This window comes from Myiozetetes cayanensis, unplaced genomic scaffold, assembly GCF_022539395.1.
Source record: "Myiozetetes cayanensis isolate MyiCay16 unplaced genomic scaffold, myiCay2020 scf7, whole genome shotgun sequence".
Taxonomy (NCBI): domain Eukaryota; kingdom Metazoa; phylum Chordata; class Aves; order Passeriformes; family Tyrannidae; genus Myiozetetes; species Myiozetetes cayanensis.
The window spans coordinates 6712027-6784115 of record NW_026087964.1 but is presented as its reverse complement, the minus strand read 5'-3'; the positions used below and the strand labels follow the sequence as shown (position 1 = coordinate 6784115).

The window sequence follows — 72089 nt, the reverse complement described above, 5'->3', positions numbered from 1 at the left end:
GAAGACTTGAGAAGGAAGATGCATCAGAAGAAAAAAGAAGGAAGAATGATCTAAATCTCATCAAAGATTAATTCAATCTTTCTTGTTCCCTTTTCTTCTGATACTCCATCACAAAAGGTAGAAATATCCATGCAGTTCCTCTTACGGAGCCCCAATTCTTCCCACAGGCTCCATCTCCTGTCTGGTCCTTAATTTTCAAGGAGGCTGTAAGTTACTTTGATATTTTTGTACCCCTACCATTAATATGTGGTTGACATAATCAGTGTTGTGTATAATTTGGGAGAAAAAGTAACGTGCTATCATGTTTCACTCTCTCATTACAAGCAGTATATGTTGGCTTGTGTCAGGAGGAGGGCTGGCTTTTACAGCCAACCCCTACTTTTGGCTAGTACAGACAGGAGTAGAGATGGTTCAAGAACAGAGGTAACAGATCAAGGATGTGGCACCATTTTTCCTTCCTCTTTTACTCCTGAGGACCAGAATCAAGACTGGGGGAACCTCCAACACTGTGAGCAAGTCAGAATTTCTCTGTGCTCAGACAGGAGGAGAGAGCCCAAAACTAGGGGAAAAAACCCCCATTCTGATAAACACAGAATCATCAGAAAGTTGTCTTCTGTTAAAAATTTGGGAAACTGTGGTGTTATTCTGAAGAAAGAAGTCAAAATGGGGAAAACATTTATTTCCCAATGAAAGCTTTCTGATGGGCACTGAACTCAGAAAGCAAAACTTTATTGCAAATGTAGTCAAATGACCCATGAACTGTGTTCAAATGCATGAACACAGTAAAAGGAAAGGAATGTAGGTATTTACCTGCACTGACCAAGACACCAATGAAGGCTTTGTAGATCTGGAAAAGCCTTGTAGTCCTTGTCCTTTACAGAGTTTAAAAGTAACTCCAATAAAAATATTCAGTCAATTGCAATTAAACTTTGTGGGATTCAAGCCATAAACTGTAACTTTTCAAAGGAGAACTTGTCCTTTCTGTATCTGCTTCCACAATGTCTTCTGCCAAATAACAGCTAAAAGCTTAATTCAGCCTTTTAGGCTAGAAGTAGGCATTTTTATCCCTTTGCTTTTAGTTTGTGTTAAGTTTGCTCCAAAATCCAATACCACTCATACCCAAGCCAATCTGAGTTAATTTAATATTGTTAGGAAAAAACAAACCCCAAACCAAAGACGTGGAGGGGATCTAGGTACTTATAAGTATCATAATTCTTCATGTTTCATATTGATACCTTTAAAACTAGATGTGAGTTTTCAAACTCCTATGGCATGGTTGTATCAAAGTTGACCTAAGTTTTAATTGAAAATTAAGGACTCTTAATGAAAAAGAAAATAAAACTTCTTCTTCCAATTAACACAAAATTACATGTTGGCCTAGGATGAAATGACTGGCATTTTAATTTCATTAATATGTCAATTGAGTCAGCTGTTAAAAATCCTTTTAATAAAAAATCTTCATCCAGTCATATGCTAGGCATTGCTATTGTACAGTAATGATCATTTTATTAAGAGGAATGGTAATATATTATAATTACTAGTCATAAAAAAGGTATAAATGAAAAATATAAAGGAAATTAATAGAATAATTTCTTGGCAAAAAGAACTGACTTTTTCAGATTTTTCAAAAGAGATTTTAGTTTTCCATCTACAGAATAGAAAAGACTGAGATGAGTTTAGGAGTATTTACTTTGTGACCTTTCACTTGAACTCAGAATATATTCAGAGGCAGAAATCAAGATAATGTAACTGAAGCTGCAGTATAAGATTTGTGAATTATTTTAGCAATAGTGCAGTAAGACATCTCTTAATATGGCAGGCTATTTTTGAAATATGTGAGATTACCGGGCTTGGAATCTCGGTTGGTCACTTTGCAGCAACTTCTGCATCACTGAAGTTGCTGCTTTCTCTGCTTCAGCATGACCTTGCAGTCCACCACACAGGATGAAGCCTGGCAGCTTTAAAGGAAGCAAGCTGAGGACTAGACAGAGTGTGCTTCTAAGACAGTCACTGAACCAAACTGATTTCAGTAGTAAAATGGGTGAGGGAGCAGAGATTTGTGGTTTACATGCAGTGTGAGTGAACAAGCGTATTTTATGAAGACAGTCTGACTGATCCCATAAATCCTAGTACTACCCATATACACTATTCATAAGTTTTGGTGTTCATTTTTCTCCAGTTACCCAAAGTTTTTCCTGTAGTTTTGTTTGTACACGGGGGTGTTTGTGTGTAGGCATGTGGAATGACTGTGAATTGGTGGGGATTGATAGAAATCTTCAACGGCTTTCATGGTGATATTTTAATATTCAGTGTTTTAGAGTAACTCCACTTCCAGTATTGCAAATTCGTTCATTCACAAGATGTTTGCATGAGAACTGAATACAAAATCTTGGTCATTGTGTTTCTCCAGTCTCAGTACTGCTTGCAATTTGTCCTAACTCATTTTCTTCTGCAGATGTTAAAAATTTGCTGTATATACTTTTTGATATATTTATATAAAGCAAGTTACTTTATTTGATATTTTTACTAAAATTTTAGTTTGTGTGCACTAACAAAATATTCTGGTAACAAAAATTGAGATTTTATCAATAAATAGACAATTCTAATACATTGCAGAAAAAAAAGTAGCCCACCGTGGGACCCGTAACACTGAAAAGTAAATCAAAATTCCAGGTTATACTCTGAAGAATTAAGCCTACAACAAAACCAGGAACTTGTAGATTGTAATAACAGCCATGGAATAGACCCACATGTATATGATATAAATATATATACATTATACAAATAAATAAAAAGATCCCGTGAATAAACATAGGAGTTTCTTTCAATTTTTGCAGCATAGTAGCAAAGTAATAATCCTTGATACTATAAAATGGAATTTAGTGGGTTTACATAAGGGATTAGATGACGTGATTCTAGCTCAAGCATGGCATGTTGTAGACATTGACTCAAGAGTATTCTCAAAATATGGAGTTGTTTTTTAGATACCTGCACCTCACTTTTCTTCAACCTGGGCTATGGTTAGTGGTGTTTGTATCTGAGAGTGAAATAAATTGAAGTGAGTGAGAATTAAGAAGAGAAGGTGTTGCTTTCAGATTTTTACATATTGATGTGTTCCAATCTGCAATTCCCAAGTAGTTAAAAAATCTTAATGCTATGTGAGATCCAGTCCTCTGGACAAAAATAGAGATCTGCTGGCTTTGGCTTTTGTAGCACTGAGATAGTCAGTCATGCACTCTCTTGGCTGACAAGGTTAAACTGTAGCAATGGCACTGTGGATTTAAAACAAATTAAAATGGAGATAGTAAACTTAGTTTATGAACTAAAGGTCACTATTTTAGGGAGCCACTGTATAATTTCACATCATTACTGACTCATATGCATTCTTTGGTATGGATTACTCATGTTTCTGTTAATATAATTGGGGGTGGTTTGCAATTGAGACTGTTTGGCTGCTGTCAGCTAGGATAGAGGTGCTTATTAACGTTGCTTTAAGGGTGAGTGGGTGTGTGCACATGTTTCAGAAACATCTCAATCTTGGAACTGAATTTGGAGCTACACATTTAAAGAACCTTATATTTATTTGTTTCAGCTGGATTCCTTCCAATTATCTTCTCATATTCCTGTAAACACCCATCAAAATAATCTCAAACAGTTCTAAGCAATATATTGGAAAACACTTCAATGTTCAAGGCCAGCCCTCAAAATCATTGCAGCAAAGCATGTCATGTATGTGTATCCAAAGGGCTCATGTTAACAGGTGGGGATGTAACTGGATCCTGAGCACATGGGGGAAAAAGAGTCTATCATGCTGCTAGTGAACAGTTTAAAGATACTTTGAAGATGATTAATCACTTCCTTTATTATTTCTAAAGAAAGGGGGCTTCAAACCAAAAAGCATCACAGCATATAGTACAAAGAGATTGTCAAAGAAAATTCATCCATATCTATAAAAATTGCTATAACAAAGGCTTTCATACTGAGTATTGATCAGGTATTACTTTCATGACTGGCTCTTTAACAAGCTGCCTTAGGGCATTGCAAGTGATTCTGGAGTGGGGTATTTGTAACATCAGTGAGACTTGGTTTCTTGTGATGAAGTCACTGCATGCTTTTGAAAAATCTATGGATTCATTCTGCAGGTGTGATGCAGGCAGGGTGAGCTATAGGACTCACCAGAGCTCTTGAAGTACAGATTTCCACTTGCTAAATGTATGGTTCAGTCAGGGACTAACTAACAGATGCATGAGGATTTTGTGAGTCCTGGGAGGTGGTGAGCACACAGAGAGTGTTAAAGCTCATGACAAGGAATGTCGTATCCTACACCCATCTGTAACATAATGATTTTGTTAAATCATTTAAAACCCACATATTGTGATTGGCTTAAATTGTCACTTAGAGTCACCAAAATCCCAGAAGAAATTATTTAAAATGCCGATGAAACATCCATATTCATGTCTTAATAATGAAGTTATAAGTAAAAATCTTGACATGTAAATAATTGTGCTGTCTTGTTCAATCCCTCATAGTCTCTTCACAAAGCAGAGTTGCAATCTAAAAGGCCCTTTTTTATGACAGGAAATACACAATTTTTTCATTACTCTACTTCATGAAATAAAGCCAAACTAGTCTGTTTGTACAACTAATTATTTGTATTGGGTTTGATACTCAGACTAAATATACCAGCTGTCCTTTATTTGGGTCTTTGAGAAATACGTGAACTTCAGAAATAACTTGTCAAGAAAGAGAAAGCCAGAAGTTAATGGATATTGTTTAGCTCTGTATTGTTGGAGACAATTATTAGTACAGTAATCTGCTGTCCCCAGAGGGCAGCTTGGACAACCTTTTCTTGTACTCAATACACCTATAGATCCATTGGGAAAACCATAAAGTCAGGGCACACCAGTGTCTGAAGGATATACAAGCAACTGCTAAACCATAACCTGGATGGAGAATTAGTCTGAAAATATTTGTGTAATGTATTTAATCTATTTTTGACCAATTGTGTTGACAGAATAAACTGTGAAATTGTATTCAAAGTATTTTTTCCCCTCAAAATAAAAGCAGAGAAAAATGGTAAAAACCTATATTGTCCCTTATTTGCATTCAGGTAGCTTTAATATGAGGGGAAAATTCTGTTCTGACTGTTTAATGCAAAAACTTGCAAAATATGCTCCCACTTAAGATTTTTTGGACTGAGAGCAAGACTTGATCCTTTTCCTTATTTAGTTTTGCATTAAGTTATAACCTTCTCCAAACTTGAACCATTCAGCATTATCTGAGTGGTGAAGCCTTTTCAAAATCATTAGTGCTGAGCTGCTTTCCAAGATGGTTTTAATTTCTTAATGATTATTTTGGGCCTAGTGGAGCTGTTAGAATTTGTCTTTGTCTACCTGGTGAAGACAACCCATAATTTCTTTACTCCAAAATAGATCTTGACTTCTCGTGGCATTTGCACACGGAACATCTCCCTGCTATTACTGTCTGATGTTTAAACAGTACCCGCTTTCTCGCAGGAAGGGCTCACCGGGAACATTGAAACTTCCCGAACATGCACGACTTTCTCTCCTCAGTATTGAAGTCCACCCACTCACAGAGTGGGAGCCTCATAACACAGGTAATTGGAGCGTCAAGTGCTGCATAACTGGGAGGAGGAATGCTTGTGTGAAGGTGCTGGGACACGGCAATGCCTTTGGAAGCCTGAAGGAAGCACCGGGACGTGCCGATGTCATAGGACCTTTACGAAGAGCAGTGGTCTCACAGCTTCTTCACAGGGCTCCTGTAGAGTCAAACTTGTCCCATACTGGTTATGTGGATTTGGGCTTTTTCTGAATCTGACATTCATATTTTTTATTTTCTTTTCTTAAAAGGGGAAGGGAAGATGTGGCTAACTGAAAGGCTCCAGTTCTGTGTAATAATCTAGAATGGTTTGAGTTGGAAGAGACCTTTTAAAGGTCATCTAATCCAGCAGGGAATAACCCCTAATCAAATGACTGAGTTTCTACATCTGTGGTTTCTTTGGTTTTTGTTGGTTTTTTTTTTAGTTTAGTGAGACGAGCAGTTTTTTGAAGTTTGTATTTCTCATCTCCTACATACTATGTTTGTTATCACTCAAAAACATGAAATGCAACAGGCTCTTCATCAGTTTTCTCTTTTTTTATATATTTAATTTGTTACCTCTACAGCAAAGAAGCAGTAGAACTTCATGGTGCAAATGTCACTTCAATACTTTTATTTTTATTCAAATAATCCAAAGATGTTAATGAGTAGTTGAGATACTAGACAGAGAAGGAAGTCTTTTGGATCTTGTATTTACATCAGCTCCAGATCTTGCTATAGGAGCAATGCATAAATACATCTAAATATGTTGCAGAATAATGTAATCATTAAAGCATGCTTTTGAAGGAATAAATAGAACAAGAATGGGGAGCATTTTTACTTTTTATTGTATCAGTGTCTAATAGAGAAAAGATGGATAATGTGCAGTTTTTATTATTTCATTGCAGTTTTCAGGTTTAGGCAATTTTAAGCTCCTGGCTAACTGTAATTGAGGAAAGGTGTCCTTTATTTTAAATGTACTTGATTGAATCTGGAATAAAATGCAGCTTTGTTTTATGATGTATTTTTGCTTTTTATCACAAAGGTAGTGATTATTTAAGCATATAGAAGATTCAGAACTTTTTTGTATCCAGTGTGGTGACTCAGTTTGTGGTTTTGCATATGGCAATATCCAGAACAAGAGATTCACTCTGAGGATTGCCATGCAATAATCTGGAAGAGATACTTATATAGCCATGTACACTTTTAGTAATGCTCCCAATCTATATTGGGTTCAGAAGAACTTTTCTATACAGCTTTCTTTCACCTTTGTCTTTGAACAATACTAACACTGGCTATGTTATTAATGAGTCTTTAATATTTTCTAAAATATGCTCAGGTTAGAGGTGTTGAGCTTTTGCCACAATATCAAGTGTTATTTGCTGCATCTACTTCAGTGGTTCATACTCCTCTGAGACCTTTTTGCAGACAAGAAATAACCCTCAAAGTATCCAGGCACAGCAATCCTATTGTCTTCCCAAAGTTTTGTGTAGACCTGAAAAGGGGCAATGAGTAAGCCTCTTTTTACCCTGGGGCCAGTTCTGTCCTCCCTTTGACAGCCTCCTGCTAATGCAGTTTGTTCTCTGGATGAAATGACAGCTGTCTCTGCTGACATCTTTCTGAGTTAAAAAAAAAAAAAAAAAGGCAACAAAACCCCACAGAACCTGAAAAGCAATTTTATTATTTTTTGTCCTTTAAAAGAAAGCCTAGAAAATTATAATAAAACAGCAAGAATAAAAGTTGTTCTTGCTGTCCTAAACTGTGGATAAACTGCGGTACTGGGTGGAGTTGCATGATTGTGTATTTTCTCCATGCGGCCTTGATCCCATCTGGTACATGACAGAAGCACAGAACAGAACACAATTACAGTAATGGGATCACAACTGCTTTGACAGATGTGATTACTTGCTGTATACAATTTAATGATTTTGAAAGCCTTTACTACAGTGAGGGAGAGACCTTACATAGCATAGTTTAAAGTCAGGGTGACAGCTGCTACTGACTGTAACCAAGGTAGACTGACTTAAGCTGAGTGATTATCACTAGATATCATCTGTACAGGTATATGGTCAAGCTGGACTCAAGGAATGAATCTTGATTAGGTCTGAATAGTGATTTTTTTCTTGTATATACGCTTCCTGTACTGATGGAGACACTGAGGGATAAAAGAAGACTGTTTTTCAAGTGTGCTGTATCTGCTGAATACAGAAAGACAGAAATGATAATAATTTCAATCTTAGATGTTGGCTTACTGATTTCTGTTGATTGTAATGCTCTGCCTTATATTTGTCTAAAGAAAGATTAAAGAAGCACTCAGCCAAGAGGTGTCTGTAAATTCTGGTTGTACCATCAGACTGCTGAGAAGTACTGTTATTTACCTGACCAACCTAATCCATTTTATGGTATAAGTAGTTTTGTATATAAACATCTGCATTCATTGTTGAGAGTGGAAATATTCTACATGCACCACTGTGTAACAGTGTGCCCACCTATTAACCCCTACACCATGAATCTCTGAAGCAGAGTCTGTAACCACAGTGTTTCTGTGAAAGTAATTTTTCATTACTGTGTGCTTTATATACTATCCCATGTACCAGCAAGAAATAATTGCACAGGCTTAGCATGGTATAATTAGAAGCTTTATTATGCCAGTTGGAGGAATATTTTATATTAACATTGACAAGTTTCCTGAGAGTTTTCCTTGAAAAACAAAATGAGAACATGAATGTGATGCTGAATCTGTCAGGTAAATGTTTTCCAATGTAAAATCACCTTTCTAACATCTTATTTGCATTAACACATCAGTTGTGGCTCCAGAAACTTCCCAGCAGTACGGCTTGCCTCAACAATGAAACATTGCAGTGAAAACAAGTTAATACAGTAATTTGGGGATTTAAGGGCTTACAATAATCTATGAAGATGTAACTAATTATTTAATACACTAACTTCAAGACTGACAAATTTTTCAAAGTACTGGCTGAATTTAATTACATATTTCTGTTATGGTTATGTTTCTTAAAAAATTAGGAATAGAATATCCTCCATCATTGCTTAATGCCCAGGTAAATGTAATTAATTTATTATTTACCCAGAGATGGCCTCTTAATGTTTAACCTGGATATTTTACTGGTTAGAAATTAATTTTTTTTAGTAGACCTCCACGCTGCAACCACCCATCAGACTCTTTGAGTGATATCTTGTCACCAGAGGCAACATTAGCATGGAAAGAAAGGTGTTCTGCCTGCATAACACTCATCCAGAGTGGCATTACTCAACACCTTGCATGTGGTGTGGGATGACGGGGAATTTGAAAAGATGTTCTCACAGCACCTTGCAGTAATGGAGCAGAAAGGAGTGAAATGATTTTGTTGAAACCTATATTTGCAAATGTGGGTGGAATTTTCTGAATAATTTTGGCTGAAATGAAGCCTTTGCTCAATTTCCTCCCCTGCCTGGGGGAAGTGAGCCCACACCCCCACTGGGAATACTTCAGTCAGAAGGCTACAACTTCTTCTGGACTAGTGTTCCCCCATGCCCTGGTTTGCATAAAATAATAACATTATTTAAACAATCAACAATTAATTTGGCTGGGGAAAAACAGAATGGGAGTGAATCCACAGCCCGGAGACTAGAGCAGTCATCTGGGAAACATTTAACCAATTTTTCTCTAAAACAGGTGGAGAATGGAGTTGAACCAAGGGCTGCTGCTTACTCACCTAGCTTTGGAACAGGTGACATCCAGTCTTGTACTTGGAGGTTACCATGAAAGAATAATAGTGCAAAACAGACAGTGAAAAATAGGTTTGGTATCCCTTCTATAATTATTTCACCAATTCTTTCACAGAAGTGTCTGACTTTCAGTTTGATAGGAAATAGTGTTATCTGAAAAAAAAACCCACAACACTTTTGCTATACCAAAGTTTGCTTCAAATATGTTATTATTAATAATTTTAGCATAGATTTCTGGAAAAGATCATGATGTTGAACTGTGTCTCAGACATAAGTCAAACTGTTACAGGAGTCATGAAATTAATCTGAGACCCATATTTTCTGTAGTGAATAATATGCAAAAGAAACAACGACATATTAAAACTACATGGGCCAACACATTATGACTAAAAGGAATCCTGCAAATTTCATGCCTTATCACACAGAACATCATAAAAATAAATTGGCTGCCCAGATGTTCAGATCAGGCCTATTTGAAAAGAAATAATATTATCTTAATCTCTGTACTGCATAGATTGAAACCAAACTTGAATTTTATGAGCTATGATGCAATATTAGATAAATATCTGAGATGAATGATTTATTTTTTCTTAAAAATGTAATTGAATGACAGTAATCTTTCTTGCAAAATCTTACTTCAAAAACTATTTTTATGTACAATTTACCAGAGAAATGCTGCAGTTATCTCTTCAGTTTTGTAAAGTGGCTTTCATAGTGTTGCAGACTCCACAAGCTCCAACATAATGAGTCATATCTTAGTCTCCCTTATAAGAGTCACAATTGTGCCACTGGCTTGAAAATCACGAGATGTAATTATCTATTTGGATGGGTGGAAATCGCCTCCTGATTTTTTTAAGCTTTCTAGGGAAGTGGCTGAACTCTAAAATATGTGCCAGAGAACTGAAGGATCGAATGCAAGCAGGCATGCACGAACTGCCCTCTCTTTTGACTCATTAGAGGAGATATTCTCCAAGTGCACTAAAACACGGGGGACCAGACCTTCGGCATCTGTCTGTCACTTCCATCAATGCTGGCTGTGCTCACATTTGGTTGTGTTCCTCTTCAGGTGTATGCTCGTTTAAATCACTTATCAGCTGATCTCCTCAGGCCTCCATATCATGCCCTTCGATATTCTCCTTCCCAAGGAAAAGTCAGAGTCCCCCTCCTTACCCCTCACACACCCTCCAGTCTCTTCTCTAGAGTTTTGAAGCTCTGCACCTTAACCACAGCTTGGCTACCTCATAGAGTGACAGTAATTTCCCTTCTGCTGATAGTCTTGGGAGCCACAATTCACATTTTTAGCATCACACCTTGATACGGCATGTGAAACAATATTTCATTTGCTAGCACTTGTGAAGCATTAGTGGATGGTCTGTCTGGGAAACGTCCTGGAAGCTCTCACAAAAATCAGAGATGTTTGTTTCTCTGCCCCTGGTAGTGCTAAATTACAAGCTCTTAAAAATTGAGCACATTTATTGCAAGGCTGATTGCTTGAATAAAGTAGCTCTTACTGCTTTGAAGCAATCAATTGGCTTTCTAGGATTCTGCTCCAACTTTAGATTAAATATGGCCTGAACCAGTAAAGTTCCCTCATGCTACAGTTATTTTTTGCTTGTGCTAAATGGGTGAAGAATAATCTCTTGTTACATTGAGGTTTAGCAAATAGATGCAGTTTCATTGATTTTAGTGGCATTTTGTATTCTAAGAGGTTTGCAGCTTACACTTAGGTATAATCTGGTTTGCCAGAGCAGTGAGGGCTCTGCTGGAGTACAGAAGACTTGCACTGTCAGGATGAAGGAGTTAAATCTGGCAATGGTGAGCTCTTGACTACCACACCTGAAGTAGGAAACAGGCCTGTGTGTTCACATTCAACCTGTTGAATTCTGGATTCACGTCTGCATGAAGCTGGTACAAAACTGAGGTCAGTGGCTTTATCAAACTGCAACCTTGATGTCAGTCAATCAGTGGATCCCTTATTTTGCCATTTTGCTGGTATTCCTTCCTCTCAGATGTTCTTGGTTAGTTTTGAGGGTCCTGGTAGAAGCAGAGTGGCATCAGAGACAGACAGCTGAGATGTTTTGGTTTTTTTGGCTTTTTTGTTTGTTCCCCCCCCCCCACACACACACAATCACAGAACCCTAGCACAGTTTGGATTGGGAGGGACCTTAAAGACCATCTAGTTCCAACTATCCTGTCGTGGGGAGTGATGTCACCCACTAGATGAGGTTGCTTTGGGCACTGTCCATCCTGGCTTTGAGCACTTTATTGTGGGAAGGAGAGAAGCTTGGTTTTGGAAGAGAATGTGATATTCTGGTCCTGCTGTCAGCTTTTCTGATTTGTTTTCATTTGTTTGTTTGTTTTATTTGGGTTTTGTTGATTGCTTGCTAATTTTTTCTCTTTCTTTTTTTTTTTTTTTAAGGGTTTTTTTTTGTGTTTTGTTTTTTGAGAAATATATCTGAAATTGAATAAAGTGGGGATTGTTATATGCTGCTGCTTCTGGGAAATAAGATTCTGGCACTTTCACCCTTCGAGTTTCCCAGGAACCTCTTTGTATTTGATCTTAGATATCTTCTGGGTTTCCAACTGGTGCTTGAGTTGCAGGTATCTTGTAATCTTTGTAATCAGGTGCAGGATATATACAATACTTTCAACAAAGAATATGCAGCTCTGTTGGAAAAGTGGTGAACTGAACGTCACTAAGGATTCCCCCACGGCCATTCTCAGAAATAATTTGATGCTATCAACTCATCCATAGCTTACTAAGCAGCAGACAGGATGCAAAAGACTTCATTTCTCACTTCTGTGATCTCCTGTGAAATGCAGTGATAAAGCTCAAACTGGTTTTACTGAGCTAGGGGCTTTCAGTCAGACTTTTTAACGTGTTGCACCTAGTCTGTTCACACCACTGATGTGTAATCTTCTTGGAGTTACTAAATACCCACTAAAACTTTTAACTGTGGTACAGGTACATGAATAATAAATTAAATTTAAGTAATATTCTTTCAGAATATTACAGACTGTAAATTGAAAATTAGTTGTCCTTGTTATCTTCCCAGCCTGCTTTGTTCTAGTCTGCAAGAGTCAAATGATGCAATTTGAAAAAGAGAGGCAAAACATAATGGGAAGCTGGTCTCCAGTCATAAGAAAAGTAATCCTTTAAACATTTTATACGGTTTATTCTGCTCTGATATTGAAGTGGAAGTTTATTTTCCCTTTCTTCAGCTGTGGTGAAATGCTAAATGCTCTTGATGAATGAAAAGTAGAAAAAAAAATAATAAAAATATTTGGCTCTGAAGGCAGAGAATAAAATAACATAAAGAGGATAAAAGAAATGCAAATCCAGAGCCTTCTGTTAGCTAATTATGAAAATTAAAATAATAATTCTGTCTAATCATGGTGATGCAACACTATATTAATAAGTTAATATTGTTATTCATTATTTTTAACTTATTATATTAGTAAGTTAATACTGAGACCAAATGCAGCCATTTGGACCATAAATCTTAGTTCTAGTTACAATAAAATAAACGTTTGAGTGATGGTGGTTTGCTTCATGACTTCAGAGCCATTCATAAACAAAAGTAGGAGGTTTGTCATTTTTAGCCATGCATCTAGATGAGAAGTCAATGCCAAATTTATAAACAAAGATTTAATATGGTTTGTTCAGGAGGTATTTAAGTGATACCTTTCCCAACAGGAGACTACTGAATGAAAATTCAATCTTGATATTAAAACCTCAGATTTAGAAAAGTGACAAGAAACATGTTCATAGGTTTGTTTGTGAACCTGATTCAGGTAACTCATTCCTGAAGAGGCTTGAAATAAAGAGTACAATAGGTTGGAACAAAACCAGAGATATGTAATAATGGAAAGATTTCAATGTAGAAGGTCTGAAAACACAAAACTACAACCTGCTAATTTACTCAATTACAAGGAAAACTGCATATCTAAAGCAACTGAACCAGCTTAAAAGGTCTGCCCCTTCCAGTTTTTGGATTTGTGGGTCACCTGATGTTTTATTGCTTCTCAGGTTCTGTTTCCATCTAAACAGTGGCAGATCCCTTTGTAATACCAGCCATTCAGTTCAATGTGACAAGAAATTTCTCCATTTCTACCTTCAACAGACTTAATTCAAATTTTCACCAATCTTAACAGGAAAAAAATCAGGCCCCAGGTCTTGCATAAATATCATCATTCTGGTTATTCAGTTCAATGAGCTGGTGGAAGAGTTGATGTTAGGCACTTTTTCAACTTGGCTGTCTACCTTCCTTCCCTTCACTCTCTCCCTTCAAATTACAAAGCCTGTAAGTAAAATAAAGCAAACTTTTAAACTCCCAGCTTCCACACAGACTCTTAGGGAGCAGCAAGCCTAATACAAAACGAATAGCAGGAGTCACAAAAACATGTTCTTATACCAGAAACCTTTAATTAAATTTGGTTACCTAAGGACTAAAAGCTTTCTCTGAATGCTTCACTGCAACTTAAAGATTCAATTAACCACTTCCATCATGATGTTTTTGTACCACTAAAGTGAAACTGACTTCACAAAATGAAAGTATCAATCAATACAGAAGTGCAATCTCTTAGAATCTGGTTAAGAAATGTTACCAAGTTGGTGGAAATAATTACAAAATGATGTCCCTAAATTCTTTGAAAGCACGGCCAGAATTCTCCAGTGAGGACTGAAAGCTTCACTTGATTCCATTAGGACATAAACATAAGCAGCATTATCCTTCCCAGGGGTGCTTTCAGGGTCTTCTTATGCTTGACCATACAGTCAAGCATTGTTTAAACTAAGGTGCCCTTAGTATCTTCTGTCTCCTGAAGTCCCATGATCCAACTGTGTCATCTCACCCAGCAGATTTTAAAGGTGACATTGTTACTTACAAATTGCTTGATATCTTCCCGACTCTCCCCAAAAGACCAAATATATTGAGTTTTTTGAAGATCTCAGTGGTATCTGAACCAAATCATCTCACTGTTACACATTGCTATAGCTGTGGGATGGAAAAAAAAAAAAAAGAAGAGATTGTAATGGAGCCCTAAAAGATCACAGAAAGGGAAGTTTAATTTTGAATTACATTTTTACTTTCCTAAGATTTTGGTCTTTCAGAAGTGTTAAAAGCATCACAAAGACTTTTACCTTGTGCTTTTAAACACTGTGGGAACCTCATTAATCATCCTGGGTGGGTTAGACATTCAACCTCTTGCCTACCAGTCACATTTCTTTCCCCTTATGATTCACCAAAGCCTATAGTCTCTCTGATTTCAGGCTTTTTTATACAGGAGACTGCCAGGTTTTCAACCCTGCTCTGTTAAGTCTCCCAGTTTCAATCTCAAATGTGCTTAAGATAATTCGAATAGTTTTCCAAGCCTTGAGTGTCAGAACGACTTTCTCAGAGTCACAGTAGTATGGGTGAGATTTTGGTTTAATGGGCTGTTATTAGGGGTCTAAACCTTGCCTGTGTAGCAGTAAGAGAAGTCTGTAGAAAGAAAATTGCTCCTTTACATAGTCAGGTAACACCTAAACCAGAAAACAAATATTTCCTAGTAGATGAGACCATTATAGGGGAGGTAAAAGGGAGATGAGGAAACATATGAAAGAATATTCCACAGGTAAATTGTGATAAAAGCACTGCTCTCTTTCACCCCTGCTGCTCATGCCCAGCAGTAGGCCCTGGTAACACTTGATGAAATCTTTTCTTGTGGAAAAAAGATGGTCTTTATGCACTGTCCTTTTCTCTCTTTTCACCCTGGAACCCTGAGCAGCAGTGCAAGTTTAGATTTCTCCTCTTCATACATGCTTGTATTCCTCAGTCCCTAATAGAATGTGTCTAGTGCCATTTTATCATACAGAAGCCACTGCTGGTTTATATTTTTTCTTCAAGCTGTCATCTTGGGGAATGACTGTGATGGCTTAGCTCTTAGCAGCCTCATGCAGTTATATGTTTGACATAAAAGGTCACAAGAAAGACGTGATAGAAAGCATTTATATCTGTTTCCAAAAACAATTGATTCAATTTCTAGCCTTTTTTCTAAGCAATGGGCACAGATAGCATTTTACATACACAGTTCAATATGTCCTCCTACTCAGAAATTCCAACCATTTCCCTTCTTTGGAAAGCTTTATCAATACTGGACAAGTTCATCCCAAAGTCAGATATATTTGTCACTCTTCCCCCCCTCCCCTCCAGTGTATGTACATGTATGAGATGTGTAACAGAAAGTGAACTCTGAGAATTTTCCTATCAAGTTAAGAGGACAGAGAAACTAGAATCTAAATTTCATAGATAGTCATGGGGTCAACCACTACAAATCTCCACAGAAGCTCAAAAGAAACCTCATTCATTATATTTCTTTTTTGTCTCCATCTTCTTTATATGTATTTGCCATTACCTTGGTTTCACTGCTATTTAAATGGATTTAGTGTAATTAGTATTGGAAACATAATTTCTTTTATCAGATTATGAATGACTTAAAAAAAAAAAGTCTACTGCAAAGGCCATCTTTTAGAAAAAAACAGATGTTAAAAAAATAACATTATATGTTTTGAACACTGTAATAAGATGGAATCTCCCTCAGTAAAGCATTTAGATAAGGTTTTTAGTTCGAGATGGTTCATAATGATTTTTCCTTTCGGCTGAGGAATGTAGTGGGTGTGTTCTTTAAGTTCCCTTCTTCACCTTAGGTGACTTAAATGACTGCTCCTCAGATAAATTATAGAAAGTTGTAACCGAACTGAGATCGAGGAACATACTGAAGCCTCCCTGAGGACAGACTTGTTTAATTTCTGTGCACTCAGTAGTGGTAAGTAATTTAAACAGTTTCGATTTTTATATTTTTAACTCCTTTTATGAAATGTTTCAAGACATTTATGAAAGGGAATTTTTATGATTGCTTTGTTTCCTCTCAAATCTATAATGTGAAGAACATCATTCCCACTAGTCCCACGGGAGGCAAGGGAGAAGCAGGGAAAAATCTCTGACACAAAGGCTCTAAAGAAGGAGCTGCCTATGCCACCCACTTCTGCCCTTAGCTATGGTGAAATCTTAAACAGGTAGATTACTATGGACAGTAGAGGTTATTGTGATAATAGAGTCTGACTCTGCACAACACAGACCAAAGACCTTCACCAGTCATTTCTGCACCAAGACTGTAACACTAAACTATAATCTGTCTTTTAAAAAGGCATTCTAACTTGATTAGAAGAGTTATAACATCCCTTAATAGCTTATTCTAACAGCTAGTTATCCTCTTTCAAAATTTGTGTATTCAAGTATATCAAGATTCAGTCTCTAAAATCTGAATCTCTATTATGCATTGAAGAGTCACAGTTCTTCCACAATTAGATACTATTTGATTGTGATCTTAGTCTTTTAACCTTCATTTGAATAGGCTAAATAGATTGTTATTCATTATGCCCTCATGTTAAAGCTCATTTTTTCAGAATTCAGATCATTCTTGTAACACTTTTTTAGCTCCTTTCTCTTTGCCTTTTGCTTGAATTCCTGATCCTAGACAAGAGGATCATTTTCAAACAATGGTCTTATTTAAAGTCCATATTCCAACAAAATACCAATCACTACATTCACCTCAGGAAACCAGCTGGTTAAAGCACTAGTGTGCTTCAATACCAATGCATAATGGCATGGACAGACACTGAACTAAATATTTAAGCCAAGAAATCAATTACCAGAACTCGGGATAGCTTTTCTTCACTATTGCATCCCTACCATAATGTCCAACAGCCTATAAATAAGCTTATATTAAGCAAAGTGAGTGTGGTGGTTTAAGGTTAGAAATAACTGATATGATTAAACCTGTGTATTAATTCTGGTGACTTTTTCCTTCAGACATCCAATACTCCTAGAACCAAGGGAAATGAATAATGAGTATAGTGCTCTGCAGTTCTGTATTGGTCATGCCAGAAAATGTACCATGTAAAGGGATGATAGCTTGATCTTTAAGCTACATTAATAAAGTAGTATCTCTATGATCAATTTACCAAGTATATAATTTGGCTAATCCACGAAGGGTCTTATTTTGAGCTCTTGTGATGCTACAGTCCTTACAGAAGGATGTGTAATGCTAACAATGACTAGGATTTCTTTAAATGCCCCATCTGCACTCCACATCCTCATGCATGTTATGATGCAACTAATCACAGAGGTACTGTATTAAATATTTTTCAGCCTTTCATAGCTTTTAACATTAGGGTTTTTACCCATCTACAAAACTGCAACATACAAAGTTTCTAATTCATTTGGCAATTAAGTCAATCTTCTTTGATAAAAGCCCCAGATTTTTCTCATTTTCTTGTGTCTGCATTAGTTACAGAACCTAAAGATTATCTAGAGCATAAGATGTTACATTACTAGTGTTCCTATCTCTTTTAATGATGTCAATTTGAAAGGCATCAGATATATCACACGTACTGTGAAGCCCTTACAGTCACATCTGATAGCTGTGGGTGCAGATTTAACAGCATGGTGAGAGACTGAAAGATATCCCTACTACATCAGATCCCACAGTATTACAGGGGAAGCAGAGAAATAAACCTGTGCTAGTGCCAGCTGCCACTTCATGTCATCTGCATGAATTTCCTGATGCAGCTCATATAAACTCCAGTGCACTTCCTTTCATGTTACTCTCTTCTGCTAGACAGACTCTGAAGGTCTTGATCAGTTTTTCAGATTATATTTTTATGACAGCATGAAAAGTTATCAATTTAAAGCACAGTGTTAATGGGATAAACATTCCAAAAACAAATAGATGGCGTTCCAGCCCTGAAACGTCTATAAGTGGCAGGTCAGATAAAAGATAGGTGCTTTAAAACAAATGCAGATATAATTATCATTTAAAAAGGTAATAGTTCTGATGGAGTGACAAGAAATGAACAGAGAGCTCTTGCTTTCCATTCAGTCCTAAGAAAATATTACTTCACTTAGAAGTTGGATATGAGGTTGTGGAATGAGTACATCAATAAGGAAGAGTGGGTTCAGAACGGCTTGGAGTGGTGACAAAGCCTGTTTTGTTCTTTAGTAAACCATTTTCAGGACTCTTGTTCCTGAAGAGTACCTTTTTATTTGTGATGGAAAAAAAAATTATATTAATAATTTTTCAGAAATTATTAAAATACATTGCTTTGTATTTTCTGAAAAATATTTCAGTATAAAAGCACTACAGAAATCATGTATTCCAAAAGCTGAAGCTTAGCAAGCTCATAAGCAACTTAAACCAGGAATTTGTAATCAAAGATGTTGGGACCTCAAAAAATGGTGCTTCCAACCCTACCTGTTACATGATCAAAGGGAAAAAAATCTGCTAGAGCTCAGAAGAGGAGTGTGTGTTCTTCAAAGATAAAATGCCTTGAAATTCAGCAGCTGGGTGTAAAAGTGATGGTAAGTAAAAAAAAACCCTAAAATGCTGGGAAAAACTCTTGAGAATCAAAAAGACATAGTGACTCCTGTAGTTAATTTCAGCTTACAAAATACTCCAAAAAATGTCTTTTATAAGCACTTAGCACAGTGATTTGGTGGTGGGTTTGCCTTGGATATCTGTCAGACATCCACCCAGACACTCTCTTGTTCTCCCACCTGAAGAGAGGGAGAGCAGAGAAGATCACTCACCAATTACCACTATGGGAAAAAAAGACTTTACTTGAGAAAAAAAAAAAATTTAAATAGATTTGGATAGTGAGAAACAAAGACAAAATGGAAACAACTTTCTCCCCATCCCTTCTTCTTCCCAGGGTCAGGTTCACTCCTTCATTCCTGACTCCTCTAATCCCTCCCTTCACTCAGAGAAGCATGGGCAAACAAGGAATGAAGATTTATGGTCAGTCCATAACAATTCCTCTCTACCACTTCTTCCTACTCACACTTTTCCCTTTCTCCAAGAGCAGGTTTTCCACAGACAGTGGCTTCCTTCAGGGCTTATTCCTTCAGGACTCCTGCTGTGGGGTTCTCCATGGGCTGCAGGGGAGTCTCTGTTCCAGTTCATGGAGCACCTCCTCTCCCTCCTCCATTGACCTGAGTGCTTATGGAACTGTTTCTCACATTTCTTTCCTCACTCCTCTCTCCACTGTGTAGCATTTTTCCCTTTCTTGCCCTTTTCCCAGAGGCACCAGCAGCTTTGACTGATGGGCTCAGGTGTACCCTGCAGTGGATCCATCAGATCTGCCTGGAGCTGACTGTGTTCAGCACGTGGCAGCCCCAGTCTCTTCTCACAGAGGCCAGCACAGCATATCCCCTCTGCCAACACCTTGCCACAGACACCCAGTACTGATCTGATATATCTTCAGGTTTTTAGCAGCTTTGCAGAGAAAGAATGGGTCCTCATCAAGAAAGAAAGGATTTTTACTATGCATATGGTGCTTGAGTTAAAAAAAAAAAAAAAAAAAAAAAGGAAAGAATTAGTTACTGCTTCATCTTGAGCTATTGAACCTCCTGGAGCATCTTAAATAGGGTGCATGTGTTCTCCCTTGGCATGGATGTCCTCTGTCTGCCTTCCATCAGCTTTAGAGCTGGATGCAGAAGCAGCCATTCACACACTGCATAGGATCTGTAGTCTTAGAAGAAAGAGTAGACTTATGCCAGTGGAGTGATTTGCATGAAAATCCAGAGATTCCTCCATTCTATGTAAATCAGGTCCTTTATGCTCTGATGTTTAAGGTTGAACACATGGAGTGATTTGATAAATCCAGAACGTAGCCACTAAAGAAGAATGTAATTATTTGAAGGTGAAGGTTACATTGTGAGAATGATAAAGCAATGCAAACATCTCTGTGTGGCTGTTGGAATTTTGTAATCAAATTCCATTTCAGTGTGAATCACTTTTACTCACAGATCATCTGCCTCAGCGCACATATTCCAAAAGCTCAACAAAAGAAATAAGAACATCTACCAAATGCCTCCAAACATTTGTTCAGTCCTCCCTCTGAGGTGCCTTGAACAAACCATTGCATCCCAGCTCACTCACTTCTGCTCTTTTTCTTTCACATCGTGGCATTTACCTGCACCCTGAGATGACCTGATGAACGGGGTTAAAGAGATGCAGGGGATGCTGGAGAGAGATGTAAGGTTGCATTGTACAGGCTTTGCACAACAAATGTGCAGAGTGGGGCATATTCTGGTGTGAAATAGCTGCAGCACAGAGTGCCATTATTTCACAGTTTATGTGATTGCAGGTTGTGTTTCAAGGATGCAGAAGGGCAGGTCCCTGATGCGGGATACGCACACTGGGTCCTGGTTTATCTGTTTGTGTGTTTTGGTGTTGTATTTTTCTCACTTTGAAATCTTATTTACATATTAGACTAGATTGCAACTCTTGCAAGGTATCCAAATCATCAGGCCAGCTTCCCACTGAAAAGAGAAACAGTGAATCACAGAGATTTCTTAGATGAGGCTATGTTTATATGAAATGTTTACCAGTCCTTGTTGTTTGAATAGAAGAACAGAGATCATTGCTTTGCATGCCTGCTGGGAGGAACAAAGAGAAATCGGTTTAATTTAGAAGAAAGAAGAATCTGCCTGGATGTTAGCAAAAACTTTTTAACTGATAGGGAGGCAAGAGCCTAACTCAGGATAATGTGTCATTGAGGGTTTTCCAGAAGAGGTTGGGCAGCAGCTGTGAGGGCTTCTGCACCAGAGCAGGGATGTGCCCTAAATAATCTTTTGAAGTTTTTGTATTTGGTTTTATGGTTTTCTCTGTGCAAACCATAAATAACTAGCGTTTAATCTTAAAGTACACAGAAAGACTTTCTTTTTTATTATATATTTATTTCAGAGAAAAAACCCCAAACCAACAAAATTAACACTCCAAACCAAAGCCTGTTCAATGAAAGAACAGCGCTGATTTTGACAAGCCATTCAGTTCTGGACTCTCATATATCCTGGACTGACTCTGTGACTTCTGAGCTGAGAAAGGTTATTCTCAGTTTAAAGGTTATTATTTACATGGCTCTAAAGCAGGGACCTCTCTACAGCGTGTCAGACTGTAAAGGCTGCTTGTTAGACAGATGTACTTGTGATGGTGCCTGCTGCTGTTGTACCAGGTTGCAGGTGGAGCTGTGAATGTCTCTTTTTCCCTTCTCCTCGGCAATCTCCTCATTTTTTTTCAGTCCTTCTTGCAGCACTTCTATGCCTGCCTCCAGGATCTGAATTTCAATGTTACAATTCCCCCAAATCATTGCAACATTAAGAATTTCCATCTCAGTACATCTATTGTGGCAATGCCAGTGATGTGCCTGTGCATTCTACATTTCTCTGTAATAGAATTTTCTTTCAGATGACTGCAGAACATCTATTTAACCAGCTGATAAAACAAGTAAGACAATTCAGTGGCAAAGCCAACTGATGTGTATAATCAAGGAAACCTGCGAACTTTTTCTTCCAAGCAGATCTGGCAATTTTCAAACCAATTTTGTTAATCAAACAAAACCAGGTGTGGGACCTAAAAATAGAACTGTAACCTTAAATGTACTTTGTTCTGATAAAAATTTTGTCTCACTCTTTTTTCTTCCAGAGGAATTTTAAGCAGACTATAAGAGAAGGTGAATCAGAGAAGGCTGCACAGTTCTGCACAGAGGTGAATTAGAGAAGGCTGCAAGGTTCTGCACAACAGCGAATTAGAAACTTGCTGTGTAACAAGGATAAGTTTTGAAACTAGCTAAAAATTTTTGCTACTTCTGAAAGCAGCAAAAAAATGTATGCTTTGAAAACCATTAAAATCTATATTATGATAACAAAAAATGTTGGTTGAAGTGGATTGCCTATATGTTTAGAACTGTGAGAACTAGATATGGAAAGGAGTCTATTTTTATTGCTATTTATATTTAATGTGATAGAAACAAGAGGCTTTCATATAATTGGGATCTCACTGTTATACGTAATACAAGTAGAAAATAATTCTTTGCTGAGGAAAAAAAGGATAGAAAGAGATTTAAAAGCATGTATTCACATGCATAAAGATAGAGTAAGGTGATTAGAGTAACTGTCTGAAATATTTCAACACAAAGATGCTCTTATGTTATTAAAAAAGATATTTCAGGCATCAGAGTGTGTCCCTCCATGTGGGATTGTCTGTAAAACTGTAGCCTCTAAAAACCAGAATTCTAGAATGACATGAGGAATACTTTCCTTTCTGCTAGCAAATAACTGAAGACCATTGCTGAGGCCTGATCCACACACCTTTTAACAAGGGACAGCTTCTTAGGCTTCGGTAGAATAATGCTTCATGAAAGGTGCAATGGGGAATAAATGCCCTTGGTTTGTAATACCTGAGCTTGTCAGGTGTTTCACTCCACTGATCCTCAAATACAGCCAATAAACAAGATCCTCACTCTGAGAAGTCTGATTTTCCCATGAGAATGCACCTGCTCTGATATATCAGAGGAAGCTGAGCATAAGTATCACTAGTGACTGAGTTTGGTTTGTATGTTGTTATATTTTCATCAATTTTGGTTTAGAACAAGAAGGATTAAGCCATTTTGCAATATTTGCTCTGGTATGCTACGGTGTGAATGCAAGAGATCTGACTTTCTGCTGAATGCTTACACAGATGTACACACAAGGTAAGGTTTTACTTCTCAAAGTGTAAGTGGTTACAGGAGGGGGAGGAGAACATAAGGCTTGGAACAATAAGAGTGATAATGAGCAATCTGGATGCCAACTGCTTTTATGAGCATTATCAAATCAAAGTGAAAATGTGCTAAAGGGAATAAGGATGAATCAATGCATGGAAAACTGAGGGCAGCATAACATACATTTTGATCCTATAGCAACTGAATTATTTAGATTTAAGATTGGAAAATGATCTGTCTACATAATTTCACTAGCAATCTCAAAACCAAAGAGCATTTAATTTCTTTACTTCCTTACCTCAGTTGATGGATGGCTATAAAAAATGACATTTTTTAATTGTTATTTAATAAAGTTTCTTTCAATGTACACAGGTAAACCTGTTCTGGAGGGGGAGAGGAAAACACAGGGATGGAACTGGTATTAGAGGTTAATACTCCCTGTGAGGGAGTATTTATTAGAGAGGTAGTGGAACAAATCCTTCGTAAAGAGCCTCTTGGACATGCCATTAGATACTGGTGAAATTCTGTGTGTGCACAGTCTGTTTGGAGAAACAAGCTTTGCATGTAAAGACTCTACCATAAGCATTTGCAGATGTCAGGTTTCATCTCCTCTGCCTGTAAGACCCGAAAGCAGCGTGAGGCTGAGGTCCCTCAGCAGACATGCCCTTGTGTGATCTCAGCTAAAATACTCAGGACTTAATATATTGTGAGATTTTTTGCTTATCCTCCTTGCAAGACTTTCACATGAAAGTTCCCCAAGCAACTGTGCTTCTTTTTATTCTCTGCTGCAACCTGGTCTGAGATGCAGGGGTTGTTTGCTGGGATTCACAAAGTGGCCATTCCTCATTCTGGCTTTGTAGCAAATTTGATTTGGCCAAAACTGTGGCCTCAGCCATCACTCACACAGAAGCATATGGAATAGGTTTATATGTCCCTTCTCCCCTCTGCTCTTTGGGGCTGTGGAAGATTTCCCTTCCAGTCCTCATGGCGAGTTGTTGCCTGGCCAGCCATGCTATGAGCTCTGTGGCTGTGGGTGCCTTGGGGCCTCTAACACGGTTTAGTCAAAACAGTTGCTCAACAAATAGAATTACTTGCTGGGCCACTGAAACGGTGATGTCCTTCCTGCTTCAGACTGAGCATCAGAGAATTCATCACTGAAGCTCAGGACTTCCCTTTCTTTCAATGAGTGCTGTAAGTCTTAACTTCCTGGCTTACAGTTTACTCTGGGCAAAATGATACTTAGATTATTTTCTGTATAGAGGAAGAGTTTCTACCTCTGAATGGGAGTGGCTCTCCCCTGTCAGACTACCCTGCAGACTGTGCTTAGAGGAAAGACATGAGAAATAATTTTCAAATTTCTTCTGTAGAGAACTTGAGTGACAGAGAAAGAAAGTACAAATTGTACCCCAAATGTACCTTTCCTGTAAATACCAAGGAAACATAGATACCCTCTTGAAACTCAGGTTAGCTGCCCAACACCAGGAGAATCCTACCCCATCCATCCCACTGAGATTTTTCCAGCAGTATTGTGGTTAGCATACATTTTGTTGCAGGTGTTCATTTGTACTCTTCCTCTCACATTTCATGAACTTTCTGCCCTCATTAAATTTGGCCAATAGAGGAGAAAATGGCTTAATTTGAGAGTTTCTGAATCACTAGAGTTCAACACAGGGAACAAGTCTGAGCACTGCAATAGTCAAGTCTGTTCAGAGAGGCAGCTGTAAATGAGTGAGTCCACCCGGCTATATCTGTGTGTCTTGGCACTGTATCATATAGAAGTTTCTTGTTTTAAAGTTTAAATCCATACATTTGTCCACAGGATTATTTTGCTTACAGCCTTACATCTAGAGTGCGATTGAACTGAGATGACATACATGTCAGTATAAAAATAAATATTATTACAGGACCATATATGTAAACAAACCAGAAGTGTATCCTTAACTGAGTCTTGCTTAGTGACCTGGGAATACATCTTATGTAGGATTGATTATACACTCCTGAGCTAGCAGGGAACATGCGTGCAAGGGTACGTGATATAAATAAAGCTCTGATGCAAAAAGGTTCAGCACACAGCTCTTAACAGAGATGTTTCCTACAGGCAGCTTTTGGCATTGGCTTTGTTCACAAAGGTCTCATGATCTTACAGAAAAAGAATTTAGCTTCTAAGCACTTGATGTGTTTAGAAATGCAAATATCTTTGTCCCTGGCATTTCTGATGGCTTGTCAGATTTAGGTTGCTGCAAGTGTGTGAAAAAATATTCAGAAAAATGACCTCCTTTTGCTTTTGTTAATGTGATATCCCAAAATTATCTCTCCTGTTCTAGTTTCTACTTGCTCTTGAGTCAAGCCCAATTATCCCTGCAGCTTTCCAGCTGAATGAACCATATTTCAGGGGACTGCTCACCTATGTACACTGAAGCACAAATACACCCACTGCTCATCTGTCAATCAACAGGTCTTTAATAACTACAGTACACAAAGAAATGTTGTAATCATTATGCAGGCTATGTCCAAACCTACCCTGAGCCCTCTTCATGCCTTCTTGACCCTCAGAAAACTAAAGCAGATTTTGATCCCCTAGGTGGGAAGGGGGCAATTTTGTCTTCAGTAAATTCATATGCTATTTGTTAAATGTTAAAAAATTATCTACAGAATCTCTCTGACTAGGAAAGCAGGTAAGATTACAAACTGTCTCTTCTTACCTTGCCACCAGCTACTCAAATGGTGTTTTTTACAATAACATAGTTGGCACAAAACCTGTTCATATCAACATAAGTACAAACATGTACCAGCATAAGAAGAAGTGTCCTCAGAGCAGTCCAGCCTGTGAATTACGATTAAGACCATGTTTGCCCCATTCTGTGGAACGTGGTATGGAGATTCCTGAGAGTCCACCAATGGTCAGTATCCCAGGTCACCATTTTTCTGTGATTTTGTCCCTTTTCAAATACCAATGGACTTGCTGAGCAGGAATCTTTTAATACAATTCTTATGGCTGTTAAACTGAAGGCAGCTGCAAGGTCCCTCCCAGTGCCTGCCTCTTACTGTGCTGAGCAGTGGCATAAGGAGATGCAAAGCAACTTGGACTTCTTCAGCCAGGTTAGGGAGCCTGTCTACTTCTTAATTCTTTGTTCCCAACCCCAGGCCACAAGCCTCCTTCAAGTAACTCTCCTCAGTAGCTTAGGGGAGAAGTGATGGATGCTATGGCTTGCATGGTTCTTATTGGGGTTTGGCCAAGGCATTGATGTTAGTTATTTTAATAAAGCAACATAAGCTATCAGAGAAAAAGAAATCTAAGATACTGCAGTGAGAGTGGAATTTCTTGGGTGAAATTTGTTACAGTGTAGCTCCATAGAAATATGTCAGCAGGGAATTTGCCCCAAAGACTTTTTTAAATACAAGAGTTTTCAAAAGCTTTTAGTGACAGTTAAAGGAGCCAATTAAATAATAGCTGTCCTAAAGCCAACTGGAAATTGCCTTTAATATTGGAATCCATCTGCGCCAATAAGTGAAGCCTGCTGGGGAGAAGATGAAACAAAAAGAAATAAAAGTGTCATGGCTACTGGCAGACAAGTAGATAAAATTCAATTAGCTTAGCTTGAAACCTGCATTCGCTATTGTGAATGAAGTTTAACTTTTCCACCTCAGTTCTGGAGTGGATACTGTTTTATGCATCCTGTTCTGAGAAGAAAACTTCTGTGTTTTTCCTTTTGGACTTTTCCCCATACCTAATATGTTATTATTATAGCCTGAAATCTCCTTTTTATATACCGTGAAACAGCTTCCATACCTATCAGAGCAAGATAGAAGTATTTTCATCATATACTAAATGTATACTTTATCTGAGCAAGACCACTCACTATTATTCACTAAAGAGAACATAGGAAATCTATAATTCAGTTCTGTAGAAGTTTCTAAATGAAATTTCTGAGTCTGTGCCCTCTTGAACGTTTTCTGTTCATCATCTAGCTCTGAATTTTGTGCCCTGAAACAATTGCTGTAGTATTATGTAACAGGCATTCCCTCTTGAAGCTAATAAAAAAAATGCCTCACTAGCTGTTACTGCCACAAGTTCTTTTGAAAAATGACATTCTCTTCTTAATAATGATATTCTCAGCTGCATTTTAGAAGATAAAAATACGAAGCAATCTGTGCTTCAGTAATAATGATCTACTTATTTTTTATGTCTCCTTTTTAGTAAAATACTTTCACTCATGCATATGATTAAAAAATCATCTTGCTGATCAGTTGGCTTTAGAGCTGTCACAAATTTTTCATCAGGCAATGTACAGTAGATGAGCCTGAACAGTTTACACTGATTGAATGATAGAAAGTGCTTTATTGATAGAACATATTGTGAAAACACAAAGTATTGATGGTAGGGACTGAATAAAAAAAGGTATTGTTTTATGACAACAAAAGATTCCCTGAAATGATTTTCAAAAGCTGCTAAACCATAGCAATAGAAATTGGTTATAATCCAAGCAAAGAGATTTAACATAAGGCTTTTTGCTTGGGATCAGATGAAGGATTTTCAAAATTTAAAGCTATGTCTTTAGTGTCTAATAGCTTCCAAAGTTTTTTTAGTCCAGACTGCAGTTACCTGAACTCCTTAAGTTTTTGCCATGCTGATGGAACAGCCCTTTCTGAAAACAACCATTGTCTGAGCCAGCAAGTGCTATGTTGTAGCCATGTGTTTGGGCAGTCTTCTCCTTGAGCACTGTGGTTTGTTTAGTTAACTTTAGTGAAATCCAGATTACAGCATCAGAAAATCAGTTGAGAATAAAACAAAAGACAGAAATATGCCTGTCAGGTACTCACATTATCACCCCTGATCTTAGATGGAAATCTAGGACTAGACTAGGTTTCTAGACTAGAAGTCCTTGTATCTCATACAAAAATCTCTGAAAACAAGTGATGTATTAGTCATCAGACATCTTCATTCCAGTCTTCCTACTATTTGTCTTATTTATATTTCAGGAACTTTTTCAAGAAAAAAGATCCTGAAATTCCTAATTTTTTGCAGGTATGGATTTTTCTTTTCTCCATACTTCTGTGGTAAAACAGGAAAAAATGTATAAGTAGGAAGGCAGGTGCAGAGGAATAAAAATATAGACAAAAGAGCTTTAAATCATATGATTGGGAAGAGTTTTCTCAAAATTGATTTTTTTTCCATTTGAAAAAAAAAAGGAAATAGTAAAACTCTGGGAAAAACACTGTCAAAATGGGAAAATAATGTTGAAAACTAACCTCAATTCTCTTGCTAGGTAGCCAGTGGTACAAAAAAGGATTTAATTTTTGTTAATTAGGTTTTTTCATTAAAATGCCTTTGAAAATTGACTCTAATCTGTTTAGTGGCATAGAGGAAAATCTTCCCCATTTGCTAGCTATAGATCTATGCAAGTGAACCACTGCTATGAGAGTAAAAACATCATAACCTGACTAGAAAGAGCATAAGGATCCCTCTGGAAATAGGAGTGAAAGACTCCCCTTCTCAGTGACTTTCATGATAGCTTGTTTTCTTCCTTTCCATCCACTGATCAGATGATCCTTCTAGTAACACCTCCACCCACCTCTCAAAGCTGCTCACAATATTCAGGGTTTCAGTAGAAGTTTGTCTCCAATCCCAAGAGATTTTCTTGCTTGGTCCTGCCAGACATATCACTAGATGACCTGGCTCAGAGGTGTAGTTGGATTCAAATTGGCAGTTCAGTTCCTGACATTTGCAACATCTTCCAGTGTTCTTGAAAACTGCTGCTAGCCATCACAAAAGTCTGTGTGCTCTCTCCCAGCAAAACTATCAGCTCTGTCATACAGTTCTCATGAAGAGGAGGCATCAGCTATCGAGGCAGCTGAACACAGGAGGTGTGTAAAAATATACTCTACCTTTATAAGGTAAGAGCTTATTCCCTTTCACCCCCTCTGAGCCCCAGAATTCAACTACAATGATGGATCATTTAGAGAGGAATCATGAATAGTTGGCCCATGCAAGACGAATGCTCTCTGACAGCGTATTTCCATTTCATGAATGAATGATGCCTTCTGCTCTACAGTCTCTTCACAGGATTTGCTAATCAATACTATAAGTCTACATAAGACTGGAGCTATAAATTCTTCAGTATTTCTCTACCTGATTTTGCAAGAACCAGTAATAAGAGAATTGTTATATTGTTATATATACTGAATCTGTTGGTTTATAGTAGGCTATTGCAATCACAGCTTCAGCAAAACCATAGTTAGTGTTTTAAGAGCCCAGTTGACCCAAGCACTAATTTTTTCAACTATTTTGGGGGTTGAAATGTCACATACTGTTTTTCTGAGCAGAAATGAAGCTTTTCTAAAAAACTGGAGGAAAACCTGAGTAATCTGTACCAGAACATTTAATCACTGATTAAATGATGCTTATTTCATGGGGTGGTTTCTCCTAGGCCCCACTGGGAAGCTGAGGTTGATGGACAAGTAGCCATCTGTAGCTGGTGTACACTGCAGAACTGGTATCCTCTGTGTTATTTCTTATGTGTTTCTCAAATTTATCCTCAGATATACCTACTGAAATAAAGAATTTTTTTTACAGTATTGCAGAACTCTGGATCTAAAAGATTATACGAAGGCAGCAGCATCTCTTACTTTGTGCAGGTGCAGTTGTGAATGATAAGAGTGAACCTGCTTGTGTTTCTGAGCTGTAACATCAGTTAATTCGATTGCAGTGCAGGACTCCTCTATTTGAAATGAAGAGGAGTCTGTAAATGCCAACTTGCAGTCATTTTGCTGCTTTATTTCCTTGCACTCGCTTCACTTTTGCAGGGGATTTGTGGAACAGGGAGAAAACATAAGAAACATGAAGGAACTAAAAAGGGAAAGGGACATTCATTAAAAAAAGTAAAATGATAATTAATGGGTATTAAAGAGATGCAGTCAGGGGCCTATAAAACCAATATCCCATCATTAAGGAAGGCAATTGAGTTACAGAATCAGTGACAGGCAATTACATTCTTGTCAAGGGACTCTGAGGCTATTCATGGAAATATTTACCTGACTCTTTGTGTGTGTTTGCTCCTTAAAAAAAGAATAAAAATAGAACTTGAGCACAAAATCAAACTTTTAAAAGGACATGACAAATTTACATATATACTACATCAATTTAAGGGAACAATTTACATTTTTAATAATACAAAATAAAAACATATGGCTATCCTGAACTGTACTTTATTTTTCCACAGTGTAACTTTTAAGTGCTTGAGTTGAATATTCAGCTAGCATATAAAGAAAGCACTCATCATTTGTTTTGAGCTTCAGAGGTTTAAAAATGGCTTATTTCTGATATTTTAATCTTGGGACATATGTAGTTGTCATTGTAGGATGTGCAATTGCTTGGGAAATAGTTATAAAAATAACTTCAAAGAATAGAAACAGGGCACACTGATTTAGAAGTCTCATGAGTGCAGTGTTCTGGGTATACGTAGACAAAACGCTGATATTTATCATTCCAAGTTTTTTCCACGTTCAGACAAATTGTCATTATTTGTATCCTGAGGAGGAATCTGGCCTCCAGACATCCAACTTGCATATAAGAAACCCCAAAACAGTAACTGTTCTAGAAACACCAAAGTCTCAATTCAAGCACTGTTCCCAGAATCACAGCTCCCACAGAGCTCCTTCCCAACACTGTACCACAGACAGTGAGAAGTTTCCACACTGAATATTTACAAATAAATAGGAACTTTAGCTAAGCATAAAAACATAAGGCAAAAGTTTTCTTCTAAAAATTGTTCTGGCCTTTAGATGTAATTATAGAAACATTTAGGCTGGATGAGATCCTTAAGATTGAGTCCAACCATTAACCCAGCACTGCTAAGTCTACCACTAAACTTTGTCCCAAAGTGCCACATCTGCATGTCTTTTAAAATTACCCCCAGAGATGGTGACTCAGATACTTCCTTGGGCAGCCTGTTCCTATTGGGCAGTTTGATAACCCTTTAGGTGAAGAAATTTTTTCCCAATATCCAGTCTAAACCTCCCCTGGTGAAACTTGAAGCCATTTCCTCTTATCCTTTCACTTGTTCCTTGCTAAAAGAGACTGAGGCATCCACCAGTAAAAGGTCAGTTCTGTGGTATCTTCGGTAGACATATAAATTAGCAAACTCAAAGTTTTTAGAGATACTTCAGTGAAGCTGGATATAAAATAGACACTGGTGATACATATTGCAACCCTCACCAATTCAAGTCATTTAAAGCAAGGGCAGAAGACAAATGAACAAATGAACTCCTTAACATGTAGTACCTCAGTACTCCTCAGTGTTTATTATTTCTTTTTCTAAAAATAATGATCTAGGACTCCTGTGGTACTTTTTTTTTGTTCATAACTTTCAAAAGTATTTATGAATTAAGTAATATTGTGCATATCCTGTAATAAACAAGGAGGTAAATGATTGAAATGAAAGTTTCAAAGCATATAGCACACTGGGCAAGAGGCCAGCAATGGAACTAGATACAAATCCTTGTCCAAGGCTCAATAATTTCTCCATTTTCTGTTAACTTCTTAGAAAAGAGAGTGTTAAAATTTTTGGCCCCAGAACTAACACTTTTACCTTTATCAAAGGTTAAATAAAACTGCTGGCATTTAAAAGTATTTTTGGAGTCACCATCATGACAGAATTAGGCCTCAAAGGGTTTTCTGAACTTTCTGAAGCCAGGTGGGAGTGCAAATGGTATCAGGTGCTTTTAAGACACACTGGAACTTCTTAGAAGCAGTGGAGGTGGGCAGAAAAAAATGAGTTTGTTAACTAAACAGAACAGTGCATTTATCATCTGCAGCAAAGGGACCTGTGCTCTGTTGATCCCATGAAAAAGATTAGGGAGGAACACATGGATTCACTACTCCCTCACCCAGGTGGGCTTCAGCTGCCTCAGTGGTGTCCACAGACCAGAGACTCCAGCAAGCAGCTGCTCATACCTTGCTGCAGATTTGCCCCCAGGTATCTTGTTTCTTGGGTGGACACAGAGAGGGATTAGATACTTTATGTTGTACTTGTGCAAGCTGCTGTATATTAAGAGCATTTCTGGCCCTGTGATATATTTACTTGCAACCGAATAACCAACCTTATAACTTACATGGAATATACAACCATATTGCCATGCCTCACAAGAGCATCTGCATCGTAACCACAGAGAAACATTACTGGCATTTTGAAAGGAAGAAAAAGATTTTCAATTCCAGATGTGGCAACATATTCATAAATTCTTCAGTTAGCGCCTGATCCTCTGAAATGCCACTTCTACAGAAGGGTCAGGCACTTTCCGTGCAAAAATATATGGGGAATGAGGCAACATGTCATGGTCAAGGATTTCCCACTGCTCAGGCTTTAACTAAACTCTTCAGCTGTGTATGGAAATATACTTATTTCCTTGTTATTTTTATCCCACTCACAGCAGCTATGGTGAGACTTGGTGCTTTATGAACTACATTCTTCACTACTTCAGAGTCAGTAGATCAGAAAGATGCATTTGACCTACTGGACATAAACATTGTTTTATTTGGGAAAAACAAACCAACCAAAAGCAATATTTTGGCTTGAGTTCTAAAGAAAATGCCTGTAAAATATATGTATGTGACTGTGCTTCGACTGTGCTACGGGCTGTGAGGGAATGGGATTTTGCAGGGGAAGGGAACATGTAGGGCTGTCTAGTTACTAAATTAATTCTAAACAAAGAAAAGGTTTCTGCACTGGATCCAGCCAAATGTGTGTTAGACAGAATTTGTACACAGACAATGTAAAAGTTCTAGAGATTTAAATGGACTAAGGGTTTGCCCATGTATAGCAATATATGTGCATCTTTCTATAGAATATTACTTTGATGCTATCCAGATACTAGGACTTTATTATTAGGAGGAAACAGGTCTTAGAGTGATAGTCCAATTCAGGTTGGAAGGGACCTCTATATGTCTCTAGCCCAGTCTCCTGCTCAAAAACAGGGTCAGTTGTAAGGCCAAACAGGTTACTCAAGGCATTATCCAGTTGTGTCTGGAAAACCTCTAAAGACAGACAGTACAGCCTTTCTGGGCAATCAAGGTATTTTATTGCGTAACACATAAAACCCTCAGGGATAAGTAAATGCACTGAGTTAATAGAGTTGTGCTTGATTAATCAGAGAATGAAATGGTTAATTTGCATCCAAAAGTCCTAATGACTCTTTAATGTGTTTATTCCTAACCTTTTAGGTTTTTTGTTTTGTTGTTTGGTTTTTGGTTTGTTTGGATTTTCTTTTTTTTTCTTTTTTTTTCTTTTTTTTTTTGCATTACCAAAATAGAAAAGGAACAGCTATTCTTGTAGTCCTGTTAAATATCTTTTCTGTTTGTTTCTTCTCTGAAAGAAGGGGGGCAGGGGGAAGCAATTTCTGTGATTAATTACTAGTAACTGTCACCGCAACAGAAATCTATTTAACACACAAAATGTTATGGCACTTTTTGAAAACACTGTAACCTGAGGGCAGCCTCAACCTATGTGTCTATCAGTTATGTCAAGCTGGAGATGGCAGAATTAGGTAAGAATGAACTGCTGCTAAACTCTGCAACAGACAGGTTCCTTTTCTTTTGACGTTTACTATGCATGACTACTTTTCAAAATTACTTTTAAATCCTTTTTTCCCCTTTAAGACTATAATTGGGGACAATCCCATTCCTTATTATGAAAAGTATGAGTTTGATAGACATTGACTGGCACTTCTGAAGGTGGTAAACACTGTCAGCAACCCACCTCTGTACAAAACATTCACATGGCAATCAGATTCCCTCTAGAGTCGTAGCTTTACCTGGAAAACATACAAAGTAGCCCCAAATGTTTGTTCCCAACAGTATTGCCAGTTAAGGATTCCATCATGCCTTATGTCAGAACCACGTGTGTTATTTCTTGACTCTTCAACCTTTATTTTTCATTGAGTTTCCAGGTAATTTCTGGATTAGGAAAGCATAGGTTCAGTAATTTCAAGGGAGGTGACCTTAAAGTCTGAGAAAATGATGATCTAGCAATCCAAAACGGTATCCTGAGAGACTTGCACTAAAAGGAATGGGAAATATGAAAGATCCCTGGGCTTATAATTTTTTTTAATTTATTTTTCCTGAATTTGAGCCTTGACCCATAAACAAGGTTGGTTATTTCAATGACTAGTTTTGAGGGAATCTTGGGTCAATTTTTTTTTTTAAGGTAGTACTTGTGATTTCTGTACTTTGCCAGGAGTACAGAAAAAGTCCACCCCTTTGGGGTATAAATTGTAGGTCAGAATCATTCCCTGAGGGTACTAGTTCAGCACACAGGAAAAACAGGCATCTAGAAATGGTAGTGTGAATCCAGCACTGGTGACTAAAACCACACAGTCCTTAAAAAAATGGTAGCAATGTCAGTCCTTCCCTACAAACTGGAGGCAGCATCTTCCTTTTTCCTTAGTCTGCAAAATCCAAACTGCATGAGCTGCCTACCAGATGGAGACAGGCACAGGAGAGAAACATTCAGTTTGTGTATCCTGAGAGGATTTGTGTGCAAGTTCTGTGGAGCTATGACACTCAAGAGGGGCAGAAACAGAACTCTCAGGCACAGGTAGAACTTTATACACAGGCATTTGAGAATCAATAGTGGTTTTGCAACTGGAAGGATCCACACAAAGTAGAAGCTTGTTAAGATTTACCTACCTAAATGCCATTAATCTTGTGGTTTCTCATCAGAAAAAAGGGCAGGATAATCCCTCCTTAATGCATAACAGACTAAGTATAAAAAGGCATTGACAGACTAAGTATAAAAAAGGTTATGAAGCATTTAGATAATGGAGCTCGGAGCTGAGTGCCCATAAACCCAGGGGCCTGAGCTGCCCAGGATCTGGGAGCCTGGAAGTCTCGGCTTCCTGGCACCTCATCCAGCAGTCTGCCCAGGAGCCAGCCAGCCACGCCAGTAAGCAGTCGGGCCCACAGAAGCTGATTAAAGGTCTCCTGGTTTCCATTATATATGGGGTAAACCAGACACATCCTTTAAAGAAGGATCAGATTTTGTCAAACTGGCCTTTTTTTTTTTTGTTTACAGAAAAACATGCCATCCAGGAATCTTTAATCACTTCTACTGCAAATTGTATTGTTAAAACAACACATCATGTTTCTCTGATGTGCCATGTGACAAATCCAAAGCAGCATCTGATGGATTGACTAAAAGTCTCCCTTTAATTACCTACAGAAATTGCTGCCGATGTAAACAAACCAGTGTCAACCTCAGGGAATGCCATGTTTATAGACACTTTGAAAGTCTGCACACAAGCATTTATTGGTGATAAAACTGCGTGGCTTGGAGTCAGTCAAGAATTTGTAGTAACTCCTGTTATTCCACTACAGGTACTTATACATTGCACCCCATGGAAGCACCTCACAGGTAGTCAGTCTTCTGGAGAACCCTCCCAGCAGAGCTGAGAGGAGGAGAGTGTCATTGGCCCTCTATAGATCAGACACTGAAGCATACAGTGTAAAGCACAGCAAGCACAGGCTGTGAATGGTAGTCACACCGAAAGCAAGGACTGGTTTAAAGAGTGCAAAAAGGGAATAGAAATACAAAGTGAGTGTTTCTGCTCTAATGGGAAGTGATTCAATAGGCACGTATTTTCCTTTTCTAATCTTTGCTGGACATTTGAAATTGTTCCTCTCAGTAGAGCTGCAAGGGCCCCAACAGAACAGCTCCACACACTGTTTGCACCAAATCTGATGAGAGACACATCAGAATAGGTGGTCTCAGATAGGGCATCCCCAGCAGAGACAAGATTTAGGCTTTTTCTTGGTCCAGCTATGCTGCTTTCTTTTGGAATTTACCTGGAGTGGCTGGGGTTTTTCAGGATTTCTAATATTCCTCCAAGTATTTGACACATGTTTGCTTTCCAGATAGAGAATGTCCTTGTGGAATGAGTGTGTTAGTCTACTGAGAGATAAAAAGCTAGATCAAATAAAACATTTATGTGCCAAAGGGAAAGGCATTTTAGCTGCATCACCTTTATAAATAGTCTATCAGTGAAAGCACTCAGCGAGGAAGTGGGAGACCTCAGTATTAATTTCTTACTCCAGCAGACTAGGTCGAAAGGGATGCTTTGCTGAAAGTGTTCTGCTACAGAGCAAATAATTTGCAATGTTGGGTCAAAGGCATAGAGAACTAACACATGAGAAGCATGTCCCCACAGTCTAGGGTTAGCCCCTTGATTAAGTGTGCTGTTCACCTTGGAACCAGTCAGGTTATTAATTGTCTGATTCATGCCACTTACCACAAAAAGATCTACTTCTAGTGGCCTGCTTTCTAATGTACTAGAGGAGACTCAACATGATGGAGACAAATATGAATCCTCATTTTATTCCTGTTGTCAACAGGGTGAACAGCTTTCTCTGTCAGCAGACAGCTATCAGGAAAGAGTATCATGCAAAATGAATGACTGCTGTCCACAAAAATGCTGAAACACAACTAATTGATTTTGATGTAGCAGGCAGCTACATTTGATTTATGTCGTTTACATTCAGGACCTATAATAAACCATTTTTGTTAAGAGAGGTACATATAAACAAATTGAATTAAGTGTTGGTCTACTTTTCATTACATTTTTCAGACAAGTGTAGTAAAGAAAACTGCTTTACAGCAGAATGCTGTTTATTGAGAGAAAAGCTATCTTTTTTCCTAGCGTAAACAGTATCATCAGTGTAGTCTATTAAAAATAAGCTTCTGCAATTTTGCATTGATTTCCGTTTTCCAAAAGAGAAAAAGGTGGTGGTGAAAGAAAGACTGGTATTGCAGTAAGATGTTAGGTCAGGACTAAGACACCAGCTTTCCATACCTACTATTTTCCATGCCTCTCTTTTTTTTTCCTGTATGATACTGACAATATTTCTTTATCTTATAAACCATTGTGCAGTTGAATTAAAAAATGTTTTGAACAGTGTAGTGAAGGACATGTGCCAGAGGAGAGAAAAACTACTTAAAATGTCTTCTGTCATATTCAAAGGGCTGCCTCTTCAAACAAAGGCAATGTACCAACTGCAGGTATTACCTTAATTCAGATCAAGCATGGTAGTCACTGTGAGTTGAAGATATCCCACAGTAACAATGATCCACCCACTGAAGGACAGGGCATCTGGTACAACCATCTGAACAATTTGCCACTTTTTGCTTCTTTGAGAAGCAGTATTTCTACTGTTTCCATGTTTTTTACCTCCCTAGGACTCTCTTAGGAGTTCAAAGTGTTTGGGACCCACAAAATTAAAGCCAGCTCAAATATCAGAACAGGATCTAGGGAAATTTCACCATACACCTGTGACTCTTCAAACTCCTGATTACTCCTTTTGCATATGCTTTAAGTGTCAGACTCTCCTATTTCTGCCCTGAAACAGAGATATGCAGGGTGTATAATATGAACTGATGCTTTTTGCTAAAACTAGACTATATTCAGTGTAGCATTATTGATGCTACATAGCCTTTGGGTCCAAGTGCCAAACTGTATTTTTGGCTTAATTTCAAGGACAAAGGACAAATTAAAGCTTGGCGTTGAACACTGAAGTGAGCAATCCTTTATCTGCTCTCTCCTGTGGCATCTTTTGTATGGTCTAGCTGACCCACAGATCCGAAAGACAAATTAACATTTGCTATTGTGCAACAGAAAAAGGCAAATTCCTCCACTGTACTTGGCTGCAGTGCAAAGAAGGTATGTAAATACTAATTCCTCCAGTGTTGTGGGTTGTCACTTCCTCATGCACTGTTCCCCCTCCAAATTAGAGCTTATTCCCTGAAGCATCTAGTTGGTTTCTGCTCACCAACCAGGTCACAATAAGCAACCATGAACACAAACTCATAGATAGCATCTGGCCTTCCTCTTGCACAGCTTGTAGGTGTTCTCTCCTTCTTGAGAGTAGTCATAGTTTAAGGCCAGAACATTCTCCTGAAATGCATGTTGTTACTCACATTTCCTGCAAAATCCTTACACTTCTCAGCTGCTGTTCTAACCAATGCCAACTTCCACAGACCAACGGTTTTTGTCTCCGGAAGACAGATGCAATCAGGTAATGCTCTTTACACAGCTTATACTAAAAATATACAATAGGGTTTGTTCCTCTGGTTATATAGTCAGAAAAACCTTAATCCATACCTTCTATGGGTTTGAACAGTAGAAAAAGTTAAGCAGAGAGGATTGTATTCCTTCTGTTCTCCTACATTTACGCACAAATGTTTGCTTAAATTCCTCAGGCACAGTTACTAAAAAAGAGGCAATGTCTACGGAAGCTCTTAAAGTCCTTGCCCACACTGAGTAGTTCCTTCATTCACAAGTAAACTGAAGTATCCTGGGATTACTCACAAAGGATAATACAGCCCAATGTGGGCAAAGTTGCATTTAGTTTTTTACTTCAGATCTGTTTCTCAGAAATCTCCAGTCCTCTTGCAGCAACATGATTCTTGTGAACAGAGATCACACAGAACAACAAGGGCCTGATTCTTAATTCAGACACTGATTTAAAGCTGTGATCCTGTCAAGTCTCCTATATATAAGGCCCCTTCCATCTGCCTCAAGCCTTGAAGAGGCTAATTCTGCGTTTCTCGCTCACGCAAAACTCCCACAGAGGCAGCTGAAGGACAGCAGCGCTGAGTTCCCATCCCAGCTAAGTGACACCGTTCGATATTTCAATACCCAACCAACAATGGTACTGTTCAGAAAACCGTTTTTGAAAATGAACATTAACTTCTCACTTAAGACTGACAGAAAATTTTCATGGTGAAACGAGCAAATGAAGAGTTAAGGACCAGGTACTTTTTAAAATCGATATGGCTTCGCAGCAACATTTCATTCTTCCACAACAGTAGAGAGTGTTTCAGCCAGCTCATCAGATGTGATCAAAGAAACAACTTGACACATTTAAAACATAAAATACCTTCTCCCTCTTCTTTTTGAGCAAAAGCTGCAGAGACTGTTTTTCTCCTATATATGCTATTAGCCAACTTACAGTTGAAGCACAACCACAGCGTGAGTAGCAGAGCTGACAACTTTTTATGAAAAGTTAACACCACACAATATGTTACAAACAAATTCCAGTCTTCAGCTATTACAAGTAATAAGAGAACACTGTAATTAAAAAAAATAAATCAGCCCCATTTTACTTGAAGCATATTCAGTAGTTACATTAAAAACAATTTTTATAGAAATCCTCTGTATTCACTAATTCAGGGGGAAATGCACTTAAAAGGACTGTAAACTGCACATCTTTATTGATATTTTTATCTAGCTCAGAAGAAATAAGATCCTTTTGAAGCACTGAATCAGATTAGAAAGATTGAAATTGTGTTGAGAAATAAATTAAAACCACAGAAAATGCCCTGTTTTTAAATATGCTGCTGCACATAGATATTAATTATCTGCATCAATACCTTTTAAACATTTGGAAGTGCAAAACAAAAACAGAAGCATCGTTTCCTCTATGTTTATAATGACCAGAGAATATTTTTATCACAAAGAACTTACTTTTAAGGCACATCAGTCATTCCATTTATACTTTATGTCAATTAAAATCTGACTGGCAATTAAATTTCACCTCTACAGATTCCTTAAATTCTACAAGAAAAAAAAATAATAAAAGGAAGGACTCTGTTTACAGGCCACAATCTCATTTCAAAAGCAGTGCAACAGTGAAACCACTCTGAGTCTGCAGACTGGGAAAACCCTCTAAACCAGCAGTAAGTAACAAAAGCAGACCTTCATCTTGGCAGAAACGGGCATCTCTAATGAAGCCGTCCAGGAGCTCAGAGGTAGTAGCCAGGTACCATATGTTGCTTTGGTGATTATATAGTTTCTTCAGATTAAACAAACCTGAACTTTATAGCTACATCGTTACCTACAAATAATATGAGCTTGTGTCAGCTCTTCTTGATGTAAATTTAAAAAGAATTCTCCATTTTGCAAAAGAGAAAATGGCTTGTAATTTCCTCCTCTCTGTTGCTATATTTCCCTCTCATTTATCTGCCTCAGGTACATAGTGTACCAAACCATTTGTTATTTAAACTAAGCTCAAATCTTTTCACACTCTGAGCATTATTTCAAGGAAGTATCCAGGAAGTTATGCACTTAGGACTTTGAAAATCTATCAGTTGTTTCTTTAGTGAAATCAAGCAAAGTTCTAATGCATTTGGTGCAATCATCTAATACCTACTTCAGCAGAACTCTCACTTGAATATGAGCCTGTTGAATGAACACCAGAACTTCAGCCACTCCTTTTCCAGGGTTAAGTGAACCAAGTGCTTATTAAGAAAAACTGATGAAACAAAGTGATTGCTCTAGCATTTCTCTTTATGCCATAGAGATTTCAAGAGAAGAGAGGCTACAGACACTGTCAAAGAGAACAGAGGAAGTAAGGAAGGGGATATCTAATGATTCTCAAGTATAGATTAAATTTAGCTGTTTTAAGAAGCCTGTCATATTGTGATTAGATTTCTTTTTTTTTTTTCAAAGAGCTGTTTGCCATGGAAAGGTTGAGGCAGATGCCAAATCCTGCTGCCAATAGGAGTGATACACATAGACTGGAGCAGTATTTACCCCATAAACAGAATACACACCTTGCAGCAGCACAGCTGGAGAAGGGATGTAAATGCTTAGCTGAGTCTTACACTTGATATGCATCCAGTGATGAATGTACAGACACCAGTCCCTGCCTCTCATTCTCTTCATTGCAGTTTATGATACTTTATAAACCCACGGGAAATATGGTTTGTTTTAATAACTATTCAAACTGTACTCCCCTCTTCCTCCCTCCTCCCAAAAAAATCCTCTGAAATCATAAACTAGAAATGCAAACAAGAGAAGAGAAAGCAAGCAACATTAATACTAAAGGTTTGGAGCAGCTGCACCTTCTTTTGAGATTTGTTCACATACAACACTGACTATATGCAATGTATGCTTCTCATTAAAAAATAAATATAAAGGATGTAGTTGTCCTAAGACTGTAAATACGAAGGATTTAAAGATCTTAGTAATATGGTGATTGCTCTTCCTCTGAAAATCTGCACAGCAAACTGCCTTCAACTGCCTGTCTGAGAGCAGCACAAATCCAGCCCTGAGATTAACCTTTTGAGGGGGACTGAAAAAGGGGTGCAGTGGGGAAGTTCCCCAAGGCACATGCAAGTGAAAGCTTGTTTTTTCTCCTTTTATCTCAGAAAATGTTAGGCGAATTCACCAAAATCACTTTTTTTCACTATCTGCTCCAGGACAACAAGGTCCCTAGGTCACTGATCTGAGAGGGATGGAGCAGGAATTTACTGCCTGGTGATCCAGCAGGGGCAAATGAGGTCATGTGGTGTATGTGCTCTTTTTCATATTTCATGAAAATATGCAAGACTCCCAGGTTTGTCCCACTGACTAATCAAAAACTAAGGGAAGAGAGGAAAAACATTTCCCATCCACCTTTATAGGCAAGACCCCTCCAAAAGAAAAGAAAACCCCATGCTTTCTGTTTGACTTCATCCCTTGTGCAAAATCATGATTCAGAAGGTTTTAACAGTACAAAGGTTTATTTAGAAAAGAGTTTGGATTGTTCTTTAGGGGTTTTTTGGCAAACATTTAAATCCTTTCATAACTCAAAACACTGTCAGTGACTGGGTACTTTGCACTTTCCTTCCCCACACAAGCAGTAAAAGCCAATTTCTTACTGGGACAAACCCACCATAGGCCCCAGCTGCTCTATTTATAAATACTGAAATCTCCACTATCACTGCCACTTAACCCTTTCCTCTTGATGTCTGTTTTTGTTTTTCCACAAAACTCCAGAGCCCATAAAAGCTCACTGCCTCACAAACTGAGTGTCTTAGCCTATTTTCCTCTACAGGCTCCCCATGCCCTCCATCAGGGCTCAAACACAATCACTCCCCTCCCCATTTACCCATCCACACTCCAGCACTGCTCCTCCAGCACCATGCTGCCCTTCTGTACCACACTGAATGCCCTCAGCCTCCCCAACACCATCCCTGTACCCCACAGCATCACCCTGCTCCACTGAGGGGGCCAGCCCTCTTCCTTCTCTCTAAGCCCAAACCCCATGTTCTCGTCCCTCCCTTCTTCTCCAGCATAGAGCCTTCTCCTTCTCTTTTAACTCTATTCCTGCTCGAGGCAAATCCACCCCTCCAGCTCAGTGCCGGAAGTTCTTCTTCTTCTTCTTAAAAAGAATGTGTTTAAAGGACCTGCGGAAGTCCTGATTGAAGATGGTGTAGATGACTGGGTTGAGGGAGCTATTGCAATACCCAATCCAGAAGAAGAACTTGAAGAGAGTCTCGGGGACCTCACATGCCTCCCGGCAAATACCATAGAGGCTGTAGCTGAAGAAGAAAGGGAACCAGCAAACTACAAAGACTCCCATGACCACGGCCAGCACAAAAGTGAAGCGTTTCTCCCGGGCCTGGGCAACTTTCTTACGGCAGATGCTGCTACGCTTCCGGCGGCGGCGATATGAGAAGAACTGCATGGAGCGATTGCTGGCGCGGGACAGGCGGCTACTGGAGTGCTTGGAGGAGTATGAGTAGGAGAAGGACTGGCTCTTGCTGCTCTTGCGGGGATGCTCCTCCCGGCTCCGCCTCCGCCTGCTTTCTGAGGTGCTGCTCTCCTCCAGCTCAATGTCCTCCAGCTCAGAGGCTTTGCGCCAGTGGTGAACTGAATAATGTCCATTCTCTCCCAGCTGCATCCTCATGGATGTGCAGCCGGCAGCAGCGCGGCTCAAGCCATTCTCAGTCTGGGAGGACCTCTCTGGCATCGTACGCTTCTCAGAGAGGGTCCTGGTCCTTAGCTTGGCCACGCGGTAGATGCGGATATAGACCAACACCATGATGAGGCAGGGGGCAAAGAAAGAGCCTATGCAAGAAGAAAGGATGTACCATGTCTCATCATTGAGCTTGCACTGGGGAAAGACATCTCCTTCAGGGTCCCGGTACACGGAGATCAATGGTGGGAAGGAGATGATGGCTGAAATGAGCCAGACGGTGAGGATGATGGCCTTGATCCGCCGGGGTGTCCGCTTGAGGTTGTACTCCACCGCCTGTGTGACCGACCAGTACCTGTCGAGGCTGATGGCACACAGGTGGACGATGGACGAGGTACAGAAGAGCACGTCCAGCGCCAGGTAAATGTTACACCAAGCCTTGCCGAAGTACCAGTAATTCATCAGCTCGTTGGCTAGGGAGAAAGGCATGACCAAGGTAGCCACCAGGATGTCCGCGCTGGCCAGGGACACCAGGAAGAGGTTCTGGGGGGCTCTCAGCGCCCGGCTGGTGAGCACAGCTATCACCACCAGCACGTTGCCCACGATGGTGAAGACGATGAGGAAGCCCACCACCGCCGCCAGGCTGGCCACGGCCGCCGGCGAGTAGGGGGAGGGCGGTCGCAGGAGGGCCGAGGAGGACGGCGAGGCGGGGGGCAGCGCCAGGGACTCGTTGAGGGAGCCCAGGCTCGTGTTCACCAGCAGCAGCAGATCCATGGTGGGTGTGCGGGGCGCCGGCGTCCTAGAGAGCCCGGCGGAGCCCCGCCCCGCCCCGCCGCCCCGCCGCCGCCGCCCTGCCGCCCTCATCGCGCCCCGCCGCCGGTCCCGCGGCTGCTCCGCCGCCGCCGCCGAGCCGCCCGCGTCCCCCGCCGCCGCCGCCGCTCAGGGCACGGCCGGGCGCCGCCCGCCCGGCGCGGGAAGGAGCGCGGCGGCGCCGCCTCCGCCCGGCCCCCGCCGAGGGGGCAGCGGGGCACGGCTGGCCCCCGCCGCCCGCCCGGTCATGCCCGGCTCCGGGCAGCCCGCGGCTCCGCTGAGGACACCGCGCGGCCGGCGGGAGTCCCCGGCGGGAGCTGGATCCTCGCAGGGCGCGGGGTCCGGAGCGGCGGCAGCGGCGGCATCAACTCCCATGGAGCGGCTCCCGGCGCCTCCGTCCCACTCTGGCTCCGCGCTCCCAATCGCGGCGTGCCCGGCGCCGCGCGCATGCTCAGTGCCCGCAGGTGCGGCCGCCCCGGCGGAACACCCCGGGCGGGCGGGGGAGCCCCGGGAGCCGCCGGGCCCGTCCCGCGGCCGGAGCGCCGAGCCCCGCGGGCGGGATGCGCTCTGCTCCCCGCGGCGCCCGCCGGCAGGAGCGGCGGGCGCGGTGGCCGCCCGACGGCCGGACAGGTGTTTGTGCCGGGCGCGGCTCGGCGGGGGCGCGGCGGCCGCCCCGGCGGTGCGAGTGCCGGTGCCGGTGCCGGTGCCGTGAGCGGCGGGTTCGCCCGGGAGCGCCCCGGCGGGGTCGGTGGCCGCCTGCGGCGCCGGCCGCGCGCGCTGGGGGGCGCCCTTGGCCGCCCCGTCGCCGCCGGAGGGGCCGCGGCTGGTTTGGGATCCTCGGGAGGTGTGCGGGGACGGGCGCGCTGCACCTGCTTTTGGAGCCGCCTGAACTCCTTCATCCTCGTCCTGCTGACTGCTGGGGATGCCTAGATGCGTACTTCTACCTGATGCTGCTTCTGTGGGCTTTGCCTGCCTGAGCCTCCCTGCTGTGCCCCACCTGGATCCAAAAACTGTGTCCCGAGGTCTTGAGAGTTGCACTCTGGTGCACACGTTCTGCTTATCACTGCCAGGGTCTTATTCCTTATGGTGACAAACCTGTGAGTGGTGAAGGCACATACACCCAACAGAACTTCTCTTTCACTGGAAAAACTTTTAAAATAATAAAATACTTGTGATGATCCACAAGTTGGAACAGAATAGCCTGGGACAATGGGGGGTGATAAAGCATACTCCGATTCCAGTTACCTTTCTGGTGCAACTAGCACTGGCTCCTCTGTTCTCTTTGTAGCTTCGTGGGCTGGATTATGAAGTATTGGAAGTGAATATGCTTAGCTCTGATAGGAAGGAAAATTCCTCTGGAGATTATGATCCTATTAATCTATTTTGTAAGCAATTTACTCTAAAGGCTTTTTTGTTGCTGTTGTTTTGTTTTGAAAAGTAATTAACAAACGTTGTTACTGCTTCTAAAAGAGAAAGGACTTAGTGCTGAAACTAAACTCTGCCAGGTAACAAACACTTATTAAAGACTGAAATGCAGAAACAGTAATCCACCTAAACAAAGTGTAACATATAAAACAAAATGAAATAGAAATCAGATGCCCCCTCAAGTCCTCCTAAATAGACAAGCAACCTAATAAAAAGGGCTCTTAAAAAAAAAGAAAGGTTGCAAGGTTGCAAAGCTCCAGGAAGATTAAATGAATGGAGTCTGAGGTTTTTAAAGTTCAAACTGGAAGTAAATGGCATGTTTTTAACATGAAACCTGAATAACCACTAGAGCAGCTCCCTAGTATTTGTGGTGAGTTCTTCATATTTGGAAGTTTCATGATGGTATCTAGGATATGAGAGGGCAAGGTGCAGGAATTTGATGTGACTCTACACTTTGATGTGACTGACATTAGATAGAAAGGTAGAATGTATGATTAACGGGTCCCAACTGGGTTTAAAATTTAGTAAATACAAACTACAAAATCACATGAACATTTAGAATTCAGGAACTGTCAAAAAAGAGGTATAAAAAGCCTCACAGTATTTAGTGCCATTACTAGGGTAATGGAATTACGAAGTCATAACCATGTATGTCGTGAAGTTGTAGGAACTGGAACTCTAAATAAACTTTCAGCTCATGACTTGGGGTTTCAAATAAGAAGAGCTGAAGATTTTCAATACTTATCTTTGTTCAGAATAAGTCAATACAGAAGTTTCATAACAAAAGAATGCAAGTAAATGTATGAGCAATTGATTGGCATTTCTAATGAGAAAATGCCAACTAGATATAGAAAAAAGAAAAAAATTGGGAGCAAAGTGTGCCCGCATTGATGAGGTTTCTTTAGCACTAAAGTTGTGCTGTGATGCTGAAACAATTTGGTGTGTAACTCCACTCAAGATAGGGAAATACCATTTGGGTTTTGTGTGTGTAACTGATATCCAGTTTGCCTAAAGAGCCATATGTCACTCTGACTGGTGTTGAAACACGGGCATGGGTACAAGAGATCCAGCCTTGTGAATATCTGCTCAGTCTACTGAGAGACAAAGGTAGGAGTAAGGTGAGCAACAGCTGATAAATGAGATGCAGTTGTACTTTTGAAATAAAGTTGGGGACTTCTTTATAGAAATTTATCCAGTTACATAGGCACCTAACTGATTTTTTTTTTTCTTTCCAAACCCCTGCGTTTATGTTACGTTCATTCTCAAATCTGGCCTCCCTATAGTTGTCAGCTTTGGCCTTCATTTGAGCTTATGCTCAGTAGGTGCTAACAGGCTGTCATGAAAAGAATATGCAGTTTAGACACGGGATGAGGCATTTCTGGGCAATAAACTAGACTTGGCTTAAACTAATCCAAGCCCAGTCTTCCTGAAGTAATCCAATAGATATTGTGCTATAGCCATCCACCTGTACCCTGTCACTGCTGTTCTGGTTCCCTCACCCAGCATCCAGCTGCAAACCTCCTATCACAGCAGGCTCAGAAGATCCCACAGGAGCAGAACTATTTCTTATTGCTTGTTGTCTCTAACTCTTATTGACTTTTACTTGGATTCTCAAGTTGGACTGTCCCTTAGTTCAGTTTGAGCTACCAGAACTCACTGGCAGAGCAGACCCATCTCTGAGTTTAAGTCTTGGGAAATCCTAAATCTGTCACTGGGAGACTTAAGAACTGGGCAGTGGTGGCCTTAAGAATTCAAGTCCAAACTCAGGGACAAAGGTAACATCAACCCAGGCACCACAGCTGGTGGAAAGATTCTTGCTGAGACCCAAACCTATAGTCTTCTCTTAGGTTGTATAAGAATATTTGATCTTATAATGCTGTCAAAAGGGCAAAATGTGCTTGCACATGAATAGATTTAGGACAAAAAGTTGTCACAGGTGGTTTGCACTTCCAAATTTGTTTTGCCTCTTCTGTTTAAGGTCAGAAGAGACTCTTGTGCGCCTGAAAGCTTGTTTATTTTTTCCTCCCAGAGTATCAGATTAGCTAATGGAAAATACTACCTCCTCCTACAAACCTCTCTTGTTATACTTTATATCTTTAAGATGTCACAATTGTAACTGTGTTATTAAATGCTCTTCCATGCATTTTTTTAAATAATCCCTCCCTCCACAGAAGAACATTATAATTTGAAAAGGAAATATGTCAGCTTTCATAATAAAGGGGAGATGCTTGACTTTCAGTGGGAACTGGGTTCCTTACTTCCCCTTTGGGACTTTGAAAATGTGTTTCAGATAAACAAAAATGTCTATAGGACATCCTGATTTCCTAAACATCTGGAAGTGCTTTTTAATCTCTCAAACTAAGCTTTACATCAATAGGCAAAATTATACAGTCTTACCAACTTTACAAGAAACTGATTGCTGACAAAACATTCTGTACATCTGTATACTTTCTGAGACACAGTTTGCGTTTTAAATCTGCTGAGGATGCCAGGATCAAGTCGAATGGGTTAGCTGAAATCTCTGTGAGTAGTTAAAGAGAAGACCTGCAGTACAAACAATGCAATAGCAAAATGGGTTACGAGTTAAAGATTAAGTAGCCTGTCCTGGATTTTAAAAGAAAGGAACTAAATATAAGGAAACCAAAAGTTACTTTGGAGTGGGTTCAAGGTCTTCACATCTTGAATATTGTTATCAAGGAAAAGATTGTGAAATTCTTTAGTGTTAAATGGACATTAACCTCTAAATTCCTCAAAGTCAGAGTAAAATTCTGGTATCCACAGATGGATATTTTCAAAAGACCTAAGAGTCAACCTGCTTCCATATGATGCTTGTGACAACATCTGATAATTTTTCCTTTGACATGTGCAAATTGAATGCTTTTGTAAATCTAGGCATGAGCTGACCTTTTCTTTGAACATGTTATTTGGATCAGTTGCATTCCTTCTTTGTTGACTGCCCTCCCCAAAAATATTAATCACGAAGTAATTTTAAATTAATTTATTTAAAGCCTTCCATAAAATAAGAATGAAATGTTGAGAAAAAAAAATACTACAGGGATTTTTATTTGTTTGTGAATACTAGAAATATTTAATGAGAAATATGGGAATCTAAACAGTTTTCAGAATCAACTTTTTTTTTTTTTTAAAGCAGTCTTTGGACATGAATAACTTTTTAAGATTTTATTTTTGTAGTACAATGCTCAGAGAGGGAGAAAATTTTAATTGAAATGAGTCTGTTGGAAACTCACTCTTCTGTATGAAAGAATATTTCACTGACAATTAAGGGATCAAGACCAAATAAAAATCAGTTTATTTGTTATTTTTTTGCTTGATCTGGAACTAACGCTTAATTGGCAAGTTTAAGTAACTGTTATGCTTGAGCTAAAATTGAATGAAGAAAGTTATTGGTTCAGCTTCCTAGTGCAATTTTTCTTTTCTTCTATATTTGTAACCCTCTTTCATGCTGCCCACTAAACATTATCATTGTGTTGGTAAGGTCATAAAATGGAAATCAAATAATGTGCGTCAGCCACATCCTATCTGGTTCATTTCTGTAAGAGGATCCCATCAACCATAACTGTGTCGTGGATTCAGCCCTTTGGAGCCAAACCTGGGGCTACTGCAGATGTTTTTGTTTGATTCTCCCTGACACTAGACAATCATGAAAAATAGATCTATGTCCCCTCTCTTCCTCCATCCAATTTGTACTGTTTCCATTACCTGCACTTATTTTAAGGCTTCTTCATTTCTAATTTATTAAGTCAATACTTTAAATAGCCTTCACAGACACCTGTACTGCTAGCTAAGCCATTTGCACAGGATGAGTGCATTATTTTTCTAGGACTCTGCACGGTATTTGAGGGCTCTTGCCCTTGATTTCAGTGGATTCTTAACCGTGCAATTCTGCACAGTAATATGTATGGGAAATACTTGGTTTATTGGTCTTAACTTATATCAAGCACGCATTTATTTTGCATTTTGAATGAGCTTATGCAAGTTTGTAAAACTTTATTTTCTAAATAGAGAAAATTCTGTGTAGATAATGTGTCATTTGTGGCATTGCCTATCTCTAATTTATTAAATGCAGGACCGGTTTGACATAAGTGTAAGACTGCCCTTTCATGACATATTCTCAACTGCTTTAGTTAGGAGACAGATTTTGGCTGCAAACCCTTACATCTCTGCTGTCTGCATTTATATATTGAAATAACCATTTCCCCAGTAATGATCAAGTAACAGAATCCACTCCAATGGATTTTAGTGAAAGTGGGGGTAAAGAAGATGCAGTATTTCTCACCAAGGTTCATCCCCTTCCAGCTGCATCTACTTCATGGTATACTTCTGCTTGGTATTTTGAATCACCATCCGAGAGATTTCAAAGGGTGGTGCTACTTGGGATGATAATCCATCATTTAATCAAACACCATGCAGTACAGGAGAAGACACACCTACCATCTTGTACATTGTTCTGTGATGCCTTGCAGTAGGAAGGTCTTGTCTGCACAAGATCAATTAGAGCAAATGTTGCCATGTTTCCTGTGTCTGGCATGAATGGCAACTTCAAAACAATAAGGTGACTGCACTGAAGGCTTTCCATGGAAACAAGAGCAGATTGTTTTATTTCTGCTTACCATATAACCACAGGGACATCTACAAATATCCTGTTGTCCATTTCATTTTCTCCTATCTGTGCTATAGTGATTTGACCTGTATGTGTCAATTTAACATTCTTTGTCTTTCAGCGGCTACTTTAAGCTCATGAATATTTGATTACTTCAAGACAGGCATCAAGATCTGCTGTCTTTCATTGGAAAAATGAGATTTTTTTTCTTGCAGTGCTTCAGAGGTGTTCTACCTTTCTTAGATGTTCCTCTATAATAAGATGAGGTTCTTTTTTTCCAGTCATTGCTCCTTATTGCACTTTACTCCTTTCAGCTTAAATCTCCCATAAGTCTTTAAACAGTTTCATAATATGTTCTCATGTCTTCCTTCAGTGCTGCTGTTTCTGCTCTAAGTGTCTATCAACAGAGCCTCTTTTATCTTTTTTTGGCTGATCTTTTACTGCTTTATCTTCATTCATATGTTTATTTTTTTCTTTATTTACTTTTCTGGCCTTAATGTATTGAATAGATTTAACTTATCCTGACTTTTTTTTTCTCTAATAGCATCCCATGTGGAATTGCTAATCCACTCTTCTTTCCTGGTTTTAATAAAGAACAGTCTCTGCCTTATTAATATAAAATTTACAAATGGCTTCCCAGTCTTTTTATATAATGTCAAATACAGTTTCTGCCATATTAGAAAGCTTATGTGAATGTTACAACTGAAAAACTTTCTTTATGTATTCATCTTTCATTTTAGAACTATTAATGTTTTTCTGATATTTTTTCGTTTTCATGTTGGTTATGTATAATTGATGTTCATATGCCCCCCGTGTATGTGAATTTCATCATATACAGAAAAGAGGCATATGATTGCTAATAATGCTATCAGAGGAGATCCAGCATTACTTCACTTATTTAATCTTGAGGGAATAGTGTCCTTCCAAGAAAGGACAACTCAATCAAGAAGACTTTTTGCTATTGTCAAGTGAGCCTTGGCTCTATATACAGTGTATCTGTACCTGTCAAGTCAACATGTCACTGATGTCAGTCTGGACCTTGCTAGTAAGGACTAGTAAAAGCCTTTTAAAGGATATTTAAAGGATATTACTCTTTTCCTTATCATTTTCATTTGTTCCAGCTTGATATTCAAAGGTAGTAATTTTCACACATGCTCTTAAAATATTGCCAAGAACGCTGATACTCTGTGTTGTAATATTTCACTTCTTTGATGACTTGAGACTATTTCCAGCCTGTATAACAAGTTATATAGTCCATAAAGGAGGCCAAAATTGGGAATGAGTTGGGAGCAGTGACTTCTCACAGACATTACCCCCTGCTTTAGCATTCTCTCTCAGTGCACTTCATGCAATCCACTGGAGAATGAATACAAAGAGATTTGTTTGACATTTTACTGTCTACTTTGGGTTTGGACTCAGCTGTTTAATTAAAATTATGCATCTTCTTCTGTGTTTTGATGAATGGGGCTTTATATTTAGAAATGGCAAATCAGTAAATATCAATAAATAAGTGTCAGCAAAGTTTGTAAGAGAAAATGGCTTATTGGAAGCATCTTACAAAGCAGAAAAGGTGTCATGAAATTAATTCTTATTTGCTGTAACTCATCCTTACTCATATTTGCCAGTAAGAAAGGCAAAGCAATGAAGAAACGGAGAGAGGAAACAAGAGGGAGAGAGAGGGAAAGAAGGATGAAACCACTGCTTTCATCTCCTCTTCACAAAGTATCTGAGGAGTATGGACTCATGTGCTGTACTTTTTCTGATCTTATAATTTTTTTCAACATCTTCAGTGTCTGGTAGTTTATGCTCTCCATTTGTATCTAGGCTAATCTCAATCATCAGGAGTATTATGTCAAAAATTGCAATGTACCTTTAGGAACAAATTATCTACTAAACGTAGCGAACATAGGCTTTTCCAAATAAGAACAGTTAACTCACAAAAGATGCACAGCAGGATTAGCAGCAAGCACCATAGGCTGCTGTTTTTCTGTTATGCAAAGCAAATGTTGATTTCAAGTTCACAGAAAGTTCAGGAAATCAAAAAGATATAACTCACTGAAATAATTCTTTGGCAGTAGGAAGACCATAATCAACCAGAAACCTCTGGTTTCTGTATCAGTCCTTGATCATTTAAGTTACTGCAGCTATTGGAAATGGAAGCCAGTTTAGCACAATATTTAATAGTGCATTATTTGTATTCTACTAGTCCTAGCTGTATAAGACTCAGGTAACTCCAACTTTGCTGTCAAAGTATGCAGGTGTGCTTGACAGTGCAAGGAGTATTCTGTGAGGAAACACCAGTGCATTATAGGAATATTACTCTATTTTTCTTTCCTCTCCTGATCTTTAATTATGACCACCCCGGTAAGATGTTCTGGTTCATCTTGTTTATATTAAGCAATTCCAGCAGGTGCAAATCTTGGCTCATATCCACCATAATTATAATTAGGTTATAAGTAAAGAGTTTGCAAGCACTTGTGCAAACACATTTAATAATTTATAAAGAATTTTTTACTTATTATTACATTTAGCCATTTGCCTATATTATCACTCTCTCTCACTTAAGTCATTGACAAGTTAGCAATCCTGTTCTGGTACACTGATCACTTTGTTTTGGCACCTTTGACTGGGCAGAGCCAATTTGGAGTCTCTTGTGCCTCTGAAAATTGGTGTGAGACATGTAACAGCTATTTTACTCATGTTAATGTTCATAATTTCTTTAGGACTTCTTAAAGAGAGTGGGTGAAGGGTTCAGAGCTCCCTCTACCAGTGAAGGTTCAATTACCTGGCATCAAAGACACTTCTAATGAGTTACAGGTTGGAACAGGGCAGGTTTCCTCCTTATCTAGAACAGTAACTTGTGCTTAAAGGTGGCTTCAGCATTAGCCAGCCTAGCTAATGAATACAAAAATACTGAGAAAAAAACATTAAAAATGTCTAAAAAAGGGCAGAATTTCTAAAAAAGCAAAGAGGGTAATTTCTCATGTGCAGAATCATGCAAAATTACTCTGCAAATCTGTTACAAAGACACCTTCTTTGTTGAGGAACTCCTTTAAAAGATATTCTTCTGACAGAGCAGCCTCCAGGTAGTCACTCACTTAAGCTGATAGTTAGGATTTCATTGAAATCCAATGTTTTAGGGGAGAATGCCTGTGCTCCCTCTCCCTTGCAGAGCCCTCTCTGCTCTTCATTCCAGAGGCAGCCTCAGAAACAGGACCACACTGATGCTCTCTACTAAACACATAGCTTATGCAGCTCCAAGCAGAAAACAAGCCTGTAATTAAATTGTTCAAAATTTGAAGATCAGTGTGTTTGGCCATCCCTTCAGACCTAATTACTTGCCAAAACACACTGTGCACAGGGTGGGAATTAATATTAATTAGGAGTCTTCTTGAACTGCAGATTACAGCCATTATAGGCAGAGGAAATGATTATGAGATTTATGCAACTCACATCTTTAAAAAAATTTAATTACAACAACAAAGCCCTGTCTCTCAGTATACATAAAGAGGCTAGATATAGACATTTGTTCCAGGTTAATTTCACCCTAAATTGACTACGTTCCACAGGATTCATCCTGGTTTATACTGCAGCAAGCGACAGGAAAGAAAAGCCCTTTGAGTGCTCCACGTAGTGAAAAGCTGGTCAATAATGATGCCCATCGTGGTTTTCTGCTGATAACACCCTGGATATTCTGGTGTGCTGTCTGATGTGCCTCTGCTACCACCTGTTCTTGCTCCCCGTGGTGTGTACAGACACACCTCATGTCCCTTCCAAGACAGGGGGCATAGCAGCTCCCTGGCACCCTACTTCATCTCAGATGAGTAGGACAGCATATTTGTGCAGTTTCCTGATCCCTAAGCAGCAGCAGAACCCCCAGCATACTGCTGCACACTGGTGGACTCAGACTATGTCTCTTTTTCTTGTTTGGAGGGTGAAGGTGGAAGCTTTTGCTCCCCAGGCAGAAATCTTCACTGAATCATAAAGCAGCCAACATTACTTCTTAGTGTAGCGCTAGAGATAAGTAGTGTAGACTGTATTTGGAAAACCTAAATACCACTCAATTTACTGCTGACTAAATAAGAAAAAAGCCACCAGAGATACCTAATCACATGGAAACATGAAGCTCATGAAATACAACTGAATTTTTTTTTAATATGAGACACACATATTTTAAAAGACCCAAGGAGAATGCTGGAGAGGCAGAACAGTGGAAAAGTCAGCTGGCTGTAGTTCATTTTGTATTTCCCAGAAGGAAACAGAATGAGGGGGTGTGCACCAACTTTTCTGATGTTGCAGACCATCTCCTAATGCTTGCAGGTTACAGCAGAAGATATTTTTAATTCAGGCTTTCCAATAACATTCAGTAACTGCCAAGAACATTTAATGGTCCATGTGTATATGGAATGAAGTGGTCTCTGCTGTGACTTCCTCTAGACTGTATGATTAAAAAAGTCTTGTGACCAATCCATTGCTGATAAAATATATATTGGATTATTATCTTCTCTTTTAACTTTGAGAATTACAGGAAAAATTCCAGGAACAGACAGAAATATCAGATTGTGTGACTGAGCATGCACCTTTATGTAAAATATTTTAAAGAACAATATTAATAACATTGAAGTCCTGATTTATTTTGAAAGAAAATACAAAACAAATATAAAAATATATTGATTCAGAATATGAAAAGCATCATTCAGTACACTTGAGGTTCTCAGCTCTTGGAAAAGAGGTGATGTTTGTTTACAAATGCTAATGATCCATGTCTGTGTATTTATGAATTGATTGCTATTGAAATGAAGAACACTTACGCATGTTTTACATTTACTGTTAAAAGCAAGAGTCAATTTGCCATTTTTGTTGCCATATCTCCTTTTATTTCTAGCATATCTTTTTATTGCAGGTTTATTCCATTATTCTTGGCATACTGTCATGAAGTAGTGTGTTTCAAGTGCTTCTCATTGGCGACTAGTATGGAAAGGTGTATTTCCAGCATTAATATAAATAAGAAGAAATATTTTAGGATAGTCATGATAAGCCAGTGAAGTGTATTATTGTGCATTGTTCAAGAAGCTGACAGTGAATTTTAGCTGAACATGTCCAAATCTGTCTTATTTCAAAAGTCACAAAAGACACTAAATGAACAAAACAGTGAAAATATCAGCAGGCTGTAATTTACTTTATGATTTCAATACCTGGAAGAGAGTATTCAAGTATCTTCAATATTTGATCCTGATAACAAAAGATGAGGCAAACATTTGTTTTATTAGTTTGCAGTACTTAGTTTGAAAACACTAAGATGCTTGGAGAATCCATCAAATAATAAAATCTGAAGTTTCAGGAGAATGCATATTGACCAACAAAGAAAGCAATGCATTTCTAATGTGAATAAATTGAATCAATATTGTAGGGTAATCCTACACTCACCCACACAAATATGTGAGTTTTCAAATAGGTGTAAATCAGCACAAATAAATTATTCCTGTAACTCTGGTGTTTCTTTGGATTAAAAAAAAAACAAAACCCTGATCTTTTTTATGGATCTCCTGCATTCATTTTAAAAATGAACGATAAAACCAACAACTCTTCTAAGTTTATTGGAAAATAATTGTAAGATATTTTGAAGATAGACAGCAGCAAGCTTTGTGACTTATTTCATTAAAAATTCCTGTTCTTGCAGTGTTTAATTATTGACATTGTAATGTCCCTTGAAATTTGCAGTTAAACCCTTGGTTGTTGCATTTACTGGAAAAGATGTTTTCAACTTTGAGTCACTAACAAGAAAGATTTCTTTAAAGTAATCTGCACAGTTTACTTTTCCAGGAGAAAGAAAAACATGGCAGCATAGATAAGTAGATGCAGATGTATTCATGCAATGTCTTCATTGAATGTTTGATAGTAAGAAAGATTTTCCTTCTGTAAACATATTTATTTGTCCTGGCCCTTACCATCCAAGTATCTTAATCAAAGAATATGGTTATGGTTAATCTATAATCTTTCAATATTGTGGATCTCAGCTGACTACAGTAAAAAATCAGTAGCAATGCATAGTAATTATTTTCTACCACTGAGTTAAAATTTTGAAAGTTGGTAAGATATTTTGCAACTTTTCAATTGTTGTTTAAATCTTCAAATAGGACAAATGAAAAGGTATTCGGTTGTCTAAGCCTGGATTTCTAATGCCAGTGGAGACAGCAGAGCAAATCCTTCTTAAACTGCAGGTACTACACAAGCACTATGTTCAGGCCTATGTTGCCAAAATCTAGGCAAATTAATCAAGCCTCAAGTCCAGAAGTTATGATTCTTCTTTGAAATGTTCAAATGTATTTGTTTTAGTTGTATAGAGGTGTTTTATTTCAGTTATTTCCTTTAGAGAAAGTTATGGAAATATTTTCCTGCAAAACCCAGTAATATTATTGATTTTCTATCAGAAATATTTTTCTAAATCTGCTTACCTGTAAAGGACAGTAGGGTATAGATAGAATATGGATTCTATATTAAAATCAATGATTGCACTGTCAATTTATTTCTAGGTGTGCTTTGAGGTTTTGAGGTACATGGTTGATTCTCTGGCAGAGGCTTTTTTTCTCATCTGAGGCAAATACTTCTTTGTCAGACCAGTAACCATTTTTCTGCCTGTCATCTGGAGAATAAGGTGCTATTTTGAGTTATGTTCCCTGCCTCAAAGTCTTTTTATGGATTTTTTAAATTCAGTGATCCTTAATGTAAGAAGTGACTTCCAAACTTCTCCTTTGGCCTCCCCAAATGTTACTTAAAAAGATTTGCTTACTTACCTTCAGTCCCCTGGCCAAGCCTCTTTTTCCTCTCAAACAGAAACTTTCAGCCAGGGATCTGAAAATCACCTTACTTCCCCTTGCTCAGGGGTTTTGACCACTAGAAGTTTGTCTGGCAATGGATGAGCAGAGGAGAAAGTGGGCTTTAACAGCACTGAATTCCCAGCCTCCTTTCCTTTCCAATGAGGAAATAATTCCCAGAACAAAAACATAGGCTATGTGCAATTGGATATGAATATGTTAATTCACATGCTCTCTCAGGAAGAAGGAGGAATGGTATAATTGGTGAAGGAGTATGTAGAAATTAAGTGCAGCATTTGTCTGATTCTCACTGAGTTTTCTACTTTGTTTACCTAAATCTATCGAAAAAAACTTTCAAAAATCCACTTAGTAGTTAAAATTAGTTAAAACCATTAAAATGAGACAACATATATTAATAATCTCATATATTAAGAATCTCAGAGATCATAGCTATTTCAGCAGGTATTACATTGGAAAATACCATGATTTTGTCTTTGCACCTGAAAAAGAGGGACGTTTGCTTAATCCAAATCTAAATTATTGTAAATTTTTTGTTAATATTTGATTTTTAATTGTGATCCTCTAGCAACACATATTGCAGTCAACCTTTTAAGAAGTTGCTGCAAAAAATTGCCACTTCCTTGGTACATTGTCGTCTTCATATCTTATTTAAAAATTCACTTTGTTATACATAGGATAAATTGACAGAAGTATGTGTTTGCACCTAATCAGTTCATCACCAACTGAAAGTAGAGCCATAACTTTGACATTGTTTTCTTGATTACCACTTCCCTGTGTTCCTGTCATAAAGTTTCTTCCCATGAAAGTACTTTTTACATAATTGTATGGAAAGCATAAGGATGTTTAAATATATCTGACAAATTGTATGTAATAATACAGTGTGTCTCCACTGATTTTTATTCCAGCATTTCTCTGAATTGTGTGCTAAGATTATTTAGGATGAGAAGTGAGACATATTAAATTCAATAATTTATCCTCATATATGGGTTTTTTCCTGCCTAAAAGAGAGCTAGAACTTTTACTGTTCCTCAGTCTATAAAGATTTATTAAGCAATTTTTAAAGCATAAAAATAGGAAAAACCTTCATAGACTTCACTGAGGAAGGCAGTGAGAGACCATGAACTTGTTCTTTTCATCCTTCTCAGTGATCAAGCATTAAAAATAAATTAAAGAGAATAATTCTAGCAAAGAGCTCCAGTAAAAGCAAAGGTTGATAGGTTTGATGTATTGGGCTATGAGAGCAGTTGAGAGCTGAATATATTGCATTAGACTTGATCTTGAAGGGAGAAGCCAAACCCTTCTATTAAAAAACCATTCTTTATTCCTCCTGTGCTCCTTCATTCTCCCTCTGGCCCACTGCACAGTTTAACTCCAACGCTTTGTTAGCAACCTTTGCTGCAATTCCCACCAGGAATGAGCCTTACACTGCAGGGGCCAGCTCTGGTGTGGAATGATGCCAGCTGTGGCAGCCATGGTGTAGGTGCAGATGTTGGTGTCAGATACACTTGCACTGTGGAACATGCACACCAGTGACTCTTGCTTTTCCCATGAAGATGCAGGGCTGGTCACTGCTCCCAGAAGATCTGACTAGAATTTTCCTCAGAGGAAAAATGTGCTGCCTGACAAAAGCTTTTAGAGGGCTTCCACTGGGCCTTGATGAGAAATTTTTCCATTTCAGTACCAATGGATCAGGCCTTTGCAATCTTATAACAAGCCCCAGAGTTGGCTTTTGCTCTAAAATATTTACAGGTGGGCTAGAAAGAAATTGATATGAAGTGAATCATCTACATCCATTAATTTCAGGAAAGAAAAATCACTGAATGGTGGACACTATCCCAGGTGAAAACCAGATGCATAACACCATCCACCATGCCCTAGCAAATACAATTATCCACTCTTTTCATCAGGTATCAGCTTTTACATAAATACATATAGGGGGAATATGAATTGTCAGGGCAGAAATGAAAAGTTAAAGAACTCAGAGAAAGGTCCCTTTTCATTTCTGAGGAAAACTTTTAAAAGATGTTGTAAATGGTAAAGAATCTCACCTGTGAGAGCAAAAGTTGTTGCCAGTTTCACGAGAAAGGCAGTTAAAAATGTAAACAGATTACCTGCCAGCCTCCAATCAATAGTACCCAATTTTCCAAATAAGGTATTGAAATGTTACAAAGACTGAAAATTTTGCAGAAAGTTGCTTTAGCTAGTGGCAAATGAATCCAGACTATTTCATGAACACAGACTACACGATTAAACACACCGAATACAGTGGAAGGCCCTGCTATAAGGAGACATAGCTGTCCATGGTTTGCACATTGACATGATGCTGGCACTGGGAAATGAAGACAGGCAGTGAGATTTTTTAAGAATTCATTGCAATCATAGAAAGTTTCACTGGAATGTAAAAGTGAGTGTTGTCTTTGTTTCTTTAACTACAAAAGATTTTAAAATCATGATATTTGAAATTTGTTCATCAGTGGATTAGAAAAGTCAAAGTGGCAGTGAAATAACTGCATAAGAGCCTAAACAGGGAAAACATCACCCTTCTCTGGCAATGTGCAAGTTGACTGGGGGACATCAGGAGTTGTTTTGCCAGCATTAAAGACCTTCCAGTCATTTGACGAGTATGAAAGATTTGCTTAGTAATTATGGCTTTTCTCTGATATCAGCTGTAACTCATGAAACTATGGGATTCAGCTTTCATAGAGATATTTTCAATCCCTTTCAATCTGTTCCTTTTCAATTCTGTTTCTTATTTGTTTACTAAAATTATTTAGTTAAGATGTCAATTGGAGTCAGATGGAATGTTTTCCGGATGGTGCATTTTTCAGTTCATTCAATTTGGCCATTTAAAATGTTATTTCATTTCAGCTTTAGATCCTAGATCTGCTAAAATGAAGATTTGCATTTTCTGTATGATCATAAAACATCTTTTCTTTGCCTTAATCATTTTACCAGTAAGGCCCAGGAAATTCTTAACAAATGTTAATCTCTGGGTTAGCATTTGGCTTTGAGAAATGAATTCAGCTGCAACAAAGTAGCCCAAGCAAATAAACTTTTCTGCAGGATCCACGGAATCAGTGGTGTGCTATTGTACATCCAGTACAGGCAGCCCACAAGGCAGAGAGGAATTGCAATGAGGTATTGTAAACAAGAAGACTGATCCTCCAAAAATTTAAAATAACTTTTTCAGATTACAGTATTTCCTTTGAACCCATAAGTCAAAGGATAGAGCAGTGAAAAAAAAAATAAGAAGAAGGAAAAATAAAATATTTTGGTTTTTAGCCATGAGCTAGAGCTCCTCTGGTAGGCTGGGAGACTGGAAGGAAAAATCTTAGAGAAAGAAGCTGAGGAGAAATGAATGATAGATGGAAAACAATGTTCTGAAGTGAAGGAATCACATCTGGAAAAGAATTTGTTTAGAACTCCCTCTTTCAGAAATGAACACCCACAGATCATCCTGCCACATCCCCAACGTTTTGGAAAGTTGAAATCAAATAAATTTAATATAGTGGTTATGGGAGGAAACAGATAAAATCAGCATCAGGCACTACACAGTCACCGCTCAGAGAAGAATCCTGCTGTCCTTTTCTTCCCCTCTGCATTCCTCTGGGTTCACTTCAAGAGCAAACACTGTAATTCTGCTCCAAATAGATGTGCTGAGCGATGGTGAAATGGAAGCAGGAGACCAGTGGAGCCGCAGCTGCACAGCTCGAACCACACAGGCTGTGCTGCTGCAGCACCCAACATCCTCACTGCCCCCCAGCAGGGAATCAAGGGGAAGGTTCTTTACTTTAAGGAAGCAGCTGTAGTTTTATGTCCATGAAGAAGGTGCTGGTTAAAATTCTGTTAAGTGATTTGCAGCTAAAACACCCTGAAGACTTATGACAAGCTCACATAAATTAATGGAATATTTTTTATTAATTTCTCTGAATTTCTGATTCTGTTTTAATCACTGTTATTCCTGACACGCTCACTGTTCCAAGCAAGCTGTTCCATGTTTTTGTAGGTGTGGCTGGACTTTTCTTAAAATACACATGATTTTTTTTTTTGTCTTCTAACACACTAATATTTGTGCCTTCTGTGGACTCAGACATCACTAATGAACCCACAATATTTTTTGAGTGTCTCTAGTGTCGAATTTGCCATTGGTCATAATAATATGCTTACAAAGTGAATGAGGTTCTAGACCTAACTGATACACAAACCAAAGCTCAGAAATCTTGAAAAATAATATAATACTTCCAAAACAAGGCTGATGAAAGTGCACAGGTATATTTTAAGGTAACTTCAGGGAGTTTAGTTTCCTGATCATATTGTATGATAGAGACGTATCTCATATTTTATCCATATTAGATAGACTTCTTAATGTGCTCTAGTATTCTTACCTTTCCTGCTGAAAATGGCTTCTGAAAGCATGCAGTTCCCAGATTAAAGCAACTGCATGAAAGTATTTTCCATCTTGTGACTATGACAAATGATGCATAAACTGTACTGATGCAGTGTAAGTCTAGTCATGTAACAAATGTACCCCACATGGAATATTGCATCCAGCTCTGGGGCCCCCAAATTAAGAAGGCCATGGACCTGTTGGGTCCAGTTCAGAGGAAGACCACAAATATGCTCAGAGGGCTGGAGCACCCCTCCCACAGAGACAAGCTGAGAGAGAAGCTGTGGATACCCCATCTCTGGGAGTGTTCAACATCAGGCTGGAGAGGCTTGAAGCAACCTAGTCTAGAGGAAGGTGTCCATTTTCATGACAAGGGAGTTGGAACTAGGTGACCTTTAACTAGATTATCTTCTTCCAACCCAAACCATTCTAGAATTCTATGATTCTGTGAATTTCTGATTTGCAAAAAGTTACTACCAAGAATAATGGAAGAATCTGTTTGTCATCTCTGTGGTGAATTCTGTCAAGTTCAGATTAAACATCAGGAAAAAGTGTCCAGTAATAAAGTTATTAAAAGTTAATAAAACTCTGTGATACATTGCTCAGCTGTAGAACATGCAACACAGCATACATGCCTGAGCATGAGTTGGAGTGGTATAAATATGGAGGTTTCTACCTTTGGCAGGGAATAGAATAGATGAACTCTGCAGGCTGATATTTCTCCTTGGTTTTCTATGATTTGTATGCTTGCTGAATTTCTTAACAAAACCAGGAATAATTTGGGAACAGTTAGGGCTGCTGATGTATTGAAGCCACTAGGTAAAATTTTTGCTACCTGTCTATATAATTTGCAATCTTTTGATTTACCCTAAGCTTATAAACCCACTGGGGCATGATCTGCCTTTGTTTTTCCTTTTTTTTTCCTTTCTTCTTTTTTTTCCTGTGAGTATACTGTCTAATGCAGTGGATTACAGGATTACAGTATATTAATTGCAGTTATTATAACATATATAATTACTTTTTTGATCATCATCATCATTGCAGCTCTGGTGCACACTCTGAGCCGGCATTTGGTGGGAAGTGAACACTCCACTGACCAGTACCTTCTTCTGAGGTCAGTGTGGCCAACAGGTTTTCTATATGATTTAGAAGTAGCCATCAGAGAGTGCAAACCTGACTGCAAGAGAAAATTATATCGAGGGGAGTCCTTGGGAAATTCCTTCTCAACTAACAAACCTTGAGGAAAGTATGCAGTATGCTGGCTCCTGATCATTACTACTGGTATTGTTTGCCCATGGGACTGCTATCAGGTAGAGAAGGCAGGTGAAAAGTCTTTAAATACCAAGCTATGAGAATGGAATTGGAAAGGGAATAGAAGTTCAAAGCAGTGTTTACAGTAACAAGTGCCATATGGACCCTGGCTGAAACCAGATCAGTATCATTTAAATAGATTAGAAATTCGTATCCCTGTGCAGGATCTGAGAAAAGTTATTATCTGGAAGACATCCTCTGTTGTTCAGTAAAATCTTAACTTAAATAAATCTGTCTGATTCTAGAATGAGCATGGCAGAATGCCAGCTCTCAGTGACATCAGTCTTTGTGGTTGGGTTATGCATAAATAATAATGATATTAACATAGATACAAGAAATTTAAACTGGAGCTACCTGGGAAAGATGCTTTATTTTAACAGAAATATTCAGGTTTCATAAACTTTTTTGTTGTTTTCCAAGAGGGAATTAAGTGTTTTAAAGCTTCTTCTGACCAAACAAGAAAGATTTGTCAAAAATTAAGCAGAACCCCAGGGTGCGGGGAAGTTCCAGATTTAGGCCTGTAATTGGAATTCTTTCTGGAGAACTTTATGACAGAAGGTAGTATTAGTGAACATTTTTAGCACTGATAGTTCTATTCAAAATTATTAAATGTGAAACAAATAAACTGTTCTGTTCAATCTTCACTGGAAGAGTATTGCTTCATCCACTGGACAACAGTAAATTTTTCCTAACTGAAACATGCCCTAAAGTGTGTTTTGAGAGGCATGTATCAGTTTGTCTTTTTTTAATTACTATTATGAATTATTTCACAGATAGAAGTTTTAACCTTGAGTTTTATTAGAAGTTTCATGCTTCTTTTCATGCTTTCCAAAGTATTTTAGCTTGTAGTCCTCATACAGAGTGTTAAATTATGATCCAAACCAGGTATCATTTGCATTAATAGGTGTATAAGAACATAAACACTTGAGTGGATTCACTTCTCTTAAGGCATCTATGACATAGACATTTATACCTGTGTCATCCTAAAATCCAGTTCCTGTCCAGCGGAAGGAAATCTGTCTGACCAAATGAAGGTGTTTATTTTAGGATGAGATAACTAATATATGAAAAGCATGTAATTCTGCCCATTGACTGAAAGAAGATCCTGGGACTGCTTGGAAGTCCACAGACATCTACCACTTCATTAGCTGAAACTACCTTTTGAAGGCCATGTCTGAGACTTAACTCTTATTTGGAATATGGAAATAAAAGCCCTGAGGAGTCCACAGCTTGTAGCCCTGATCCAGCTGGCTCCTGTACACTCACAGCCTGGTAGATAAATCAAAACGTTAAAACAAAGTATGGGAAAAATATCACTTTTATTATCCTTCCTACTTCACCAAAAGATGTTAAACATGCTAATCCTCTGGGTTGGTCATGTTTCTTTCAGCGTGGAATCTCACACTGCAACTGACTCTGCAGCCTTGGGTAGTCAGAGCATTACATACCAGACATCCCACGGCCTCTGCAGAGCAACTCTCATGCCAGAATGAGTCCCCCCTTTGCATCAGTCTGACTCCCTTAAATGAACCATTTTGCCAGCATTCACATTCTGTTAAGGAACACCTTGTAATTGTTTCATTCTTGATTAAACTGCCTTGGACATATATTAATATATGTACTTTGGTGTAAGTTTAATTTTGAATGATTGATTTTTCCAAATCTCTCTTATGTAAATCAGCAACTTTCCTTTCCAGAAAAGTAAACACCCAATTTGGAAATCTCAGCATTTGAGGGGTGTTTACAATTACAGTTTAGGATTTTAGCACTCTCAGTAAGAAATAAGTTAGTAAGACAATCTTGAGACTACAGACTTCAGTGGATTTCTAACAGTTTGCTCCTTTGCTGCAGAGCTCTGCACTACTCAGCACAGTCTAAATTCCGTAAGTTCTTAGCATACATCATTATGATATTACAGTAATGCTGCAGAATAGTGCATTAAAGCAATAAGATTAAGGAATAACCACTTGAACGGTAATGATCAAGGCAATTCAAATTGCTGCAGTGAATGTAGACCCTGTTGAATGTGTACAGGAATTTCACATGCAATAGAACATCATTCAGTTAGTTTTACAAAGAGTTTGTCTTTAAGCTACAACCTTCCATATGGTGGCAACTAAGGGAGTAGTCTTTACTGACAGAAGAAAGTGCCCAGTAAGAGTACTGAAGACTTACTGTCCTCAAAAGGAAACTGCTGGGGAACAAGAGACAGCAGTCCTTCAGTACTGAAACCCAAGTCCTCTTTACCAGGTAACTCTTGAAAATGCTGGGCTCCAAAGCCTTTCATGACACTTCTTCTAGTGGCACGCTAAGCTTCTCAAGGTCTGAGCATGATCCAGCACCTTGCTTTGATCCTTGAAATACTGACTTTCATCTCAAGGCAAGAGTTGGTATTAAAGTTGATGCTCTTGCTAATGATGTCTGGTTGTGATGTAATTATCAGCGCTGCACTGACTGAAAGTGCCAATTTATTCACATAGTTCTGAAGAGTTTGAAACTTTTTATCTGCTGGCCTAATGAAATATTTCTCCCTAAAAACTTGAGTTCTAGGTATCCTTTGACCCCTAATTACCATTGGGAATCTTCATCATTAGAGGTTTTCAAAACTTATCACAAGGTGATCCATCTTTTAATACAGCTTTACTCTGAACAGAAGGTTGAACTAATTGGTATCCAGAAACTCCTTCCAGTCCGTAAAAACCTGTGACTTTATAAGGCTTAAACCTGGTAGGTTTCAAATCTGTCCTTCTTAAGTCTTTGTATTGAAGGATCTGGCCAAAGGTTTGGATTCTGGTAGTAACCTGATTCAGCTAAAAAAAGGCAGATTCTCAGAAAGCTGTGAGGAAATATGAAGCAACATGAGCTGAATTGCAAAGAGTACTGTGAGGTTCCTTTTAGCTTCCTTGGGCTTCCCAAGTGGAGGATGTATTTCCAACTGGAGATGATTTTGCCCTCAGTGAAAAGAAGAGTTTGATAGAGAAACGCAGGTTAATAGATGCATTCAGTCCAAAGAATATATATAAATGCATATATACAGTAAGATATGGAGCAGCATGGCTTGAAGAGGTATATCTGTCGTGTAATACTGCCACTCCCTCATACTAGAAGCAGATTTGGGTATGGGAGGCAATGCTGTAACTTGTCATGCCTGAATTATGTGCATGTATGTTTGGGGATGGTGGTTGGACACAGAGAAAGAACTTTATCAGAGAATTGGGGTATAACTTTATTTTTGCAGAGGATCTCACAGTCTTCAACTGCAACACCTATTTGAATTTCCACAACAGAAAATGAAACACCCAAGGTTTAACATTTGAAGGAAATTTATAGTCAGCTTCAAATAAGTTTTCTAAGGTGCTAATACATCTTTTACACCATTGGAGTTGAAAGGGAGCTTTCATTTTCTGTAAGTATTTTTGAGTCTGATACTCTAGGTTTACAATATCCATATCATATTTAGCATGCTCTTTAATGGTTCAAATATTTTCTTATTTGAAAAACAACTCCAGTGCAGCAAGGGTAGTTGAGATTTTTGCTTTAACTAATGTTTTACTTCATCTGAAATTAATGATAACTAGTGAGGGCTTATTCATACAGTAAAGTGTAATTAAAAATGATGCAGTGATTTGTGTTATTCTCTATGGCCCTGATTCTGCAAATACACATGAGACTAACTTTATGCAAAACAGGTTTTATGCCAAGTTCCACAGAAATATTCAAGCATATTAAGAGGCTCAGAGGAAGAAGTGTTTTTAAAATTAAGACATTTCCAGACCTGTTCTAGTGCTCAGGATGTTCTATAGCATTTATAGTGCTCTTACTAAATACCTTTACCTGCTCAGCATCAGTAAGATTCAGTATTCTTAGTTCATAGAAAGAAAACCAAATGTCATCTCCAGCAAGGACAGGATTTGAGAAGGGGGAATCAAAGGATGAATGTTTGTTAATCAAGATTAATTGATACCTGTAGCTTTGATTTAAATTAAAATAACAGGATGAAATTCAACCCACTCTTGCCAAAACAGGAGCTTATGAAGCCAAGAAGATTTCACACAGCTCACACTCCAAATGCCTCATGGGAATAAAAAAAAATTAAGAAATTTAATGTTAAACATTTATAGATCTTGGCTCACATCTTCTTGTAGTGCAAATCAATTTGGCCTGGAATTTATTGGACGAAATATGCTTCCTGACACTTTGTAGAGGATAGAAACTACCAAAAAATTTACATCTGATAATATGAGCTGTCAAAGAGTATCAGTTTTAAAAATTTTGACCATAAATTGCAGTACAATTTACTGGGAGGATGTCAACTGATTAGGATATTAGGAATTTTTATGTCAATCAGTAATGACCTTTTCGTGAGGTATTTCTAACAGTCTGTGCCATGCAAAGAACCAGATGTTGAATCCCTTGTGGTGGTGCATGTCCTCTGAGCTAGAAGGCATGAACCAGTGCGACTCTACTGAGTCTTACTGGTTGGGTGTTGTCAATCATAACTTTTTTTAAATGGTTTTAAATAAGTATATAGCCTCTGTAAAACACTCAAGAGACCGGGCAAAATTAGTACAACTGTCCACATCAGACTATGCAGGTGTGGCTGATATGTCCTCACATCAGCGGCTTGGACCTTAGCTAAAAAATAATGTAGAATTCTATTAAGCACATGGCTGGTAGTTCTGTCTATGAGGTTTATTGCTTTAGCACACTGATGATATCAATATCTTGGGGAGTGTTATAATTAAAATGTGTTCATTCAGCCATAATCAAGCAATGCACATTTATTGGTTAAATAACTCAACAAAATTAAAATATGTCAATTCGCTTACATTTTTCCATACAGCTGTTCCAAAAAAGAGTGAAATGACAGATTTCTATTGAGAAGCAACTGATTTCATTCCACAAGCAGAATATGAGAATTTGAATAACCATAAGATTTTAAGACAGAAACATGTAAGTGGGTTTTACCAATCTAGAAATCTGTTGCATGAGATAATTTGTATAGAGTAACATGGAAATCTCTCTCCAAAGGCTGTCCTGCTTTTGAGTAGGTCTCCATTAACTTCTAACTATTAAAAAAATCTACACAATGAAGAACTAGAAGAGAAAAAAAAATCACTTTTTTGTACAGTAACTGACATACTGAAAAAGATATCTCACTGATAAAATAACACTTTTTAATTTATCTTTTATTTATCATTTTCAGTAGGTTTTACATACCATCTCCATCCTTGAAAAAAACATGTTTTTCCTCCAGTCTATGTAATCAGTATGTTTAGATTCCTTGTTAAAGGTACATATTTAGCTTCCTGGGGGTCCTAAGAAAATAAAGGAAGCCCTTACTAGCTACTAGGTATTCCAACAGCCTCCTATGCAGTTTTCTTTGTTCCTAGCAGCTCCCATGGAGTCAAATATTGAGCCTTTTCAGGCTATGAGGCATATGGTTAATTTGTATTACTGCTAATATGAGCTATTCATGCATCAGGGAAACACATCTTCATATTTTTAACTTTCCGTTTGCTTTCACTCTCCAAGAAGAGTTGGAAAGGATTCTGCCTGTGTGTAAAAAATTAACACTAAATGAATATATATTTTATTCTTTAAAAATTTTATTCTTTAAAAACCTTTTCTAGTACCTTTTTTTCCTCATGGGTCAGTTGTGTCAGCCTGTCCCCTTGTCTTCTTCCCTTTTATACATGATTAATTGTAACTGGATTAGGCTTCATCCTAATTGGTTGATGTAGCCTAATCCAGAGCCAGTTTCACCAAATCCTTGAGAAAGTGAGTGAATGGGGAAAAAAAAAAAAATAAAAAAGAAAAGAAGAAAAAAAGAAAAAAGAAAAAAGTAGGGAGTCTTTCTGAATTGATTTCTAGTGGGAAAAGAAAAAAAAAGGGCCCAGGGACCAGTGACCAAAGCTGTAGCTCTCTCTACCTCGCATGTGGTACACTCTCCACTGGACCAAAGTTACATCACAACTTGTCTGTTGAGCACCCAAGTGTTCACGTTTGCTGCCCAATGGCTCAGCTTCATGAGCAGCAGTGTTGGAGCTCTCCAGACATGTGGGCTCAGTGTGGGCTCAGCCGTCTCAGCCCATCTGTCCCATATTGTAGATAAGTGCCAAAACACTTATATGGGAAACGCTGTGTCCCATGGGGCACAGTCACTGCCTTCCCATTTGCAAAAGATGTAAAAGATGACATTTAGAAAAATGTGACTTTTGCTAAGGTGTAAGTAAAGAACCTAGGCTTTGGTAGTATTTTCCTATGGCAACTGATTGCCTTGCTGAGGACACTCCTCTACTGTCATGTGCTTCCAGCCATGCATTCCCTGACTAAAATCATAAGCTGTGCATGAAAACATATTCTGAAATGAGACCAGATTCCCTGAAGCTATAGCATCAAATTCAGAAACACACCCAATGACCTGCCAGCATCTATCTTTCACTTCTGTGACATCTGTGAAAATCAAAGTCTGATTCCAAAGCATTGAATTAGCATTACAAATTTCTAGGAAGATCACATTCCATGAATTCAATGTTTAGCTCTTCAGTGGAGTGAGGTGTTCCATATAAAGTAGATCTAATTTAAACATTTCTGAGGATCAAGAACATACCTCTGCAAAAGGCAGGTCCAGTGCCTTTAATGCTTCTTTTTTTTTTTTTGACTAATCTGATCCTTCTAACCTTAGTTTCCAGACAACAGATCTTATTATGTCTCAGTCTGCTGTACTGAAGGACACTCTATTATCAGATTTCTGTTCTCATGTCACTACTTACAAACTTACATGAAGTCATACCCTTAATCTTCTCTGCATAAATCTAAGCCAGCAGAGCTCTTTGATTGTATCAGTATAAAGAACAATTTTCAATCTTTTCATCCTTTGCATGTGCCTTCTCTGTACTGTCTGCTCTTGAACAAAACCCTTTTTGGAAGAACTTTCTTGTTTTCACATCCATGGTGTCCAGCTAGTGAAATTCTCATTGTAAAATTTACCTGTAGTTCTTGACACTTCATGTCTTTTCCAATGAGAGGAAATATTTGGAAACACCATAGATGAGTCATGACATGAACTCATCTTCGTGTCTGAATCTACCATGACCTCCTAGTCCTCTTCAGCCACGATGAACATGGCCACTGTTCAACTTCCTTGGGTTTTAGTGCCAGACTTTCTGTGGAACATGTCATATTCACAGCTTATGACACTCACAGTTTTATCTCACCTGTCAATCCTTTCTGTAGGTTGTTAAGAAAAATGCTGAATAGTATTATGCTCATTGGCCAATTCTGCTTAGAGATCCACGGAATAAGTTTTCAATCAAAGTTTAAAAGCACCCAATTAAAGTGCATTTTGTTTCTTTTGCAATATTTAGTTGAAGATGTGGTCTCAAGTTGTGGAAGGCTCTGTGTTTGAATCAACACTAATACTTTTTCAACCAAATTTATGACCTCAATGAGAGAATACATCAAATTAACTAGCACAACCTATTGTCAATGAATCGTTGGAAATGAGAAATAATCTTATTACCTCCTCTTTGCTTTGGCCATTCTTTACAGTTGAAAGGCCCAGTAGGCCCACCACATTGTCCACTTTACATTTTTCAGATTCTCTTACAACATTGGCTTCCTTTCAATTTTCTGAAACTAGCTTTTAAGTTTCTGAAACTTTTAAGTTTAATTGAAAATCAGTGTTAAGGATACAGAGAGCTATGCAAACAACATTTCAAAGCTCTCCCATGCAAGCTATCCAGACCTACTGATATAAACACATCTGACTTAATTAGTTGCTTTTTAACATTTCTTTGACTCACTGTCAGAATAGAAAACACTGTCATTGTCATCATCATCACTAGATGTGCTGCCATCACAGCATATTGACTGTTCTACAAAGACCAAAACAGAAACATGTAGAGAAGCTTGTCTTCTCTGCTATACCATAGATAATTCTATAGACATAACCTACTATTTGAATAAAACTCTCACTTCTTTACATATTTCTTTGTTCCAAATTTACTTACACAATATTCTCTTCATCCTGAAATTTTCTGACCCTGTAGTTTTCCTTGTGCCATTACCAGTTACTACAGTTTTATGTCACAATTTATATTCCTCAATATCTGTTTCTTCTTGCTTTCTTTTATGATCTATGCAATGCTTGTGATTCATTCATTAATATTGTTGTTATTACCACTGTCTCATTTTACTACCTAGGTCTGACTTTTTAGCTGGGGTGACTTCATTTTCAGCCACAGGATTTTAACTGTTTTAACTTTATTTCTATTCATGCTTTTTTGTTTGCTCTTTTTACCTCCAAGTAATGTGATCAAAGCTGTCCTCCTGTCTATGACACTGTGAAACTGCTCATATAAAGCAGAGAGCTCACAGATGCAGAGCACATGTGACCAAATCATGAGCACTTGAAGCTGTATCTACACAGAACTATGCAGCATCACACAGACCTTACTCTGAACAGGCTGATTGTGTGGTGATTTGGAGCATATTCCCCATGTTCACATTTTATATGTTAAATGTTATCTTTTTTTAGGCAGCAGCTGTGTTCTGAACAGCAACAACTGCAAGACTTCTTCAGCAGTCTCTGTGAAATATTCTGGTAAGGTGCAAAACGAGCTGGCTCAGGCACAACTGCTTTGCAAGGAGGCAAACACTGATGAGTGAGGGTGTAACTCTGAAGTTACCTTTATTCTGGCACCGTTTACCAGCTGCAGAGGCTCAAGAGCAAGACCAGGCACACAGCTTGGAAGTAGACAACCATCATCTCATTTATTTCTATACATGTAATGAGCTGGATTTAACCATTATCAGCCTCACTTTAACGTGCTCACACCCCACTACTGGGCACCCAGTGAGTCTGTGCTGACCAGCCAGTCACCAACATCCTGATCTTTGAAAAGGGAGCATACTTGGTCCTTCTGTGCTACTATTTTCCCTTCTCTTTTATTTTTTTTCTCTTCTATAAGCAACTTCATGGCTTATGTAAGCACCTTTATTTTTGAGTATTGGATGATTTCTCTCCTTTGCTATGAACTATTACTAATGAGTATCAACCTCAGTCTCACCTCGCTTTGTTTTGACTCCCTTATTTTGCATGGTTCAGTAACCCACAGGCTTTCTTGCTTTTAGAGGAAGGTGAGAGCTCACCACAAGCTTCTTTCAGCAAAGCTAGGCTCTGGATCAGAAGGCACTCTGCTTCTCTGTGCTTACCAGAGCTGAGATAATCTTCCTCAGTGCACAGAAATTCCAATGTGCTCCCACACTCCTACCTGAGAAATTCAGTGAGGTTCTAGGAACCCTGCTGCAACAAATAACATATACCCTCAATCTGAGGATCAGCAAGGCCTGACCTTAGTGAGAGACAGAAGATCACAGCTTCATTGAGTTATAAACTCTGTGACAAGTCAAGTATTGTGACTCAGTGGCATCTCCCTGGAAAGAGGAGCTGGGAGCTGCAAGTCTATGAAAGCACTGTCCTCCCACCTCCACACCCACTCACACACCCAGAACTGCATGCAGCTGCCTTATTGCAGCCCAGCCACACTGAGAAGTAGCATCTACCTGATGGATTGTGGAGGAAACATGATTGCACTGCCCCCATGCCGTGGACAAACTCCAGAGTGCAATGTTCACAACTTCATGAGGGAAAAAGTCCTGCTTATTAAACCTGAATTCCTTTCATGACAAGGTAAGCCACCTTCCACTTGATCAGGGGAAGCCAAATGATGTCATCTTTTTGGATTTCAGTAAAGCTTTCAATACTGTCTCTCACAGGATCCCTCTGGACAAAATGTCCAGCTCACAGCTGGATAAACACATCATGGGCTGGGTGAGCAATTGGCTCATGGATCGAGCACAGAGGGTAACAGTGAATGGGGTGACATCAGACTGGGGACCTGTCACTAGTGGGGTTCCACAGGGCTCCAGCTCGGGCCCTGTGCTCTTCGGCATCTTCATAAATGACTTGGACACAGGACTGTAGAGCGTATTAAAGCAAGTTTGCAGACAACACAAAACTGGGAGTAGCTGTTGACTCCCTCAAAGGCAAGGAG

At 38.7% G+C, this 72089-nt stretch overlaps 1 protein-coding gene across 1 annotated transcript; it reads right to left on the bottom strand.

The window, feature by feature from the left end:
• Nucleotides 1-40384: 40384 nt before the first annotated feature.
• Nucleotides 40385-43453, bottom strand: ADRA2C (adrenoceptor alpha 2C). Its single transcript, XM_050338503.1, has one exon. The coding sequence runs from the start codon at nucleotides 43410-43412 to the stop codon at nucleotides 42075-42077; it is 1338 nt and encodes a 445-aa protein (XP_050194460.1). The 5' UTR covers nucleotides 43413-43453; the 3' UTR covers nucleotides 40385-42074.
• Nucleotides 43454-72089: the final 28636 nt, after the last annotated feature.

What these genes read in the sequence shown, in the direction of transcription:
- ADRA2C (XM_050338503.1), bottom strand. Translation starts at nt 43,412, where the DNA reads ATGGATCTGCTGCTGCTGGTGAACACGAGCCTGGGCTCCCTCAACGAG.